At 36.7% G+C, this 54,912-nt stretch overlaps 4 protein-coding genes across 8 annotated transcripts in view; all 4 read left to right on the plus strand.

Annotated features, from left to right (window-relative positions):
- Positions 1 to 3,061: 3,061 nt before the first annotated feature.
- Positions 3,062 to 31,135, plus strand: rgl1 (ral guanine nucleotide dissociation stimulator-like 1). Of its 2 annotated transcripts, none has more exons than XM_051901911.1 (18): positions 3,062 to 3,484; positions 19,340 to 19,450; positions 21,144 to 21,352; positions 22,475 to 22,549; positions 22,856 to 23,049; positions 23,169 to 23,293; positions 23,420 to 23,635; positions 24,022 to 24,125; positions 24,864 to 24,948; positions 25,272 to 25,361; positions 25,498 to 25,584; positions 25,811 to 25,843; positions 25,968 to 26,089; positions 26,165 to 26,254; positions 26,848 to 27,028; positions 27,117 to 27,368; positions 28,844 to 28,958; positions 29,082 to 31,135. In XM_051901911.1, exons 1-18 carry the CDS (start codon positions 3,350 to 3,352, stop codon positions 29,267 to 29,269), a joined length of 2,412 nt encoding a protein of 803 aa, XP_051757871.1. In that variant the 5' UTR covers positions 3,062 to 3,349; the 3' UTR covers positions 29,270 to 31,135. The 2 variants fall into 2 exon arrangements, with proteins under 2 accessions (XP_051757871.1, XP_051757873.1); XM_051901913.1 differs by lacking the exon at positions 3,062 to 3,484 and adding an exon at positions 16,184 to 16,421.
- Positions 31,136 to 32,220: 1,085 nt separating this feature from the next.
- On the plus strand, positions 32,221 to 37,186 carry plin3 (perilipin 3). The gene is made up of 8 exons (XM_051901914.1): positions 32,221 to 32,325; positions 33,195 to 33,261; positions 33,540 to 33,735; positions 34,644 to 34,726; positions 34,804 to 35,035; positions 35,829 to 36,187; positions 36,316 to 36,534; positions 36,656 to 37,186. Exons 2-8 carry the CDS (start codon positions 33,196 to 33,198, stop codon positions 36,758 to 36,760), a joined length of 1,260 nt encoding a protein of 419 aa, XP_051757874.1. The 5' UTR covers positions 32,221 to 32,325; position 33,195; the 3' UTR covers positions 36,761 to 37,186.
- Positions 37,187 to 39,612: 2,426 nt separating this feature from the next.
- On the plus strand, positions 39,613 to 46,835 carry zgc:77486 (uncharacterized protein LOC405808 homolog). Of its 4 annotated transcripts, none has more exons than XM_051901917.1 (6): positions 39,613 to 39,779; positions 41,219 to 41,420; positions 41,542 to 41,647; positions 41,822 to 41,946; positions 42,863 to 42,970; positions 43,943 to 46,835. In XM_051901917.1, exons 2-6 carry the CDS (start codon positions 41,261 to 41,263, stop codon positions 44,131 to 44,133), a joined length of 690 nt encoding a protein of 229 aa, XP_051757877.1. In that variant the 5' UTR covers positions 39,613 to 39,779; positions 41,219 to 41,260; the 3' UTR covers positions 44,134 to 46,835. The 4 variants fall into 4 exon arrangements, with proteins under 4 accessions (XP_051757877.1, XP_051757875.1, XP_051757876.1 ...); XM_051901915.1 differs by having other exon boundaries at positions 39,614 to 39,779; positions 41,260 to 41,420; XM_051901916.1 differs by having other exon boundaries at positions 39,619 to 39,779; positions 41,260 to 41,420; positions 43,985 to 46,835.
- Positions 46,836 to 50,423: 3,588 nt separating this feature from the next.
- Positions 50,424 to 54,912, plus strand: part of abhd17ab (abhydrolase domain containing 17A, depalmitoylase b) — a 9,712-nt gene continuing 5,223 nt past the window's right edge. The window contains exons 1-4 of the mRNA XM_051903264.1: positions 50,424 to 50,806; positions 51,663 to 52,042; positions 53,076 to 53,270; positions 54,569 to 54,748. Of these exons, the coding sequence (XP_051759224.1) occupies positions 51,669 to 52,042; positions 53,076 to 53,270; positions 54,569 to 54,748 (749 nt within the window). The 5' untranslated portion in view covers positions 50,424 to 50,806; positions 51,663 to 51,668. The remainder of the gene's footprint in view (positions 50,807 to 51,662; positions 52,043 to 53,075; positions 53,271 to 54,568; positions 54,749 to 54,912) is intronic.

Here is a 54,912-nt window from a genome sequence, read left to right on the forward strand (position 1 = left end):
TTTTCTGGAGTAGAAGGCTGTCTGTGCCCGGTTGCATAAAGCACCTTAGGTGTAATTTTCCTTAGTATAACATGTTTTGGAAAACTTCACGGAGCGAGCAGGTTCAATCCAAGTTTTCTAATGAGACATGATAAACATTTTAATTTAAGTGTTTATTCATATAAACATTGATCAAATTACATGAGTAGCATACCCTATCTGTATTAATAAATAACGTGTCCATGCCATGGCAACAATGGCAAAACCTGGGTCACTGTCACTGTTTCCCTTAGAGAACTGTTTAAGGGATTATATCAAAGACTTTATATGCAACACTCTTAAGTCATTCCCATAGGTAAGGGGAAATCACGCCTTAAGCCTTAAGACTTTCTTTTCTCTTGGCTGACATGTAGCATTGCTATGGCCTGCTTGTGGCTCAGATCTGGCAAACAGCTACCATTCCATGCCACATGTGGCCAAGAACATCATACCACGTGTGGCAGATGAGGGCCGGATTTGGGCTGGCACAAAGCCATCTGGGACTAGTCCTATAGTGAACTTTACCCTCACAGAGTTAAATCCTGTGATTTACAAGAGTGTTATATGTCCAGTATGTCCCGCATGGATGCCCTCATCAGCACTTTTTGCTGATAACAACAGCTATACTGAAAAACACTGCTCAATATGTGTTCATTGATGTTTTATGAGCAGAAAGCATGATGCTTAGCTCATACTTTAAGTTTCTTGTGTTGACAAACCATGGTATGAAATAAGGAAAATAACTTGGGTGATATAACTTGTTTAAGTGTGTGTCTGAGTGTAAGTGTAAAAGCCAAAAAATTGTGCCAGCTGTGTAAACTTCAGCAGACCGCACTCAGTCTATGTCAGCAAATTGTAGAGATCAAAATGTACCAGTGGAGAGACTCTAGGAAGGGAAGCTGAGAAATTTCAAAACAGTTCAGATGGGTGTTGAGCTCTGCCATGGGGACAGAAGTTGGAATGAACAACAGAGAAAGGAAACAAGGAGGGAGGAGGAACAGAGGGGGAGAAATAGAGGAATCCATGAGATTGGAAGCAGGGGGGATTCAGTCCCTCATTCTGCGGTTCACAATAAAATCCCCTTAAATATTGAACAATAGATGAGGAGCCTAAGGATATGAAAGAGAAAATCAATGGCATTCTGGTTTAATTGGCTGATTTATTCACTAATCTTTGCTTTTGAATGTGAGCATGTATGAGAGAGAGCGTATATTAAGCTTGAAGCACAAATACCCACAGTCAGAGCTCCTCGGCTGCAAAATGTTAAGGGTTGTATAGAAGTTAAGCTTTGTATTACCTCATTTAACATGGGCTCGTCTCTCATTCTTTAAAAACAAACAAAAGTTGTCTTTATGAATGCAGGAGATGATTATATGTTAAATGTTTAAAATCTAGGGATGCACAATATATGACCTTATTAGTTAATGGATAATATTAGAGGTTTTTTTTTTTTTTAAATATCAGTGATTATTTTTATATTGTGCATGCTTATTTCTCCTATATTCACATTTAGATAACTTATGCCATCATCTTACTCTTAACTGAAGTTAATTGTTAAAAAACTTTAATAATTGAACTACACTGTTAAATGTAATCATTTGACAAATCTTAAAATAAATATACATTTTTCATTCTGTACATTATTATATTCCTAAGCATTTTAAAGTTTTTTATTTAGTTTTTTTTTTTATTTAGACAAAACAGTATAGAATTTTAACTGTTAACTGTGATCGACCAAAAAATAAATAGGTATTTTATCAGTATTTTATCATTTTATGTGTTTTTATTTCTGCATATTACTGCTTTTAAACCCTCTGAAATGTCTTCCATTGTAAATGCGTTACTTTAAACACAGTGTCTTTTCTTGCAACCTAAGGCATAGTCAAAATGATTGTCTGCAGTAATGACAGCATGTCATGGAAGCTTTCCACAGATTTAAAGTTATGATTTACCCAGAAAATGCCATAAAGTGAGCTCACTGTGTGTATACACGTCTGTATTCTGTGAAAAGCTCTAAACTTAGTGTTTAATGTCCTCCGGATCTTGCTGTTTTGTTATTTTATGTTACTGATTCACATATCTGCTGCAGGCATTTTTGCAACAATCGGAAGTTACAGTTTCTAAACTCTGTGTCTTATTAACTGTCCCAAGAACTGTATTCCTTAACATACATGAGTGTGTATTGGTTAGCTACTAATTCACTTATGTCTGACCAGTCATGCCACACTCAGAGCTATATAACCACCATAAATACTGGCCCTGTCCAAAACGATACCCTCAACCTTTGCTGTTGTCCTTTGCATCGAGATTTTACCAAATCCAGTTCCAGTATATATCAATCAATGCATTTTCAAACTATGTTTTTTCACCCCAGTCTAAAATATTTAGTCACCTGCTTGCTATCACACACTTCTGCTGAAACCTTGCCTTTGGTCCTGGTAACAAAGGCCACACTGCTGAATTATTGGTTAACAGGAAAGTTTCTTTACTAACAGCTACTGCCTAACTGAGAAGACAGCAGATGACTCTATCACGTCGTCTTTCAACCCTTATGGCCCGTTTACATCAAGAACTATAACGATAATTATATTAGTGTCCACAATAATGCACAATATTGTTCTGTGTGCTGTCATTTTGTCGCCTGCTGCTTTAAATGCTTTTTAAAGTCAGGTGAATTCTGACTGGCTGCTAATGTTTTTATCATTCATCAGCTGCAAAAAAAATCTTTCTGAAAGTGATTCCAATGATATCGTTCCTCTGTGTATTGTTATCGTTATAGCTGTAATGTGAACATTCCCATATTCTCACAGAATTAAAATAAGCTTAAAAGAAACAAAACGATACTATAGTGTAGAAATTTACTAAAATAACACTATTTTGTTTAAACCTAGTTTCCCTCCTTCAACACGAGACCCCTTTTCTCTCTTTTCCTGTCTTTCCCTCTTTATGCACAATCTTGGTATTAGTGCAAGGGCAGGGCTTATTGCTCACCCCTCCTCCTACTTTGAAGAGAGAGAGAGAGAGAGAGAGAGAGAGAGAAAAAAAAACAATAGACTTTAATCACTCTTGTGGCCACAGCAGAGAAGCTGCCTACCTCTTCTCGAATTAGACTGACGTTGAAAGAGAGAGACTTTGTTTGTATGTGTTGGGAAACAGCAATTGTGGACTTCTAAACACAGATCTGTCAGACTTTTTCCACTTCACACGAACGGACAAAAGGGCTCTGGAATGCACCCCTGAGACAGACAGACACGTAAACACACAGGTCTTCATCACAGGAGCACCAGTTCTCTACAGCCCTGAGCATGTGTGGGCAACCTGGACGGGCATCATGATCTCACACTACCCGCTGGCATCGCTGCTCCCTTGGCCGCCCATTCCACACTGCCTGGACCTAGATGGAGAAGGTGGGGTGGCCCTGCAGAGGTACCAGCCACGGTCACCGGAGAGCAGCCCTCGATACTGGGTCAGTCACTTACATGTGTTTTAAGACTGCTGTGATGGTTTTGCTTGTTTAGTGGTTTACCTTTATTCGCAACAGCATGTAAATGGACTTTATCTAAGTTGGGCTATGTTGTTTGGGGTCTTTCAGAGATGATGAGAAGAATCAAAAGTTAAACAGTCAATGATTTGCGTTAAACTTAATTTGTGTTTGGCTTTTAGTCTGCATGAATTCTTAAGCATAGAAAGAATAAATTGTATACATGCATATGTCTGAAAGTTGCATTTCACCTTGCAATAGTTATGCTTTCAACTAATTGCTGGAATTTAGATTTATACTTAGTGTTTAGAAGCTGCAAATCCAATAAACATGCCAATATATATATTAAATAACACTAAACAAACAATATGCACTAATATATTCTATTCATTTTTAAAATATAGGCCTAGTTATGACTAATTACATATTATGTATCTTTAAGTACAACTTGTCATATGGACAACCAGTCAAAACTGATTTATATAAGCCATACAACACAGCACAGTAAATTGTAACCTGTTTGATTCACTAAAAATAACTTCTTAATACATAGAAAAGTCATTTGTTCGGGAATCAAACTACACTGGCATTGCTTTATGTTTTGATTCACTAAAAATAACTGGGAAGGGTATTCCAGCCAACGGTCGCCCTGTATGGATTCGGTTCACTAAAAAGAACCGGATCAAACGAGTCATTCATTCGAGAATTGGACTATACTGGTCTGGGGTGCGTTTCCCAAAGCCAACCATCATCGCAAGTTCCATCGTTAGACGTGTTTTCTGAATGTTTGTGTGTGATGACATCCTAAACTTGTTCATATCTAGCACTCATGTAACCTATTGTTTACCAAGTGCAATGCTGTGTCTATCTCTTGAATGTGAGCCAGTCCATTCAAGGAAGCTGAATCATCTTTAGAGGTGAAAAGGAAAAACAACAATGAATGTTTGCCTCAAGAAAGCCCCTAGCTATGTTTGGCCACATATAGCCTACGTTGACCAGCTGAATTTGTTAAGAGGATGGGGTGTGAGGTTGTGTGTAGCCTATGTGGTCGTGGTAATGTGTGTGGGGGTTCAGAGCGGGAAAAGCTCACTCTGTCAGCACTTTTTCAATAGTCACACACTGGAGCTGACCGCTGATGACTCTGTCTGACCAGCACTGACTAGAACACTGTGTTTCAATTCAGGGAAACAGCGTCATTGTATTATAGAAAAGGAGACTCAGCATCATAACATACTCACTGGAAGGAGAGCACAGATTTGGGCAGTAAGGTGGAATTATAAATGATGGATGCTGAGAGAGGGAGATGATAAGGGAATGAGAGTATATGTATGTGTTTGACAGCTCATGTTAAGTGTGGCTTCTTTTTTACAAAGGTTTATGTGTGAAAGGTAACTGTGTTGACCTATACCAGATTTGTCAAAAAAAATTGTAAGATTTGTCAAAACACATGCTAGGGGGTTTGTGGAAAAGTTAATAGAAAAAAATGTGATTTAAATAAAAAATACAAGTAAAATATAATATTTATCAATAAAAAAAGTAATAAAATATATAAAATATATTAGCTATTTTAAATTGTAATAATATTTCACAATTTTTACTGTTTTTGTTCAAATAAATGCACCCTTGATGAGCATAGGAGACGTTAAAGCATAAACATTGAGATCAACAAGTTTCTAAGCTCATGAGAAACATAAATGGCCCAAATTTTTACTGGTAGTATGTAACGTTCATGGAGAATAAGACATATAGTGAGATAAAGAGAGAGATCCATCCTTATCCAGCATCCTGTCTCAAGTCTCTTCCTCTCACACTGGAGAGTTTCCGAGTATTGTTCCTCTGACAGCTTATTGTTCCTCTGACAGTGAGGCCATAGAGAGCTCGCTCGTCACTTTACCCTACGCTCACCCATGGAGTCCAGTCCACACACATTTTCAACATAGTTCACACACACATGCACTCATTCACATCTATTCAAACACATTCAATTAAATACCAAACCCTCAAATTTGCGCACATACATGGACCAACACAAAATTACTTTGTCTCCCACAAACGTCCCACAGCTCTGAAACTCTCATTTCTCAATTATGCCATGTGGGACCCCTAGCCACCCTTCACCTCAGCCATGACATTCTCACTCACTCTCACTGTTCCCATTTCCAAGTTATCTTGGAATAACTTCACACCATTATTTTTCTCTTCCACAACTACTTCAAACTGGAAACCACCTAATCTGCTCATTCAGAGACAAGAGAAGGTTGCATAACGCTTCAGCTTTCAGGTTTATATCACTTAAAACATTTTACTACTTTACCGTACCTACATATCATTAACCTGCTTCGCAGTTACAAAACCTGGTTGTTAAATTTTGATAGGGCCTTAATGATCGTTAATGGCTTTGTTTTTGCGGCTTTAATGATGAAGATGGTGGCCAAAGTTCAAGTAAGAAGGGTCATGACGCTCTTCATCCCTCCCTGCACATTCTACCAGCCATAAATGCTGATATAGCTGCTGATTTTCTGCTTTACGCAGCAAAGCCTCGCCACAAACTTTTGTAGTCAAGTGATCAAGGACTGGGGTCAATGCACTTATATATTCAGCCTATATAGCACAGTCCTGTTGCTCACATTCACTCTGCAGAAGTCAATATGGGTCAGTGCCATAACACATTGAGGAAGCTGTGCGCAGACCGCAAGCGCGTGTCTGGAATTATGCTGAATATAGGAATCGCAAACTAAGCATTCTCCATTTCTGCATCACTTCTCTTTTCGTGATCAACTGTCTTTTGTGTGTGTTTGTTAAAAGTGACACTGATGGTTGGTTTCTAGCTGGTGTTTCCTTGCTTGCGCTCAGTGAGTCACGTGTTGTGATGGAGAATTCAATTCAGTAATTCAGTGTCAGTAAGTTTTGCAACTGCTAACAAGAAAGCACAAGGCCTAGAGCTTAAACAAGTGCTATAGTCATGAATGGTGGTTAGTGTTTCAGTAGAGATGTGGTGCTCATGTGGGAGATGCAGGTTCGAATCTGGCTTATGTTTCAATCCAGTTATCTCTCTCTCACCTTGATAATGTTCTGTCCCTTCCCTGCTGTCTCAAAAATGTGTAAATCAGGGCTTAACAATATGGTTGACTTACTGGGGCTGCTTTGAGACCAATAATTTTACATTAATTTACATGCATTTTATATGCCAACTTAAACATTTGGTTTTCTGTTATGCATTTTAGATTATTGTTATAAATTCTTCTTAAAATATCTTGCAAATATATATGTCTAGCAAATATATACAAAAAGTTTTGAGGTTGGTAAGACATGCTCAACAAGGCTGCATTTATTTGATCAAAAAATATTGTAAAATATTAGTACAGTTTAAAATAACTGTTTTCAATTTTAATATATTTTAAAATGTAATTTAATCATTCTAATATTTTTTTAATTTTGAATAGTAGTGTATATAGATAGGATGAATAGAGCTTTTTCTAATATTACATGCTCTTTAGGTGTTGTAGTATTATACATGGATAGCATTCTCCATAGATGTGTCAGTCTGCATGACTGCACTATTGAACATTTGGTTCAATGAGTATATGATAATGGAACATGTTGATAAACTGATAATATGACTTCTGTCACCCTCAGTCTGACATGACGCCTCAGGCTGAAGTCCAAAGGGGGCAAATCACTCAACTGGGGCAGAAAATGTATAACCCACATGTATAGAGCAAGGGGTTATACAGGGTATATCAGTGAATGCAAATATGTGTATATAGCATAATGGAGAAAGCAAGTGTGCGAGTAATGGTGTGTGCGTATGTGTGTGTGTGTTAGAGGTACTGTAAAGAGAGTGCTTGAGTGTGTGTGCCAATAAACTCTCATTCTGGGAGGTCTGTGAATCATCTTTGCTGTTGTAGATGACAGGTGTGGAACCACTCAGGTCAATGCAGCAGTTACACAAACACACACAGCCCTCTTTAGCCTCACACAGCAAAAAAAAAAAAAAAATCATTCCCTCTTTCCTGATCCCTGTCATGTGGCCTGGCTTACTGCTCCCTCTGTCAGAGAGGCAGGAAAAAAAAAAAGAAGGGATGAATGGAGGGGGCTGAGACTCGAGCAGACAAGGTCAGGCCCAGTGATGTCCACTGGCTAAGTTATTTAACTGTCTGATCAGCAAACACTCTTGACAGACCGAATCAGCAAAATCACATTCAGACAGATTGTCTGAAAGAGCTAGACAGTGACAGACAGACTATCTATCTATCTATCTATCTATCTATCTATCTATCTATCTATCTGTCTGTCTGTCTGTCTGTCCCTCCGTTCGTCCGTTCATCCGTCCGTCCATCCATACATCCATCCATCCATCCATCCATCCATCCATCTGTTTATGATTATGGTGGCAGATGGTTTTGCCAACATGGGGGTCCAAACCAGACTTACCACACTGGCTAATTAAAGCTTATTAGCTCTAGGTCAGAGGGGAAGATTGACGACACCCACTGACTCGCTGCAAACAACTGGCCACCATATTAGTCATCAAAGTCTGCTATCCAGGATTTTTGACCAATCCGAGAATATTAAACCCATACTTTAACGATTATGATAATCTTGCTGACTGTATAATCAGTCTGCCACAGTTCCTGTCAGGTTCTGTTATTATGATACACACAGGACAGACTTCTGGAAAAACAGATTTTTTTTTTATGTGAGGGGACTCCTTGCCAGCTGAGTATAGTTAAGATGTATGGCACAATATGTGTTGTTGTGTTTTGTTTTGTTTTTTTTTTACTGGTGAATGGCTACTAATTAATGACCAGATGACCCAGATGTTTCACGTAAATGTAGAAAAACATAATAAAATTAAGATTGAAAGAAAACACTGTTGGTAAATGATGGAGAAGGCTGCATCACACTGTATAAGACAGAATGAGAACTAACAAAAGGGAGAGTGACAGGTTTCTTGGATACAGTGTAAAGCATTTAAATTACCACTGGAGCATATCATGAATCTTAACAATAAAACTCTTGGCCATAAAATTATTGTTTATTCTTTTCTCTTCTCTGAAGTTGCCAACTCTGAGCAGAATCGTGTTACACTGCCCTCTGCTGGGAATTTAAAACAAAGGTATTGAGGTACATAAACACAGACACACACACACACTGTTCTCCACTTTCTCCACTTTCTCTCCTTCTCCAACACATGCACCATTCAGGAATGACGGTCGAGTTTTCGGTAAGCGTGTTTCTGTGAGAGTCCTTCACAGTACGCTTCCAGTCGTTTGAGGACGCTAACAGATGGTTTTACCACATATTTCACAATGACAGAGTTTCCACTGTGGGGTATTTTGCCTGTGCTTCTGGTGGTGCTCAGTGGGGAAGATGCTGCTCTCTTCTTGTTGTTTTGTTTCAGTTTTCTTTCATCTGAAAACCCCAGGAGCTACTCAAGAACTTTCAGTTCTTCATTAATCTCTGTCAGTTGGTTACAGTAATGTTATTGCAATATTAAGCTGTGTTGATTTATAAGGTGAAAAAAACCAACAGTTCAGTCAAAAAAAAAAAGAGAAAACAAATGAAATTAGCAAAAATATTTTTTTGTTTTGTTTGGAATGGAGTACTAGCATACTGCATTGTATACACACTGCCTACTTTTTTTTTTTTTTTTTTTTTTTTTTACAAAACAGACAGTATGCATTGAAACTCATTGAAAGTTGCATTATGGGATACAGTATTCCACGCAGTGTGCTTTGGCTGTTTACTGCACATTTTTGGCAAATGTTATAGGTCATTTAAGGTATTGTGAGAAATTTGCATACTTCGAAAAAGTGCACATACTGCAGAAAGATTAGTTTGGGGTGAGTATTAATACTTTTATTTAACACGGACACATTAAATTAATCAAAAGTGAAAGTAAAGACATTTATAATGTTACAAAAGATTTCTATTTCAAATAAATGCTGTTCTTTTGAACTTTGTATTCATCAAAGAATCCTGAAAAAAAAATGTATTATGGTTTCACAAAAATATTCGATAATTATAAGAAATGTTTCACTATTGTTTTAAATTGTCATTAAAATTGTAATAATATTTCACAATATTACTATTTTTCCTGTTTTTTTGTTGTTTTTTTTAATAAATAAATGCAGCATAAAACTTTTTATTTTTTTTAAATGCTGACCCCAAACTTTTGAACAGTAATGTGTATGCTTTTACAAGCACATCCAGTGATTTCTGTTGCATTAGACTGTGTTGATTTCTTGTGAATTTGATAAAAGTGCATAATGAAAATGATCACATGGTATCATGACAACAAGAGATTGCAGATTCTTGAGAACTGTGAATCACTGATTACAGTTAATCTTAAGCTTTTTTATCACTGCTACAAATAACAATGTCTAAGAAGAACTTGTGTTGCCTGGCACGTCAAAACCATTGAAGGTCTCCTCCCAGCGCCCTCTAGCTCCAGCTCTCTCTGCCTGCGTCAGCTCGGCTTATAACTCTTCTGGTGACGCTAGTGCTACACAGCAGTTCAAAATCTGACCGTAAATCTCCCTATACATACACAGAATGGGCTAAAGCTGCATTTTCTCTATCCCTCAGGTTTTTGCGAGTGCCTTTGGCAGTGTAGACATGATAACTGACCCTTCAGTCAGGTACAATGACGACAGGCACATAGATTTGGGAGGCTGCAGGCAGGAAGTGGGAGATTTCCTGGAATGTGTGTTTTTTCCCCCCACAGTGGTGCAATAACAGTGCTCTCGTTACTCATGTCGATGTGTTCCATAGCTTCACAGGCCCTGTGTGTGTGTGTTTACATGTGTGTGTTTATGTGTATTTGTGTGTGTGAGTCCACCACAGGAGGAGAGACTGACTGGAGACTGTGATTGTACTCTAGGGAGGTTTAGACTCAGTATGTCTCCATTGGTGTCGACAGGACAGATATCCTCAGCCACCCTATAGGGGTCTAAACATGCTCCCTAAGATTCCCTCTGTTTCCTAAGCCCATCCCCCATGCCTCACCACCTGAAACTAAACACCAGGAAAACAAATTAAACATTTTGCTCTGTGAGTGTCTATATTGGTAAATTAAAGGGATCGCTCACCCAGAAATGAAAACTATGTCATCATTTACTCACCATCATTTTTCCAAACCTGTATGATTTTTTTAATTTTTCCTCTTTTCCATTCAATGAAAGTGAATGGTAAAAAGGGGCTGTTGCGCTTCAAACAAGACAAAAGTACCATAATATTGATCCATCACATAAGAACCAATGACGCTTGACGTCATTAATGTCAAATCTGGTGTGAGATGTCCTGATGCACTTAAATTTACAGTAACACTTTAGTTTAGGGTCCAATTCTCATTATTAACAAGTTGCTTGCATATTACTAGGATATTGGCTGTTTATTAGTACTTATAAAGCACATATTAATGCCTAAACCTAACAACTACCTTACCAAGTATTAATAAGCAGTAATTTGGAGATTATTGAGGCAAAAGTCATAGTTAATAGTTAGTTAATAGTGAGAATTGGACTCTAATCTAAAGTGTAACCAAATTTACTTAAAACACATGCCTCGCAAAGTTTATTTAGTTTTTTATTTGTTCTAATCTTCTTACAATTTCCAGGAATTAATATATAAGCCATTCAAATGGTTATGTTCTGTTTTAATGTCATTGTGTTCTATTTTCCCTGTACCAGTTTGCCTTTTTCTTATTAGTTTCCATAGTTTCTAATTAATCATGCATCTGTTTCTGTTCATTTCATTAGCTCTCCTTTATTTAAGACCCTTAGTTTCCTCAGTTCACTGTTCTGTATCGTCGTTGTTATACACTGTAAAAAGTAATACGCTCTATCTACTCTATCTAAAATTGTGGCAGCAGATTACAAACAATATCATTAATTAAATTCAACATATAAAAATTGAGTTAGAATTCATGAAATTAATTCCTTAAAAGTTAACCATTTAAATTGTGTAAAATTAGCAAACACCATTACAAAAACCACAAACTGACATAAAAAGCAAAGAGTGAAACTGGCCAACTAAACGAAACACTGATCAGTTTACTCGTTTTAAATGGTTGACATTTAAGGAATTAATTTGATTAATTCTAACTCAATTATATTTGTTTAATTTAATTAATGATATTGTTTGTAATCTGTTGCCAAAATTTCATGGAGTAGATATAGTGTATTACTTTTAACAGGGTATTGTGGTTGTGATATATTTCCTGAAGATACTTCTAAGTGTTTCTTGTTTGAATTTGATTTTGTTTATTATCTCCTTTGTTGTGCACCCATTACGTGACAAAAAGTCTGTAAGATTTTTTAATGTCTTTGAAAATTGTCACACACGCTCACCAACACTACATTTATTAGATCAAAAACAGTAAAAACAGTAATATTGTGAAATATTATTACAATTTAAAATAACTGTTTTCAGTTTTATTTTAAAATGTAATTTATTCCTGTGATAGCAAAGCTGAATTTTCAGCAGCCATTACTCCAGTCTTCCGTGTCACATGATCCTTCAGAAATCATTCTGATATGCTTATTTAAAGCTCAAGAAATATTTCTTATTATTATCATCAACTTTGAAAACAGTTGTGGTAATATTTTTGAGGAAACCATGACACATTTTTTCAGGATTTTTTGAAGAATAGAAAGCATTTATTAAAAAACACTAAATACTAAGCATATATTAAATAACATTTTCACATTTCCTTTCCTTAGAAGAAAGAAAATCATTTAACAGATCAAAAAGTTTTCAAGTGGAATAAATGATAACAAAATTTTAATTTTGGCAAACTATTTAGTGGTCGATCAACAAAGATTTTTCAATAACACCTCCTAAACTTTTACATTTAGTTCCCACACCTTGAATGTAATCAAATGATACAGTATGTTTCCTTTAGAGATTGGCATCACTACTGATGTAGTGGTGTTGTGCGCTTATTGCATATAGATACACACTATCTCTATCTATTCCCTAGGGCTATAGCTGTGTATGAGATCAGAGGCGTGTGTGTGTGTGCGTCAGCCGGGTCCAGCCCAAGCGCCTGCCATTTGTCAGGGCTTGTTGTCGTGCACTGCAATGACATCACTCCCTTTTGAGCGCAAACAGCTGTCCCTTGAGGGGGACCAAAAGGTCACGACCTCTCCCACTGCTCCTCCACGCTTCCCAGAACCCCCGAGGAGCAGCCGAGCAGAGGACACCCAGTCAGACTGGCCTGGGAACTGGAGCGAATCCCAGAGAATGAGGGTTTCCCCTCTGGAGCCCCACTGCCCTCGCTGACCAGCCTTCTCTGAACGGACCACTCCTCTGTATTTAGGAGGGGGTCTCTGCTTAAACACACTTCACTTTATTGAATTTGTTGTGACTGTAGACAGCTAATGGTGCATGACGTTGAGAGTGAGATTGTGTGGTTTGAGGGAGTCATGTGATAGGTTGTCTCCTATGGTTACTTGCATGCACTTTTACTAATACAGTCTTGGCCCTGGTTTCCAGAACATTAACCACAGTCTAGGGCTGCATCCAAAATCTTAAAAATGCTGCCTTCGGAGGATGCATTCCAAGGTAGGAAAGCATCAGGGCATGTCCGAATCCAATGTTAGCTTCATTTCATGTCTCCTGAGATACCTTCATCTGATTGATTTTTGAAGGCAGCATAGATGTATCCTTCGCTGCCTTTGATATCCCACATTCCTGTGTGTTCCATTCTGTGGCAGTTAAGCTAAAAAATAAAGATGGCGTCTGAAAGTTGCGATTGGTGGTTAGTTTGTGTGTAAATGTACGTTTTTGACCAATGTTTTCCAATTTTTATGTAATTTCTAGTGAGAAATTACTATTGTAGTAATTAATATTCTCTTAGTTATCACCAAAGCTCTCTCTATTTTGCTGTAGATCATTAAACCGTTACTCTGCCTCAGAAATCTGTCCAAAATCAGTTGCATGAGGTACCTTCATGTGCAAACGCTGCAAGCTGCGAGGCAACAAGTCAGCTGCCTACGATTACGGACACAGCCTCCGTCTAGGATATTAACCACAGGGAATAACCATAGCGCTTGACCAAATTCCATGTCAATGGAATTTATAGATCGAAAAATTATGATTTGCTCTTGGACTAGACTGAACAAACTTTTTGGTTTTATTTTATTTAAGGTGCATTCAGAAGCAACCTTTAAAAATACCATATAAAACTAAAGTTAATTATTTATTTTTGACATTTTAAGTATCTTCTAACACAGAAAAAGTTCTGATGTTCCCCAGAACAGCTTTTTGTAAAAGATACATTTGATCTAATTTCATTTAAATTTTATGTACATTTTTTTATTTGAACTATTCCATCAACTCCAAATAAATCAGAAGACATAGGACAAAAAATATGCAAACTTTAGGGAAAAAAAGCTAACTGGCAACCTGAAATCAATTAAAAAAATTAAAAAGATATATTAATCTACTGTAGTAAATTTCTGTTAGTGTTTTATCAGTTGCACTAGGCTAACCTAATTGGGTTTGGAAAGTCCTCCTGAAACGCCCCATTTGTTAACATTAGTTAAGTAACACGACCTGAAGTTCACATGAACTATAAAGTTCACTACCTGAACTACTTCTAAAGCATTTATTAATATTAATAAATGTTAATTATTAATACATTATTAAAATCAAATTTTGTATCTGTTAATATTATTTAATGGATCTGAGTTAACATGAACTAACAATGAACAGTTGGATTTTTATTAACTAATGTTAAAAAAGATGTATAAATATTGCCGCTCATTGTTAGTTAATGCATTAACTAATGTTAACTAATGGGACCATATTGTAAAGTGCTACCATTATCGCTGACTGGCTTTTTCACATGCACCTCTACACCCAAAATCAAACCCATGATCGTACTATCGCCACCTTATCCTGTACTGTCCATTTAGTTCAAATATTCTCTGCTGAATGGCTAATGACAGAATAGTCAATCTAATATAAACTTTAAATGTTTGTGATTGAGCAAGATTGCCTGTAAAATGTGTTTAGCTTGAGGAAATACTCTTTGAATCTGTCTTCATAAAACTAGCCCGTGACGTTTATGATCTCACCACTGGCCTTGTTAAGATAGAACTGAAGGGCAAAGAGTATTGAACTGCTTTCTATTGTGTTCCCTACTGTGGCTGCATGAATGATCACACTGATTCTCTATGGCGTCTTAATTGCCCTTTAGGAAGCTTACGTGTATAGCTGGAATGAGAACCCAAGTGTGTGAGTGTGTGAGTAAAGGGCCACATGACACCTGCTGATTTCAACCTTGTCTCCACTAGGTTCCTGCGTTCATACAAATGAAAATCCAGACGTCCTGCACATAAGGGATAAAGGAAAATCCCTCAATCTAGACAATACAGCGTCAGCCTTCCTCATATTGTCTCTGAGTTAGGGCTGTAACCACTATAGACAATGAGGGGGACAGATTTCTCCTCCCCCCCCCAAATAATTAATAATGGTCAAATTGTTCCACCAATATTTGATTTGATATTCCTGATGCTACTTTGCTGCACCTCATTATTCTCCTTAGGTTGACAAAAAGTTTTAAAAGTAAAATTTTTAGGCTGGTCTGTCTCTGCGGTCTAACAGTGCTTGTCAATGTCAAAGTGATTAATAAGGACAGTCAAATCAAAGAAAGGGCTTTACTGTTCACAGAAGCCAAACATGAATTCCAGCGTGACGTTTCAGTTTTAACAGGGAAAGAGAGCGAAGATGTACAGCTAAACATTTAATGTTTAACAACTGTTTTTCTATAGTAATGTTAAATGGCCAACAGTAATATCCAGTGATACATAACTTTTTTTTGTCAATTTTTGCCATTTTTAATTTAAATCATGTAAATGATCCATGTAATTCTTAACAAAATGTGATGAGACAAGAAACATTTTTTTCCCAAATATTAGGCATGCGTTTGAGAGTGAATGTAAGTGTATTTTAAAATGAAGATAATATTTGCAAATAGTTTAAATTGACTACAAAAAATAAAACTAATATTTTAAATAAAAATAACATTACAACCCCCTACCACCACTAAAAAAATTCAATCCCATCAGAAACCTTCCATCTTGATCAATTTGACAGATTAAAAAATATTTTATCTTTCATTTCAATGACATGATGATTATTATATTTTTTAGTAACTACAGCCATGACCATAAGTGATGAATTGTTCACCTAAACTACCAAATTCCACCATTCTGCAATTGGCCTGCATATGGCACTGACCTTTTTTGACCTTTTGGTAGTTTGACAGCTGCATTCACTATCCATTAGGCCTATATGAAAAAAACAAAACAAAACAATAAAACATTCTGCTAAACATCTACTTGTGTTTCACAACCATAATACGATTTTGGTGCCACATGAAGGTGAGTAAAATAATGACAATATATATATATATATATATATATATATATATATTTTTTTTTTTTTTTTTTTTTTTTTTTTTTTGCGTGCACTGTCACTTTAACTTCTCTGGAATTTATTTGTTTTCTTAGTGTTAACATTCTAATGCGAATCTAAATATATTTTGATTAAGAATCAAAAGTTATATATAAAAAAAACGTACACAAAATTTCATAATGATAAAAAGAAAGAAATCAAAGTACTAAAGAGGGAGGGAGTGAGAGAGAGTGCAGTGGGCGGAGTTGTGTCATTTACTAAGCGGGGGTGGACTGCAGAGCAGAGGGAGCGAGGGGAGCAGCTTGAGGCTCCATCCGTGACGGACTATGTGTGTGCGCTGAAGGAGGACAATTCACACAGGACAGCTCTGCAATTCACACAGATATCTTGAAAACATTTTACCCTTTCTCGCTGGACTTGGGCTGTGTTCTAATGCCGCTACCGGACGATGAGAGAGGCCCTCACCATGAAATTCGCTTGGAAAGCTAAAATGGTAAGAAGTTGCGTTTGCCTCCTGCACACTGTTGATTTTGCGGCTTTGAGCTTCTAGAGAGAAAGACGGGAGAGGGAGGGGGAAAGAGAGCTTGGAGTGGAGGATAAAGAAAGAGTTTGGGAGGGGAGGAGGTCGTGGGGAATACAAATAATGATTTTAGATCACATTTTATTACAATACTGTATCGCGCTCGTCTGTTTATCATACACGCGCTGACTTTGGATCTGAGAGTCTCCACGTAGGCGGCGGTTCCCGTTAGTTTCTCGCTCTAGAAATACTTCTACTTTTGTGATGAACAGCCTCCAGGCTCTGCAGACGAAAACAAAGCGGGCAGATGGGCTTAAACCCACTTGTTATTGTTGTTATCGGTGAGGGATTGTTTCTCATGGACTTTGGGGTTGTGTTGTTTTTGTATGCAGGCTGTAGGGGGTAGAAAACGTCTCTGTTTGGGATGATAACATGGTCAGCATCCTTTCATTGTTTGTTTACATGACTTTTAGGGACCTAAACAAATTATGTCCCACAGCCATTCATTGCTACAATGCTTTTTCAGGACTTTCAATGTTGTTTAATAAAAACATAGTCTATATTTTATGTGTTTTTAGGACAACTTACCTGACCACATAAAGTATTATAGTCCATTTTAATTGAGAAAGTTTATTAAAACTTTATTTGCGTGATTGTTTATCAGAGCATCAATACAGGCTATATTTACATATTAGGAAGACACGCTTTCTATACATTTCTATGCAGTATTTTTCATCATTTTATTGTGTTCCATGGGAGTTGAACCCTTAGAACTGGTATTGCTCTTTAATAATAATAATAATAATAAAATTCTAAATCGAGCAACAGCAAACATTTAAATACAAATAATAAATATGAATTAAATATGGTTATAAATAAAATAATAAGACAGTAATAAAAAATAATAACAATTTACAAAACGATAGAATAAAATTTAATAAAATTAACTAGTTAACATAAACCTGACCTCAAAGAGCTCCTATCTAATCCTACGAATCACATCATGTGGTCACAATTACTAGTACTCAACTTGTTTTATTTCAGAGAAAAACTATTTTGTTTCCTCATGTAGTCCCACCCTCTCCAATATCTGCCTGTACCGCTGAGCAGGCTTTAAAAGCCGCTTTGGAAAACATTTCGTCCAGTACAAAGGAGCAGCACAGTGCATAGACTGTGGACTCGGCAGGGTCCGGGCAGCGGGTATGCAGACCTCCTACCATTGTTTTTGAGTGCAAACTGCATGACTCATCCAGCTGAGTATTTATCTGAGCGCACTGTACAGGAAACGGCCCAGAAAATAAAGACAGACTGATCCACTTCATTCCAGGGACAGTTACTCTTTCAGCCGCATAAATCTGCAGACATAGTCTGGATGTGCTGCAGTAGTGAAAAGACTCAGTAGGCCGATGTTTTAAATGTCAAGGTTGATGACTTTGAAAGGAATGTACAGATGTGTACTTTTAAAACTATAAACACACCCATGTAACTAAATGTTCAAGATTAGAGGGTACCAAATAAAAAAAATCATCACTTTGAAATCCAGAGCCTTTTTTACTGAGTTTTACTGAGGATCAAAAATACTTTTTGGTACCCAAGACAGCTGAATGCACTTGTTGGCATGGCTTTGGCTGAATTCACATAGAAATACACACTAGGCAATAAGGTCTTCTGACTTTCACAGTAATTCCAAGGACAGGTCCATGATGCCATAGTGCAGCCTGACTTTTTCCAGACTTCTGGAATCTTGTTGGAAAAAAGTCTGGTGACGTCGTTAGTGAAACAGCAATATTTCACAAATTCTTTTAGGTAAATTTGTGTGTGTGTGTGTGTGTGTGTGTGTGTGTGTGTGTGTGTGTTTTTGTTTACTTATTTAAAAGCATTATTTTTATTTCTCCTTTTCTAATTTATTTGCACTCTAAGAAGGACATTTGTCTTTAAAATCATCATAAAATGAAAATTTCTAAATTTGTTATCAATTTTATTGTAAATTAATCATCCATGCATATTTTAAAAAAGTAATTTTTATTTTTTAATTGAAATGTCATAACTGTATCTTCCAGTGAGACAACAGACTTTTCTCTGCTGATTTATGCAGGACTTCTCCAGTCATTTGTCTTCATAAACCCAACCTTTTCTTACAATCAACTGCAAGCTTGCATTCAGATCTGCCTCCATCCAATCAACATCAGATAAATCCAAGCCCCCGCCCTACTTTTTTTTTCCTTTTTGATAAGCCGTTTCACTCAGATGTATGTCAAAATATGAAAGAAAAGATCTGACTTTAATGGAGATGATAGACAGAGATATTTTGGATATAAGAGACTATGCAGGGTTTCATATATTACAGCTCTACTTTATTAATATTGACTGAAGAGGAGGGCAGAATTTATCAAAATTCTCTGTCTGACAGTTTAATATGAACGTTAAGCTGTGCACAGCCTAAAAGACTCCACTCGCCCAGACACTTAATGCTGGTCATCACATTATACTGTTTGTATTTGTGTGTGTGGGTGTGGGTGTGTGTGACTGACTGAGAAAGCATATGCGTGTGTATGTTTATAGACTTCTCTGAGTTTGGTTTTTGAACTCCAAGGCTGGATGGAGAAATCCTTCCCTGTTAAGAATCTGTAAAAGCTCTTAGGCTGATTTTTAAAACCCCATGCCAGCTCTGATCTCATTTTCTCTCTCTCCCCCCTCTCTCTGTGTGTCTCCTTCCTCCAAATGAGTTATCATTTTCTCTCCTCCGCACACCCTATCATGTCTGTCATTCTTTTGATACTAAAATTTAAAGCCAGGGTTCCTGTTTATGCCGAACTGAGACTTATTGTTCCCTTAGTTTTACTCCACAACATTCAAAATGGTGTAACATTGATTTTTTTCTCCCTCTACAGAGCTCTGTACAGGACTGGGGAGAGGAGGTCGAGGAAGGGGCCATATACAACGTGACGCTAAAGAGGGTCCAAATCCAGCAGGCGGCTAACAAAGGCGCAAGATGGCTGGGGGTGAGTGGAGGCCTTTGATCTGAATGCACTTCCACTCTTATTTAAAGAAACACTTCGGCTGCCCATGCTGGGCTGGCCAGACAGTAGGGCATATTAAGGGTGACCATGTAAAGCTTTTTATGGTTTACGGAAGTATTTTATTTGTGGGGTTCTTATAGCGTTCTAGTCATTAGTCTTCATGGTTATAGCATTGCACATAAAACTTTATATAGGGTTGTTTGTTTGGTAAAAGCTTGGTTCACCCAAAAATGATCATGTCACATTCATGTCATTCAAAAACCTGTATGACTTACTTTATTCTACACAAAAGAAGATTATTTTGAAAAAATGTTTTTCAATCATGTTGTTTTGGACCCCATTGGCTTTATTTGTATGGACAAAAACAGTTCCTCCTTTGTGTTTTCCTCAATGTTATAGCTATTTATCATGTGTTTTAGTGACAGCAAAACATTAAACTCAGTCCTCTGTTGCAAACGTTTTCAACCAAAAATTTGCTGCATGAGTTTCAAAGTTTATACAACATTGTTATTTTATGAAGCCATGCTGTTATGGCTCCATTCCGAATTACAGCGGTGAATATGGTATAATATGTTGCTTTAACCTCGAATAACTTTTTCCATATTGTTAACACCCTTCTGAAAACAAAGCACTTATGAGCTGATGTGATTTCCATAGGGCTTTAGTTTGTTGTAACACGTTTCTACATCGAATGGGTGTATAGTGAAAAACACCTTCATCAAAATCATTCAATAAATGTGACATTCATGATAATGCTGATTTCAGAAGCCAGTTTACTTTACAGTAATCATGCTGCAAAATTGAAATGCCGATTTGATTGACGTTGCAGTTAAAGGAAGGCACATGTTTTACATTCGGACAGCAGTTAGAGCCCTGTTTTAGAGAGGTCACAGTGCTTAATGTTTGACCTAGTTTTGGCTACTGCAACTCAATCACTTTATTTGTTGCTCTAAAAGATTTAGTATTCTTGCTTTTCCACTGATACAGTGTTATTTTAGTATCATTGAGTTTTTATTAATATTTTAAGTCAGTTTTTATTTTTATATTTTCTGTTTTCATTTTAATGTTGTGTGTTTTTGTCATTTTTAAATAGTTTTTTTTTTTTTTTAATATATCTATATAGGTTTTTTTCATTAATTTTTACTTCAGTTTTAGTTTAGTTAGTTTAGTAAAAAGTTAACCTAAATTAAAATGAGAAATGTTGCTTTTGCAACTAGCTGAAATAAAATAATTTAAGTTTTATATATTTTATTTATTATTCAGTTAACTTTTATTTTAAAGTAATGAAAATGTTTTTTAATGGTTTTGGTTTCAGTTTTAGTTTGAGTTACCTATAATAATAGCCCTGCACTGATATTCACCTTTTTGTGGACTACTTTTAAATCACATATTTCTTGTGTGAACCGCACAACCATTGTATTTTTCAACTAATGAAGCACTGCCGACTTTCCAGCGTGTCTCAGAAAGGGAGGAGGAGGATTGCTCTGATTAAAAGCAGATTGTAGAGTTTCCTGTTGTAGCGTGCTTGCAGAACCAAGGTCTCATTCTTTGCCCTGTTTATTTCTGCTTTTCTCCCTCTGTTTCTCTGCACGATACTTGGATGCGTGTTTAAGAATTGACATGCTTTTATATTTCTCTCAAGGTATTTTTCTCTCCTTTTCTTTTGCTCTCTCAGGCAGAGGGCGACCGCTTGCCTCCAGGTCACACGGTCAGTCAGTTGGAGACGTGTAAGATCAGGAGTATCCGGGCGGGGACACTTGAGCGCTTGGTAGAGACACTCCTCACAGCGTTCGGTGATAATGACCTGACCTACACCAGCATCTTCCTCTCCACATACAGGGCCTTTGCCACCACACAGAATGTACTGGAGTTGCTGCTGGACAGGTGTGTACACTTGTGTGCATGTTTATGTGGTAATACACATCATAAATGTCAAGAGAAACCTGCATGCATTCCGGCTGGCTGTTTTGAAAGCTCACGTTTGCGTACATGCAAGAGCGCTCGTGCCTTGCAGTGATCAGCTTAGCAAGTAGAAATGCCCATCTTGGCGAGGTATTAACATATACGCAGTCAGTTAAGTTGCTGGAATATAAACAAAAAATTGGATATGTGTCAAAATATAAGATCTACAGGGATCCCACAATCTTGGAATTTCAAAAGTGTGATTTCCAGGCCTGACAAAATGTCTTGGAAATGAATTAAAGGTTATGGAAATTTATATAGTCAATACATTTTTTTTCTAGTTCAGTGTAAGTATTTCCACTATTGACATTCATTTTTGTCAAGGTGATCTTTATAAAATGATTCTTCAAGAGGACCTGTTATGCTTTTTTTTACATTTTCAACTTACTTTAGTGTGTAATGTTGCTGTTTGAGCATGAAAGTTACAGAGCACAAAGTCACTCCAAGGGAGTTGTTCTCTATAACAGTAAGCACTGTTCCTGAACTCCTGAAACACCTCGATTGTAGTCTTATGTCTCAATATTCCTCATGTAAATAATTCCCATTCCCACCCAAGGCATATGCAACAAAAAAAAAAAAAAAAAAAGGAAAGGTGGCGAGGCCTGGTTGATTTGCGTTAGTAGTGTGATCAATCACAGCACGTTGTGTTTTTCGGAAGGAGGGGCTTCATAGTGACAGGAACTAAGCAGAGCTTTACTGGCAGACTGGGAGGAGAGGTGCTGCAACAATGTAAAATATGTGAAAAAATGTTTTTTGAACACTCATGCATGAAAACTTATTCTTTTAAACCCCAAAAACAAAATCAAGACTTTTTAAATGGGCATAATAGATCCTTTTTACAAATGTATGTCTAGTCATTGCAAGTGACCAGAAAAGTCATGGAAAAGTCATGGTAATTATTTGTCTGAAAATGTGTGCATTAATATTATTTTATTTTACTTTCATACCTGATATTTTATACTTTATTTTGGATTCATATGCAGTGGTTACCCCCTTTACCATTTGTCAGCATGCTTACCAGCTTGTTTCTCTCTTCTTTCACAGGTATGGCAGTTTTGAGGATTGCGAGGGGGAGCGTAACCAGTGTCGGACTGGAGAGAGCAGAGGCGCTGTGAGAACGTGAGTTTGTCTTTATCGTGGTTATCTGTGCTTTTATATCTGTAGTGACTTCCGGCAGCTCTTGTGTTTGTTGTTTCATTTCCATGGAAGCTTAAAAATAGAGGTCAAAGTCTGTGTTATTGTGTGTGTGTATGTAAGTTTGGAAGCAATTAGAAATAAAAGGGAACTGATGAATGATGGTGTTTGGTTGCTGCATGAATCACAGCATTGCAACTGAAGTGTACTATAAGAGATTCCCTCACTAGTGTGCGCCATCTGGTTTTCTCTGATTTATACAAACATCTATGTATTATTTTTCTTTTTCAGTGCTTTGGCCTCTATTCTGAGAGCCTGGTTGGATCAGTGTCCAGAGGACTTCCAGGAACCTCCATCATATCCGAGTTTGCATCGTGTGCTGGGTTTCCTGCAGAAGGCCATGCCAGGCTCAGAGCCAATGCGCCGGGCTCAGAGTCTGCTAGAACAATTGCGTGTCCAGGCCAGCCTAGAGAATGAGACTGAAGGTAAGTCATATCCGGATACTGTTAATAATTTTATCCATCAAACTTTATACCTCTTTTTCTATTCATGTTTGTTCTGTCTTCCTTTGCATACAAAAACACCTGCTGTCCATTTGTTGCAGGAGGCTTTCAGTACGCCAACCCCTTCTGTCTTGGGGAAGATGAGGAGCTGGAGATTGATTTGCAGGAGGACTTCTTCTCCTTCGAGGTTGACCTTGTAGCAGAGCAGCTAACCTATATGGATGCGGTGAGAGAGATCTTTTTTTTTTTTATGTATAAAATAAAGAGGACAAGGAAGTGTATATAGTAATGATGCAACTTTATTTTGCACATTCTTTGACTCAAGCTATGAAAAATTCCCTTTCTTCCACAGCTGCTATTTAAGAAGGTGGTTCCTCATCACTGTTTGGGCTCTATCTGGTCTCAGCGTGATAAAAAGGACGGCAAACACAGCGCGCCCACCATACGTGCCACTATCACCCAATTTAATGCGGTAACAGCGTGTGTGGTCAGCACCATCCTTCGCCAACGTCAGATACGCCCAAATTTACGTGCTCGCATCATTCAGCGCTGGATTGACATTGCTCAGGTGCATAACCCAACACACACACACGCTTGCATGGTCCCAACATGCCTTAATGCTCACGTTTAAACCTGTCAACCTCTGGCTCTTTAGAACTAAATCAATCTGCAGCACTTTAGTGTTGCTTGATTTTCTAGCAATGTTTTAGATTTCCTGGAAAAGATAAAGCCTGATGTTGATCTGGAATATATTTTTACAAAAGGCATTTGCCGTTCTCTGTGCATTTGGGTAAAGAGGGACACCTAATCTGTGACTTTGTGAGACATAACTGTTTTAGATTAGATCTAGATAAACCAAAGTAGACAGAATAATGAGATTCAGCCTCCCAAAAGATTTCTGATAAAGTCTGATTAGGCCCATGTGTAAATAAATATGGATTACCATGTTCTCAGGAGTGTCGCATTCGTAAGAACTTCTCATCTCTGAGAGCTATTGTGTCGGCGCTGCAGTCCAACCCCATCTACAGACTGAAAAGAACGTGGGCCTCTGTTTCCAAGTAAGTTCTGTCAATAAAGCCTGTCAGTCACTTCTTTGTTTTTAAATGGTATATAGGCTGCTAAAATTGTATATATCCTTTTAATAATATTGGTTATGTTTACTGGTTATGTTATGGTTACTAGTTACTTGTCTAAATGAATATACACTATTTTTGTTTGGGATCACTATTATTATTTTTTTTTTTTTTTATTATTATTATTTTTTTTTATTCAGCAAGGATGAATTAAACCGATCAAAAATGACAATAAAGACATTTACAATGTTACAAAGATTGTTTCAAATAAATGCTGTTCTTCAAGCTTTCTCTTCTATCAAAGAATCCTGAAAAAAGACACTGTATCACAATTTATATCACAATTTTCACATTTCAGTAAGCTGCACAGCCATTTTCAACATTGATAATAATGTTTCTTGAGCACCAAATCAGCATATTAGAATGATTTCTGTAGGATCATGTGACACTGAAGATGATGCTGAAAATTCAGCATTGCCATCACAGGAATAAATGACAATTTAAAATATATTAAAATAGAAAACAGTTCTTTTAAATTGTAATAATATTTCACTGGTTTTACTGTATTTGATCAAATAAATGCAGCCTTGGTGAACTTAAAAAAATCTTAAAAGCCTTACTGAGCCCAAACTATTGAATGGTGTAGGTTTTTTCTGTAATTCTGTTATTAAGAATGACATGTTCATACTCTCGGATTGTTTCTATTCCACTCTGCTACATTAGAGACAGCATGCAGATGTTTGAAGAGCTTTCCGATATCTTCTCCGACCAGAATAATTACCTTACAAGCCGGGAACTGCTAATGAGGGTGAGCTCACACACATGTCTCTCATTTATAGTTCTGGTTATGTTGTGTTTTCTTTGCACAGAGGCATTTTATAAGTCAGCATTTGTTAATAAGGCGCACGTGGAATCATTGGAATACATCATTGAAACAATTATTAAAATCTCTTGTATTTTTTTTATTATGTTTTTAGGCTAATTTGATGATGCTTTCGGCTACCAATAAAAGTGTATACTTCCAACTCTATTTAACTAAAAAAAGAAAAAACAGTACAGAAAGTGTAGAAAAATTTTGCCAATCCCTTTTGGGCCTGCTAAAAACTAATGATATCTTTCTGATCTTCATAGGAGGGCACCTCAAAATTTGCCAGTCTTGACAGCTGTGCCAAAGACCACCAGAAAAAATCCCAAAAGAGACTGCAGTTACAGAAAGAGATGGTGAGTTAGTAAAAAAAGGCCCCAAAAATAGTATTCATATGTGCTTTATTTGAGAGCAAGAGTTAAATATTGTGTGTCAAAAAGTATCATTTTAGCTTGAAGCTGACAAAAATATACACAACTTTATTGTCTCCAGGGTGCCATGCAGGGGACGATCCCATACCTGGGTACTTTTCTCACAGATCTGACCATGCTTGATACAGCACTGCCTGACCAAGTGGAGGTGAGTCAGCTGTTCATCCACCACAACTTTCCAGAGTAAAAAAAAATCTCATAAAGAATTATCTCTGGTGTTATTATTGACCTAGCATTCCCAGACCGCTGAGGTATTCATTACCGAGGTTTATTTGACCTTCTTTTGGATTGTTTCACAAGAACTATAATCAAAACATTTCATGAGTAAAATCATGTGGAGAATCTGGGCTAAAGTCTCTTTCTGTGCTTCACAGGGTGGACTGATTAATTTTGAGAAGCGGCGCAGAGTAAGTACAACATTCCTTATTATTTGGTCTTTATTAGAGTCAAAACATCTGTTGAATCCCTTATTCATGGCTATGGAAATTCAGATCTGTGGGAATGTTGAACAAAATCTCTTTTTTTTTATAGGAGTTTGAAGTGATCGCTCAGATTAAGCTCCTGCAGTCTGCGTGCAATAGTTACTGTCTGACCCCTGACCCCACATTTCTGCGCTGGTTTAAAAGTCAGCCTCAGCACACAGAGGAGGAGAGGTACACACTTTTTTTTCCTCTCCTCTGAATATTGTGTAAGTCTCAAAGCTAATATTGGACACTCATGTTTTGCAGCTATGCGCTGTCGTGTGAAGTCGAAAGATTGGGAGACAACAGCCCAACGTCACCAAAACCCCGCAAGAGTATGGTGAAGAGATTGAGCCTGTGAGTGACCTAAAACTGAAATTTTGATGTCTGAATTAATCAAGCTTTATACTTAAGAAAGAAATTAATACTTTTATTCAGCAAGAATGCATTAAATTGGTCAAAAGTGACAGTAAAGATTTTTACATTGTTACAATAGATTTCTGTTTCAAATAAATGCTGTTCTTTTGAACTATATGTCCTTCAAAAAATGCTGGAAAAAATGTATCACGGTTTCCACAAAAGTATTAAGCAGCACAACTGTTTTCAGCGTTGATAATAATAATATGAAATAAGTTTCTTAAACACCAAATCAGCATATTAGAATGATTTCTGTAGGATCATGTGACACTGAAGACTGGAGTAATGATGCTGAAAATTCAGTTTTGCTGTCACAGGAATAAATTACATTTTAAAATATATTAAAACAGTAATTTATTTATAATAATATTTCACGATTTTTTTTAAACAAATAAATGCAGGCTTGGTGAGCATAAGAGACTTTTTTCAAAAACATTTGAACAAACTTTTGAACAGTAATGCATATTTAAAGAGGAAGACTTTTTTTTTTTTTTTTAATTTCATTTCTCTTTTTGTGCTTCCAACCTCACTAGACTCTTCTTGGGAACTGATGCCACGAACACAAGCTCTCCTGTGAGAGAGAGTCCTCGGTCGCCTCCTACTGGCAGCTCTGGGGAGAGCATGGACTCAGTCAGTGTGTCTTCCAGTGACTCTAGTCCCTCAGAGAGTGAAGGCATGACACCCACACACTCTATAGACACTCATCTGAAGAAGGTACAAACATCTTAAATCACGGCAAAATTCTTGATGTACTGTTGTATTAAATGAAAGTATTAAACACACATCTGTTTGGTTACCATAGCTGTCCGAGTCTTCCTCCTACACCTCATTGCACTCCACGGACACCTCCTCTTCTACAGCCAGCGCTTCCATATCTCTGGCCTCCCCGACCTTACCCGGGCCCACCTGCAACCACCGGCGCTCCATTTCACTGACGCCCATGTCCCCCACATCACCCAGCTGTCCACCTGCCTATAACACACAAGCTCAGGATGCATGCATCATCCGAGTAAGCCTCGAACAGGGAAACGGAAACCTCTACAAGAGTATCATGGTTAGTGATGAATATTATTCATCTATTTTATCAGTATGTGCAATCTCTGCTTGCTTATTCATACAAGTATATTTGACCATTGTTAATATATTGGTCAAATATAGCATGATTAGTTACTGATAGATTACCTACTTGCTCTGCAGTTTAGAAGCACATTTTATATTAAATTATATAAAAAGAAATGTAAATTATTATTGCTAATTAGTGTTTAAAATCAGGCAGATATGCTTGTAAAAAATTATACATTAGTTATCAAATTGTGGTCTGGGGTCTATTCAAATATGATGAGATTAAAGGGTTAGTTCACCCAAAAATGAAAATTCTGTCATTAATTACTCACCTTCATGTCGTTCCACACCCGTAAGACCTTCGTTCATCTTCAGAACACAAATTAAGTTATTTTTGATAAACTCTGATGGCCTCCATTGACAGCAAGACAATTAACACTTTCATATGTCCAGTAAGGTACTAAGACATATTTAAAACAGTTCATGTGACTACAGTGGTTCAACCTTAATGTTATAAAGCGACGAGAATACTTTTTGTGCTCCAAAAAAACAAAATAACGACTTTATTCAACAATATCTAGTGAAGGGCGATTTCAAAACTCTGCTTCATGAAGCTTCGAAGCTTTACGAATCTTTTGTTTCGAATCAGTGGTTCGGAGCACGTATCAAACTTCCAAAGTCACATGATTTCAGTAAATGAGGCTTTGTTACGTTATAAGTGTTTTGAAACGTTTCGAAATTTCAATGGTTCACATGACTTTGGCATATTGATACATGCTCCAAAGCTTTCTGGGCATCTGAAAGTGTTAATTATCTTGCTGTCAATGCAGGCCTCACTGAGCCATCGGATTTTATTAAAAATAAAATAAAATTGTGTTCCGAAGATGAACGAAGGTCTTACGGGTGTGGAACGACATGACGGTGAGTAATTAATGACAGAATTTTCATTTTTGGGTGAACTAACCCTTTAACTGTGATTATTTTATTCTTTTGACAGCCATAGTTTTTAGCTGAAAGAAATAAACAAATCTATATATAGTTTTGTGAAAAAAAAAAAAAAATAATAATAAAAAAAAAATAAAAAAATTGTTTAAGTGTCTCTCATTTCTTACAATGTACATAAGTTCAACGTGCTTTAGAATGAATTTAAATTTAATAAATATTATAAAAATATATATTAAAAATAGTAAATAATATTTTGGTGATTTATTTTGGCTTTAGTATAGTGACAATATAACAGACAATTATTTAATATTGCAAACCACAGCCTGTCTTTATAATATCTTACTGTTGTTCATACACATTATAAATGTGTTTTTATATTTTAAAATATATAGCTGTTTTTATAATATAGGATGCAAATGGATCATAATTCTTGGCTTCAAAAAGTCTAAAAATCCGTGGTCTAATAGCACTAAGTTCATATAGAGAAAAAAATGTAAAATGCATCATTGTTTCTCCATGCAGTTGACGAGTCAGGACAAAACTCCGGCAGTGATCTCTCGAGCCATGGCCAAACACAACCTGGAGGGTGAGCAGGCTGCCGACTACGAGCTGGTGCAGGTCATCTCTGAGGAGAGAGGTACAACATTTAAAACTTGTGTATCTTGTGTGTCTGACACATTTTGAAATCTCTTATCTATTTAGGCTTGTTATGGTGGAATGCCAACATCACATTCCCAAACTTTTTTTTCTTTTTCTCCAGAGTTGGTTATCCCTGACAACGCCAACGTGTTTTACGCCATGAGCACGTCTGCGAACTTTGACTTCCTGTTGCGTCTACGTGGTTCAGAGGGGAGGCCGGTTCAGCTGCGCAGTCGTTGTAGCTCCACACTACCGCGCACACAGCAACGCTCCAGTCTGTCCCTCAGGCTTAGCAAGGTCACACTGTGACCTCACCTTTTTTTGGACCAGAACGGGCTACATAAAAAGACTATAGAGGGTGGAGTACTAGAAAATGGGCTTTATAAACTATTGCAAGGTGAGTTTGTTGACTTCAAAACATGTCAGAACTGATTTATGCATCTCAAGCTCTTCCATTCTGCCTTTTGAAATAAAAGGCTTGTCAAATAGTAGCATGTGCCTCCACCTTCCCGTCTGGCCCACATGTAAAGAGACGCATCCTACCCTCCCTATTGCTGGATATTTTGCACATGTGCAGGATAGTCTCCTGCTCCTCATCAGTATTTGCATAAGAGCACATCTCTTCCCAAACGAGGCCTACACGACTTCCTCTGAGAGAGGGGAACGAAAGAAGCTGTGGGAAGAGAAATCAAAAGACAGCCATGTTGCCTTTATCAACGGTAATGATGGAACTCTTGCGTCAGTATTGAAGATGATCTGCAGTAGCTGTGATGTCATCGTTGTCATCAAAGTGTCCTCCTTCTGTCCTCTTGTGCACTGTGTGGACAATGTGGACTGCATCCCTAGACTTAAAGTGCTTAGACTGGCTCACTAAGAATCCTGGAATAGTAAAGCAATCCATAGAATTGTGTTTACTTCCCATCTTTAAACCTTGAGAAAAAAACAACCATTTCCTCAAGATATCACAAATGATGAAACAAGGTGTATAAAGTCTGAAACCTCATGCTGCCTGTATTTTCATGACTTTCTCAGCCTATTCTAAGCATTTTATCTCTATTTGTGTTTCTCATATTGTGAGCTGTGTGACGAATGCAAAAAAAAAAATTGTGTTCTGATTGGTTCCTGCTTGGTTTTATCAAGTCTGTGGTTTCCCTTCACAATTGGATCAATGTTGAGTCTTTAAGGTGTGTTAACACCGCACCAATAGGATGGGTTTCTGTTTAGAAACCTGGATTGAGCTGCCTTCCTCACTGATACAGTGGCACTTGATATGGAGTGGGCGGAGTCAATAGGTGTGTACTGAAAAGAGCGCTTGATCCACTTTTGTAGCTTTCCTTTCTTCTGTCTTGAAGCAATGCTATATTAATAATATACTTTTCTGCTTCTTTTTATATGTATGTTTTTGTAAGAGATGAAGAAATATCCATGATATCTATGAAAAAAAAAAAAAAAAAAAGATTTTGAAAGTTTTAAAAGATTTAGTTAACTAAAAGAGAAAATGTAAAAAGCTGTGAAAAATGAGTGTGTGATTGTAAAGTGAGCATTAAAACAAGTTAGACATTTCCATTAACCAGCACAGTAATTCACTCTCATTGTACCCCAGTCACCATGTGAAACATTTTCTTCAGCATTTGTACACCCGTTGAACACAAAAACATGTCTTACACTAAAATGAATTTTCACACTCAGGCATTTAAACACCTAATGGTTTCAATAGTTTCTAACGGCTTACAGAATTTCTGCCTTAATCCTGTTCTTTCTAATTCCCATCAATCTGTTAATCTGGTATGTTATGCATGTTAGTTGGCCCTGACTCCTGGTAATACTGTACGTCAACAGATGTATAGAATGTGCCAAATGTTGCCTTTTCTCTCACAGTAATTGAAACACACTTATTTTTGTTACATTGAACACGTAAGACTTCGATGACACTAACAGTTTCAACAGTACTGTTTTAACAGTAGTGGGGCAGCAGTGTTTGTGTTTTGCTTAATTTGTCTCGGTTCAAATTTATTCAGCACTTGTGAATTTTCTCAATTCTTTATTTTGAATATTTCTTCACTACCAAAGAATTGTCTATATACAGCGAGTCAGTGAATAAATTATTATCATTATGATTTTTTTGTAATTTGAATATTACTTTTCATGAATTAAATGGAGACTCTCTAAAAAGTATTGTGGACGTTGACTGAATTTGATTTTGATTGCATCACACATAAAATACTATATCAAGAAAGATATGATTCATTCATTCAAACTGTTTTGTAATTCTCTTTTCCATTATCTGCTTTAGTATTGTTATTGTTAACTAAAACTATTAAAAATCGTTTTCGGTAATTGAAATAAAATATAAATTTTAGATGAAAAACTTGTTTAACTTGTTTGCCTTGGCAACTAACTGAAATAAGTTTAACTGAAATAGTATATAAATTATATTAAAATAACATTCTGCTTTTGCACAGATTACTCAAGCCAATTGTACTCACAGCGGCTGCCAACTTAAAGGTTTGAAAGCAAAATAGGCATTTTTTTCAATATAGTGCAGTATGAGTTAAAGTGTACACGTAAACAACTTACACATCACCATTATCTCAAATGATTAGCAGAAGTGTACAGGTCACTGGTTTCATATCGTCATTAGATTCCATATCTTATCTTGTTTGGTTGTCATCAGAGTTTTAACCACCATAGACATGTAGGGATAGAGCTGGATTGTGGACCAAACCAGAACCTCGGAGGCCTGTCGAGGGCTCAAAAACTCTTGCTGTGCAGCTCGAGACCTCCAAAGATGTTTGGTTACATACTTGGTTATCATATTGCTTCTTTTACCTCAGATGAACTTAAAAGGTTAATGATAACTGGTAAACTGCCAGAATCTTTATCAGCACCCTGATAAATCTGGTATATAAAGGTCCAAAATACTGTGAGAGTAAGTAGCTCATTAACGGGATACATAAAATGTTATAATATATATTAGATCACTATATTCTCATTTAAGACAATTGTACACGAGGCATTTTACGCTAATAATTACAGGTTATTTAAATAATGCATTTTTTAAACACTTTTCTTGGGTGGCACAACTTGGTGAGTCTGGCCAAGCAATAATTAATCTGAGCCTTCGGGTTAGAGAGGAAATAATAATCATATATAAAATATGCTAAAAGGCAAAATTTGAAAAGAAGGTACCAATAATTGAGGGTAATTTCATAATAAGAGATTTCATAGAGGCTGATTGGTTTGTTTCAGAGAACTCCGCCTAACTTTGCACTTTTATTGCGTCAAGTTGACACAAGCTCTTCACTAGACAGAGACTCCTACATACTTCACGCGGGTCAGCGAGGGACAACAGAGATCAATAGCAGGTCAGTTCCTATGACAGCTGTCTGAGAGAATAGAAAAATGACTAGAGTTTGTGGGATGGCAAATAACAGTCGCTTTTTCATCGGTCCATTAATGTGGTGTCAGTAGAACTCTCAAAGAGCGAGCGCGAGCGTACGATTACGTTTTGTCTCCAGTTGGCTAAAAGTTTCTTCACGCGCACTCAAACAAGCCGCGCCACAGAAACTAAATTAAACTTATTAATAATTATAGTACGATACTAAATAAGGCTATTGTAAGATTATAACTGTTGTTGAGGCGGTTTGTCTAGTAGTCTATCCTTTCAGTCTCTTCTAGCTGTCAGATTCCACACGGAATCAATGGCGTTATGGCGCAACAATAAAATTTCTCAGAGGAAGTGGGTGAAAGTTTACGCCCTTTCCTCTGTTCAGCGCTTTTGATTTGTCATTACGAAGGTCATCATTATGATGATGACGGATCTTAACGCCCACGTCTTTAAAATGTAGCAAAGATATGATTAATTTGCCAACGAAGGATGATTTATCCCCAAGTTATCTATACTTTAAGTGTCACAAAACAGATTTTTATTATATCCTACTATTCGTTTTCGACCATCTAAAATAAGGGAGGTTGAAAGGACAGGACACACTTTTTCTTTTCATTCATTTCTCATTACAATCACTTAAATAAGATAATATGTGAAAGTTATCTTCTTAGGTTTAAAGAAAGACTTTCTATATTTCATAATTCTGTCATCTGATTTTTTTTTCTGACCAGGCTGTGAGTTTTAATGGCGACAGTGCCTTTGTGTTTTTGAGATGGATTTATACTATCTATGATTATCATTAAAGTAAATGGTTCTTTTTAAATTTTTATTCAACATCACCCACAGAATGGCAGATAATGGGAAGACAGCAGAGAAGGACACAGAAGCATCACAGGCTACTCAGGAACAACAGGTGAGTCACGTGTTTCATGACTCTCACATACAGTTGCACAACAGAAATTCAGTTCATTTCCAAACACAGCTTTTTATATGAAATACATGTGGCTTCATTCATATAAACCAAATTTCTAAGTTGTTCATGAAACCATTCTTATACAATTGCCACATTTTATTCAGTGTGTCAGTTTACATTAAAATGTTTTATGAACAATTTCTTCAGTTATGTTTCATGAATGAGGCCCATTGTGCATAGCAAGTAAACAGCAACAAAGTTTAATATTTGCATTCCAGAGTGTGGTATCCCGAATGAGCAACCTGCCGCTGGTGAGTTCAGCATGTGATGCGGTGTATAATGCTTACAGCACTACTAAAGACAGCGTGCCACTCCTGAAAGGAGTAATGGAGGTGGCAGAGAGCGGGGTGCGAACACTGGGTGCCGCTGCTTCAACGGGTTCCAAACCCATACTAGACCGGCTGGAACCTCAGAGTGAGTTTCTTAAACCTAGATGCAGTTAGTAAGGTAGTTATTACACTGACAGTCAAAAGTTTTGAATATTCTATTTTTAAATGTTCTTGAAAGAAAAACATTAATATTGTGAAATATTATTACAATTTAAAATAACTGTTTTCTATTTGAATTTATTTTAAAATGTAATTTATTCCTATGATGGTAAAGCTGAATTTTCAGCATCATTACTCCAGTCTTAAGTGTCACATGATCCTCAGAAATCATTGCTCAAGAAACATTTCTTATTATTATCAATGTTGAAAACGTTGCTGCTGCTGCTTTTGTGGTAAGATCTTTTCTAAAAAAAATATATATATAAAAAAAATAGAAATCAATATTTTTATTCAACAAGGACACATTAAATTGATTCAAACGACAGTAAAAACATTTATAATGTTGCAAAATTTTTCAGTTCAAAATAAATGTTGTTCTTTTGAACTTTCTGTTGATCAAAGTATCCTGAAAAAAATGTATCACAGTTTCCACAAAAATATTAAGCATCAAAAACTGTTTTTAACACTGATAATAATAAGAACCATTATTAATAATTGAGCACTAATAGTAATAAAGCATTAAATCAGCATATTAGAATGGTTTCTAAAAGGTCATGTGACACTGAAGACTGAAGTAATGTCTGCTGAAAATTCAGCTAAATTATATTTTAAATATTAAAGTAGAAAACAGTTATTTTAAAATGTAATATTATTTCACAATATTACTGTTTTTACTGTATTTTTATCAAATAAATTAACATTAAAATTTAATTATTATATCTCAATTAAGAATTATTATTATATTCCAAACTTATGACCGCCAGAGCTTTATATTTTTCCCCTGCTGGTTGTTAAATAACAGCAGTTGTTTTTTGTGTTCTTTCTCTTTTGCAGTTGCAGTGGTAAATGAATATGCCATGAAAGGGCTGGACAAGGTAGAAGAAAACCTTCCAATTTTACAACAACCAGCAGACAAGGTAAAGCCTAGACTGACTTAATCTACATTTGAATTGCTACCATATATGTATCAACATTGTAAATATCTCCATTGCAGGTGGTGTCCGACACAGTGGGCATGGTGTACCAGTCAGTAACAGGGGCAAAGGATGCTGTGGTGGGGGCCGTGCTGGGGGGTGTGGAAAAGACACGTATGGTTGTGACCGGAGGGATAAACACTGTCATGGGGACCCGTGTAGGCCAGATGGTCAGTAATGGTGTAGATAAGGCCCTTACCCACTCTGAAGACTGGGTGGATCAGCACCTTCCACTTAGTGAAAAGGAGCTTGGTAAGTGTAGTTGCACTTTAGTAAGAAATTACTTTGAAAATGAGAAAAATATTAAAGTTAAAGGTAACATCAGCTAGAATAACCTAAAAGGTTCTCTTCTCAATTAGTCTTTTGTCTGAATACACATATCACAAGGAAAGAGCATGTTTTTGGAGGAAAGACTTTTTGTTTCAGTTCTGGCAAGAGCTTATGAGGGAAAATGAAGCAATAGGCAATGCGGCTTTAAGAAGACATTTCACTTTCAAGTCCTCCTATATAAAATAAAAATGACAAATTTTATTTCTCATATATATATATATATATATATATATATTAAAGTATATACAACTATTATTTATATATATTTTATTATTTTTATTAATCCAGCATTCTTCTTTCAGTTCATTGAAGAATCCTGGAAAAAATTTATCATGGTTTTCACAAAAAAATATTAAGCAGCACAACATTTTTCAACATTGATAATAATGACAATGTCATAATAATAAGAAAGCAGCAAATTAGCATTTTAGAATGATTTCTGAGGGATCATGTGACACTGAAGACTGGCTGCTGAAAATTCAGCTTTGCCATCACAGAAATAAATTACCTAAAAAAGAAATACATTATATTTAAATACACTGAAATAGATAACAGGTATTTTAAATTGTAATTATATTTCACAGTATTACTCTTTTTGCTCTATTTTTGATCAAATAAATGCAGCCTTTGTGAGAATAAAAGACTTCTTACCGACCCCAAACTTTGACTATAGATGTATGAATGTTGAAAGTGGTGTTGTGTGTTCTGCCTCCAGCTGCGCTGGCTGAACCAAGGCCAGGTGAGGAGGAAGGATTCATAGTAACTACTAGCCCCAGCTACTTCGTCCGCCTGGGTAAGCTGTCTGCCAAAGTTCGGGAAAGGGCGCTTGAGCAGTCCCTGCTTAGGGCCCGCAAAGCCAGAGAAACTACGCATGCAACTGTGACTCAAATGACCAGCACTTTGGACCTGCTGGAAAGTGCCCGGGTTACTTTGGCCAGTGCCAGCCAGCAGCTAGGGGGCGCTCCGGAGCAGTTAGTTCAGCGATGGAAGGAATGGAAGGCAGGGCAGCCCAAAGAACTGCAGGAAAAAGTAACAGAAGAGACTGAGGTGGATGTAGCGAAAGAGAAGGGAGAGGTACAGATGTACTTTGTATTTTTGGATGTATTTTACTTACAATCCGATACAAAATATGAATATTTATATATCATACGCAAGACTGTCAGACACATTCTCATTGTGTATATGTGGATTTCTCCCCATAGGACCTGGAGTGGAGAACCTTGTCCATGGTACGGGGTTTGAGCGATCAGCTAAAGGTAGCATGTTCAGGTGTTGTGTCCAGTGTACAGGGTCTCCCAGGCACTGTGCAGGAACAGCTTCTGAATGCTCGACATACGGCAGAAGAGCTCCAGGCATCACTGAGCAGCACCAGGACACTCACACCCATTCTCTTACTACAGACACGTCAGCAGATAGGACAGGTATTGTCAGTTTGAGACGAGTTTATGCAATTTTGTACATCAATTGTCGTGCTCTATTCTATTTTATTCTATTATAAAATGTATTAGACAGTGTTCATCATAAATCTTCATCTTTTAACAGGTACGACAATCTTTGGATGGAGTCGTGGAGTACCTTCTCAATAACACTCCTCTCAATTGGCTAGTTGGGCCGTTTGCACCTCAGATAACAGAGAAAGGCGATTAAAAATGGCCCACAACCTAATGAAATAGGTTAATATATGCTGCAAACTGTTGTATGTTATAACTATTTCCATTTCAGAATTTAACTAGTGTTAACTAGAGTCATTAGACTCACACTACATTTTTAAAATTACATTATAATGAACATAAAATTGCAATTTTAGCAATGTCAGTATTTTAAACCAAGCATTGAAACCACTGCCAGGTAACATATGGAAGCTTATGCAGGTGGTAACCTGCTGTGTAGCATTCAGACCTTTGTATACTTAATACATTGTACTTTCTAAACAAGAGCAAGCCATACTTCATAGTCCCTGGTTTTGTAATTCATGATTTTTTATGTCATAACTCCTGCAAAAGAGATCTGTTGATTATTTGAAATGCAAAATCACTCGATCAATGAAATAAAATACTTTTGTCAAAGAAATAACTTCTGTTTCATCCATTTGTTTTTGCTTTCTGAGCACAAATGAAGGATTCTATGGAGAGGTAATATATAATATTTAAGCATTTCAGCATATTTAGGGTCATGTTTATGCAATATCACAGATGCAAGTGTGCTATTAGAGTCTCTCCACTCTGATCTTGGAATGTCTCTCGGTCATTTAAGGGACTACAGGCAAACCATTGTTTTTTCATGCATTGTCAACTTTTTAGATTTTGAATTATTTTGCCTCCATAACATGTCTTCTTTTAGACTTCTGGAAAGAAAAAAATACAAAATACACACCTAAGTGTTCATTTTATTACATTTTATCTATTTGCATCTGTAAATTTCAATTAAAATATACCTTTTAAAGGCCATTTTCTGAAATGATTTTTTTCTCATGCACTGAGCCAGAAATCTCCCTTTCAGTCATGTTTACATACAACAAACATTTCAGGTTTATTTATATCTAAACTGATGAGCAAAAATCCCTATTTCTTCTGCATCCAACACATTGATTACAAGAACTGATTGTTTGCTTACCATCTAATCAACCTTGTTAGGATATGATCGACGATATTCGCTTCACCTGTGAGTGGTCATAATGTCTTGTCTCATCAGTGTATATTCTCCTGACTACCAGCTATGGAGTTTTGTCCTCTGTAGAGGACATTATATTTTAGCGAATTTCTCTGAGACCTTACTTGTCACAGTTTAAAGTCTGGATGTCTTGTAAAGAGCACATTCAGGGCTTTTCAGAGATATCAAATGTTCGGAGGTTTCACCATGACCATGGTGGGGGGGGAGGGACATGTGTGGCCATTTTACACACATATTGCATAAAGCAAAATGGTATATCAAATCATTCTGTTATATCTTTCATAACATAGTTGAGAATCATTTTTATACAAAGTTTAGTATAAAAAATCCTGAAACCTAAAAATTGATTAAAAAATTCCATTGTTTTTGCCTTTTCATGTCTATTCATGTCTTATTTTATTTTTTAAAAACTGAGTACTGGTGTCCACTACAGAGGACATAGCATAACATATGAATAAAATATCATTTTTCAAAAATTTTTGTTTTTCCATATTTTTTCTTATGCTCTAAACAATGTAACGACATAAAAAATACTAAATTCACAAAACTTTTTTTCTGGTAGTCGGGAGGATATTGTGGTAGATTTTCCAAGACGCACCTGACTTAAGTTTACCTGTTCCTGGGGCGTCTCCTAATCGACACCGAGCATCTCCTAATCAACACTCAGTAAGTTTCCTGATCTTTTGGAGCGTCTCCAAATCGACACTCAATAGTACTCGGAGCGTCTCCAATAATATCTCAGTCAATGTCTTGACCCTCAAAAACCTAGTGTTCCCTAAACTGACCTGCTGCACAGCAATAACCAGAGACTCCAGTTTTTGTCCTTCAAAGCTTTAATCACGGCCGGGAGAGTTCCCATCAATTCCAGAGAATCTCTCTCCGAACAAAGGAATACAGCAGGTTTTATAGGATTTCAGGTACATTTCACAGTCAGTATGGCATGATCTATTACTCATTATCATCAGTCTTAATATTGGTTCAGATTTAAGAAAAACATCTCAGTTCCTCTGCCCCGCTTACTGGCGGAGTAAATTTAGATTAGAACAACTGAATCACAAGATCATCAAAAAATATCACCGGGTTAATAGTTCCGATTACTCAATAGGTTAAAACCATTTTTCAAAGATTATTTTTTATCCTTAGAAGGATGCTGTCTAGCCAGCACAGCAGAATTTTTCCACTTGTTACAACACTCAGTCCTAGTGACTATTTCTCTATTTCAAAGTTAGCTTATTAGGCCTGTAGAAGAAAAGAAATGTTAGTTCATTATTAATTAGTTCAAAATTTCCATCACAATATTCTGAAGGGTTTGACTGGGGTTTGTTCATATCATATCAGAATTTTGAACCTACTTTACCCAATGTTAAGATTTCTGTAACCAAGTTTTTGCAAATCAGTGTGAATTTAATTAGATCATTATAACATTCTAGAAAACGTCTCATTGTACTGCGATTAATCAACTGGGGAAATATGGAGATATATATTAGTTAAATGTTTTACCCTATTCACCTGTGGTGTCTTGCCTTAAACAAGAGGACTGTAACAAGAAAAAATAGCATAATACATATACTGTTAATATAATATACTTTATATTGCATTAACATGTGGATGCAATAAATAAAAGAAGCTGACACCGAAATTGAAAATGAAAGCGTACACGTGTAAATTGCACATGACCATTTTGCCCTTCCTAACATATCTGCAACTTTTCATCAAAAAAACATTTAAACCAATGTTTACTCAAAACAAGCATTTAAATACATACATTCACTGCATGTCATGGGAATACTTGGAAGCATTGTTGGTGTGGCCTTCGGGGGAAGTGGGATGAGGTTTCGATGATGGCCAAAAAAATTGTTGCGCTTCGGGTGACGTCACACCCGTTGTTTCAGATGACGTTGAGAGAAGCAGGCCGCGCGCGCATAGCAGGAACCTACTCTGTCAGATTTCTGGGGATCAAGGTCGTCGATTTCTCCTCAGTCACACGGAAATACGGGTAAATATTCGAGCTAACGGAGGTTTTAAGCCACCGCAAGTGTTCGTGGGACGGTCTCGAGGTCCCAGCTGTCCGATTTGTGTGCGTGCCATCACGTCAGCTAGCCATTAGCAGAGCTAGCGCGTTAGCCTCGCTAGTTGAATACCACAAACAAGTCGACTTTCATCTATTCAGCATTTTTAACACGGTCATCTCTATGTAATATTAAATATTTTTAAGGAATATATTCGCTTTCGATGTCACTTTGACGTTGACAACACCTCGGTTTGTTGTTTGTCGCGATACTAGGGTCAAAGACAAAATGTTTTTCTAATTGCGAAGACGCTCTCAGCTGATTTTTCCTGGACATGCTCCAAAATAACCTTATTTATTCCCGTTTATTTGGTAATCTGTCATCCAGATTGTTACGGTAAACTTCTACATTTCCGTATTAAACACTTAATGATGTATTTTATTTGTATTGAAGCGCAACTGTTGCCAGATTGTTAATCGTCATTTGATCAGCAGGCTGTTTAGGTTTCTGTAACCTGGATCATTCGTTTACTTGTTGGAGAAACAAAAAGCGAACAAAGAAACTATTGTTTTTTTCTTGCAGCATATTGTCAGCCTTTAGCAGGGTCACAAACAAATAAATCAAAGGGGCTAAAGTTGGGTTTTCACTCCAATAGGAATCCAGCAAAATTTAACAGTTTCCCAAGTTTCATTTGTAAATTTTGTCTTTATTTTTGTCTTTCCATCTAGTGCATGCGCATCGTTTATTTAATATATGGTGAAATTGTACAAATAAGCCATGTCAAGAGTAACAAATTAGGAATGGATATATTTTCATGAAAAGCTTAGGGCACAAAGAATTATCAAATTTGATGCATTTAGTTTAATTTTAATATTTTAATGTGTGTCATGATATAGCAGTTATGCATGTTTAGTTCTAAATGTATTTTTTAAGAAAGTTTTTTTTTTTTATCACTTTACAGTCCTTGTTACACATTATATGTACTTACTATATTTATAACAGTAAATTATGCATAATTACAAGCAACTAAGCCAAACCCTAACCCTTGTTAGTAAATATTACTCAGTACTTATTTGTGCTTTATGCTATTTATTTATTTTTCTTCCATGGAACACAAAAATAGTTTTTAAAGAATATTTTCCATACAACAACAGTTCATAGTCACCATATGCTGTCAAGCCCCAAAAAGAACAAAAAAAGCACCATGAAAGTCAAATGTATGGAAAAGTGTATTGTTGTTCAATCTATGTGAAGTTTATTTTTGTTTTTCATGAAAGAAATGTCATACAGGTCAGAAATGACATTGTGGGGAGTAAAATAATAACAATTTTCATTTTTAGATACTATTTCCTTTAATATCAGGTCTTTTAGCCACTCCATGATAAATTATTCTGATGAAATACTAATTATTCAACCCTATCTTCAGGATCGCTCTCTCCCGTCCCCCTTACCCCCCTTCTTAAACAGCATGGCTCAGGAGACAAATCAGACGCAGGTGCCAATGCTTTGCACTATGGGATGCGGTTTCTATGGTAACCCTCGCACCAATGGAATGTGCTCTGTCTGCTACAAGGAACATCTGCAGAGACAACAAGGAGGGGGGCGAAACAGTCCCCCAGGTGATAAAGGTAAATCAGTCTCCCAGTATCCTACATGTCAAATGCACCTATTGCATTCAGAACCTAATTCGTTTACTTAGTTTTAAAGTTAAGAAGAATTTATGGTTGGCTTCCTGTCCGTCTCTTCCAGCTGCCACATCTCCTGTAGGTTCCCCAGGTGCATCTGCAGTAACAGTGGAGTCCACCCCTGTACCCCCTACAGAAGCCGTTACCCCACCTGAAGAACGCACATCTAGGTAAGAAAGTCTTTATAAATCTGAGACTGATCATGCTTGAACTGGTACAAACTGCAAGTGCAAAACGGTCTGTAGCTCAGTGGTAATCTCTTAATGAGCACAAGCTGCTTATGATTGTATAGGAAGGAATTATAACAAATAACTCCTGTATTTGGTTGGATTGTGTTTATGCAGTAATTCGACCAGCCCAGTGACCCAGCAGATGACTGCTATGAGCATCTCCCAGGACACGGTAACCAATGATTCAGACAGAGCAGAAGTGGAGGAGGAAGAGGAGGAGGGATCGTCTAAAAGCTCAGGTCTGCTGTGTTTTCACGGCTGTGTTTAGTTTAGTAAATATACTTTCATTTTTTTCTTTGATTATTTAAACCGTTCTGGTGCTTTCACGTTGTGAACAGCATTTTTTTAGATTTTTGTTTTATAATAATTTTTATTATTATTATTTGTTATATTATAACTTTTACATGTTAAACAATTGCACACAATTTTAGTTAATTTTAGTCCAAAGAAACAAAATAATCAGCATGTTTTTTTTAACATTAACCGATTTTGTTTCAGTTTTATGCAGTTTTTTTAAATCTGTTTATGATTCTGATAGATTTAAAGGGTTAGTTCACCCAAAAATGAAAATTCTGTCATTAATTACTCACCCTCATGTCGTTCCACACCCGTAAGACCTTCATTCATCTTCAGAACACAAATGAAGATATTTTTGATGAAATCCGTGGGCTTTCTGGCCTCCGGTAGACTGCAACGTTATTTTTTGCACACAAAAAGTATTGTCGTTGCTTCATAACATTAAGATTGAACCACTGTAGCCACGTGGACTATTTTAATGATGTCTTTACTACCTTTCTGGGCCTTGAAAGTGGTAATTGCGTTGCAGTCTATCGGAGACCAGAAAGCTCTTTGATTTCATCAAAAATATCTTAATTTGTGTTCTGAAGATGAGCGAAGGTCTTATGGGTTTGGAACGACATGAGGGTGGTCATATTTTGTCAATCATGAAAGACCAGAGTGATATAGAAAGGAAAAAAACTTGAACAACCATATCCAAACTAAAGCCTTGCTTTCAATTCTCTTTATGAAAGACATGAATACTGATGAATCATTAAATCATTGATTTGAGTCTCAGAGTATCATGTAGCCTCAGAAGACAGGAAGTTTATTGTGTTTTAGAAATTATCTATCAAAGGCTGGCCATGTGTTTAACAGGGCCAGTAGGGGAGGCTGCACAGGCTTCATCAGATGGAGATCAGACTCCTGACAAGAACAAAAAGAAGAATCGATGCTTCACTTGTAGGAAAAAAGTTGGCCTCACGGGTAAGAGCCAAGGGAAGCACTTTTTGTTCTTGAATGAGGGCTGGGCTGCACTTATCTTTGAGCAGACTTCAATACTTTACAAAATATAGCTTTACTGCAAAGCTGTTCTTTTTTGTTTGTTTGTTTGTTTTTTTGTAACTGCAAAGCTGCTCATTTTCCTTTTTAGTTGAGAGAGTCCGCAGATAGTCTCTAGTTTTAGTATTCTAGTCTTGTAACCATTGCTTATGTTCATATATAAACATTTGCATCCAACATGCTAGTTTGGTTCATAGTATATTTTAATGTGTAATGTTAATACACTAACGTTTATAAGTTTGGGGTCAGTAAGATTTGTGCATGTGTTTTTTGAAAGAAATGAATGTTCTTAATCTGCAAGGATGCATTAAATTGATCAAAAGTGACAGTAAAGACTTTTACATTGTTACTAAAGATTTCTATTTCAAATAAAATGCTGTTCTTTTGAATTTCCTATTCATCAATAAATCCTGAAAAAAATGGATCATGGATCACAAATATTACGCAGGACAACTGATTTCAACATTGATATAAGAAATTGTTCTTGAGCACCAAATCAGAATATTTGAGTGAATTCTGAAGGATCATGTGACACTGAAGACTGGAGTATTGGGAAAATTAAGCTTTGCCATCACCAAAATAAATTACATTTTAAAATGTATAAAAAAATAGAAGTTCAATTGTAATATTTCACAATATTACTGTTTTTATAAATCAAATAAGCATAAGATAGTTGTTTGAAAAAACATAGAGCTTTACAACCCCAAACTTTTATACTAGTGTATAATTTTTTTCCAAAATTGACTGCATTTATATTATATGTCCATCAATTTGAGTTAATTTGTCCTAGTTTGAATCTGTAGTCAGACTGCATATTGCAGGTTAGTGCTGCATTTCACATGGTCCTGCTTGTTTCCTGCCCTTTCTAAATCACTGCTAAACTTTTTCACCCAGCAGGAATACATGACAGACTGAATCCACTCGCTTTTGTGTCTATAGGCTTTGACTGTCGCTGCGGTAACCTGTTTTGCGCTATCCACCGTTATTCTGACAAACATGACTGTCCCTACGACTACCGAGGAGCCGCCGCCGCCCGCATCCGCAAGGAGAACCCCATTGTGGTAGCTGAGAAGATTCAGAAGTTATGAGGACTGATGGCTAAATGAGCATTGTTTGACCTGCAAGTTTTGGAACCATGGCGCTGAATAACACCATTCTAAAATGGATTCATTTCTTCATTGTAGGATAAGGTGGGTGGGGTTGTAGGGTACAGCCCCTGCTTGGCCACTCCCTAAACTATCATCTCCCTGTCTCTCCCGGAAGGACAGTGTAGAGGTGTGTGTGTGTGTGTGTGTGTGTGTGTGTGTGTGTGTGTGTGTGTGTGTGAGAGAATGTGTGACTTGTTGAGAAATATGTGTGTGTGTTTGTTTTTTTTTTCTTTTCTAGAGAGCCAGGGAGAAGGGGGATTGGTTGTCAGGTGGGCATCCATGTGGGGAGGGTGGACTCTTTAGGTTTTACCCTGGCATTGATTTTTGTTAGGATATTAACATTATTTTTTTATAGGAGCCCTGAGATGTGGGTTCAGGAATCATTGGAGGGGGTGGGTGGGGGGTCATCGAAAGGAAATTTCTCAAAACGTTGCTGAAGAATATAGATTTTAATGACTACTCCCACATTTACCCATGTAAAAATCCTTTTCTGTGATATTCTTTTTTTCTTTATTCTGATTAATTATCCCGTCATGTCGAATCCCAGCCTGTGCATTTAAAAAATATTTCTCTTTTATATATTGACTTATCATGCTAATGTTGGGTGCATGAATAGTTATTGGATGGGTTTTGAAGGGGGGGGCGGGTGGGGTGTAGCAAGAGCCTTGACATAAGCGAGTGACTGAGTTATTTTTTTTCTTTCCTTTTCTGTTTTAATGAGTGTATGGCATCAGAAGATCTATATTAATATATTGTACGTAGCTTGAATTGTGTGATTGCATTCTATTTATTTTGTATTATCATTTGGTTGGTTGGTACTGGAGGATTGGAAGCATGTGTCCAAAAAATTAATTTGTAGGAAATCCCTTAACAACATTTTGGGCCATTTACATATGCATTTTTAACAATTATAGGTCCTGATGAAGCCACATTAGATTAGGATAAAAAAAATCTTGCTTTTCAGAATCAAAGCACAAGAACGTTCTTCAGTTTCTTCGCACAAACAAAAAGTGCAGTTAGTGTAGGATCCTTGGTGCTGTACGGAACCTAGCAGGCCTGTTATTTGCTAATGCACGCCAGCGATGAACTATTATTATGACCTTTTACCTCAGAGTCGCAGAGCTTTGAGAGCAAGGTGTTTGTTAACCACCAGCAGACCAATGAATGATGCTAATGGAACCGGCTAGTAATATGTTTAATAGGCGACGCCTTTCCGTTCCAAGACATGTATTTACAATTAATACCACTGTGCTTATGATGTCATAGTGGAAGATGCACACACACTTCTCCTAACAGTTAAACGTTGCATGCTCACACAGATATTAGGCCAAATGCAGTGTTTGCTAAAGCCACATTTTACATTGCTGCAAGAATGTAAAACAAAACAGTGTCCCATTGCATGGGCAAATAGAGCCTGCTATCCAAACGAACAGGTTTCTTTTAGTATCTAATGTAAATATTATATGGCTACCGTTCTAAATAGAATGTTTAAGGTTTTAGAAAGAACAGGAAAGGTTCAGCAGGGAAAAAAACGTCCATTTTGTGTGTATGTAGTGTTTATTAACTATCCATATGTAAGGAGAAAGATGCAATGTGGTGTTCTCTGTCATCCCTTGAGTGAATCCTGTCTTTGTGCTGGTTGTGTGTTTTTAATTACTTTGTTTGTTTGTTGTAAAAGGGCTGAAACGACCATTTTGTATTTATCCTTAATGTTGTCCAGCAATCTTCCCCTATGATGTCTGTTGATGTGCACATTTTTCCATGATTCATATACAACCCCTTTACTTGCAAGACTTGTTGAAAGCAACTTGGTGGATGTAACCGATTTGAAATCCTGGTAATGACCTTGCTGCTTTATTAAGGAAATAACCTGAGCTTTAATTAGCACTGTCTGTGATTGCAGCATTATCCTCAGTGGGGCTGCCAGCTCAAGAGGGCTTTTGTGCAAGGCAGGTGTCAGTGGCTCAGAGAGCTGGCATGTATTCACGCCATGCTTGGCTGAGCCGGCATCCTGACAGCCTTTTAATGAGGGTTTGGATCTCACTCTTTGTCTGCATCATTTGCTTGAGATTAATCCTACCTTTCTAGGGTTTAAGTGTAGGCATTCAGACAGGTGAAAGGCGGTGTATGGAAATTCGGGACTCGTAATTTCTTGTGAGATTGTTGTAGTGTGTGTGGGTACGAAACTGTGAATGTAGTCAACCGCTTGACTATGAAGCTCCAGTGGGTTGAAAGTCAGTTGGTCACCTCTAATGTTGCCTTCAGTGTCTTATCAGATCATTGGTACTATATGCCAGTGTATTATCCCTTCTATGCTAGCAATGATTAACTGTCCTCATTGCATGTTATTCAGCAAAATAGTGAAGTGACTTCTTCAGAATGCCTTGATTTTAGTGAAGGTGTTGAGATTTAATTTTCTCCCAGTAGTTCATAAGAACATTCGGATGGGTGACGTGAGTTTCAGCTCAGATGTGTTCGGCAGTACATTAACCAGCATTTATAGGTTAATTTATCAGCGTGCCCAGTCCCCCAGAGACACCACCAGATACCTTTTTGTTTTCTTTTGAAATTTAGGATTGTATGATGTGTATGAGTAAATATAAAACCAATAAAATCACAAAGTTTATTTTAAATTTACACAATGTTTTGTGTTTTGTTTTTTGTGTGTGTGTGTGTGCAAATACTACATAAAAAGCAGCGGTTCTCAACCAGGGCAAACTTCCAAAGAGTCCCAATAGGTCTTAAAAGTATTTACATTTAATTTTATTAAAAATTAAAATGCCTAAAAAAACCCTTAAAGGTAATGGTGTACAAAACAGAAGTACTTAGAGGTACATGTCAGCTTAGATAGGGCAACCTTTGAATATTGTCTTGGATAAAGGAGGACTTGGAGTCAAAAAAGTTAATAACCACTGACCTACACTGTTAAAATCAAAGGTTTTTGCAGTGAAAAACCATTTTGGGTTCCCTTTTGGGGCCCTTTCTGTTGATAGTTCTTAAAGGGTTAGCTCACCCAAAAATGAAAATTCTGTCAATAATTACTCACCCTCATGTCGTTCCACACCCGTAAGACCTTCGTTCATCTTCGGAACACAAATTAAGATTTTTTTTTATGAAATCCGATGGCTCAGTGAGGCTTCTATTGCCAGCAAGATAATTAACACTTTCAGATGCCCAGAAAGCTACTAAAGACATATTTAAAACAGTTCATGTGACTGCAGTGGTTCATCCTTAATATAATAAAGCGACATTAATACTTTTTGTGTGCCAAAAAAACAAAATAATGACACTTCAACAATATCTAGTGATGGCCGATTCCAAAACACTGCTTTGAAGCTTTACGAATCTTTTGTTTCGAATCAGTTGTTCGGAGTGCCAAAGTCACATGATTTCAGTAAACGAGGCTTTGTTACGTCATAAGTGTTTCGGAATTTCAATAGGTCACGTGACTTTGGCAGTTTGATACGCGAGCCAAACTACTGATTCGAAACAAGATTCGTAAAGCTTCGAAGCAGTGTTTTGAAATCGGCCATCACTAGATATTGTTGAAAAGTCATTATTTTGTTTTGTTTTTTTGCCACGCAAAAAGTATTCTTGTCACTTTATAATATTAAGGTTGAACCACTGTACTCACATCAACTATTTTAAATATGTCTTTAGTAGCTTTTTGGACATCTGAAAGTGTTAATTATCTTGCTGGCAATAGAGGCCTCACTGAGCCATCAGATTTTATCAAAAATATCTTAATTTGTGTTCTGAAGATGAACGAAGGTCTTACGGGTGTGGAACGACATGAGGGAGAGCAATAAATGATAGAATTTTCATTTTTGGGTGAACTAACCCTTTAAAAGAAATGTGTGTGTGTGTGTGTGTGTGTGTACATGTTTTTCTATCACGGTAGGACTTGTGTCACCGTGGGGACTTAAATTTGAGGTCCCCATGAGGAAACAAGCTTATAAATCATACAGAATGAGTTTTTTTTTTTTTTTTTTTTTAAATGTAAAGTTGCATTTAAAAGTTTTCTGCAAGTTTTCTGTGATGGGTAGGGTTAGTGTAAGGGGATAAAATATACAGTTTGTACAGTATAAAACCATTCCGTCTATGGAGAGTCCCCACAAAGATAATAAACCAGATGTGTGTGTGTGTGAAGAATATTTTAATAATCTCAAGAACCTTTTTCCCCACTATAAAGAACCTTATGTGCAATGGAAACGTTCCATGGATGTTAAAGGTCCTTCATGGAACCATCATTGCCAATAAGGAACATTTATTTTCAAGAGTGCATCTGTTTTGCTGAAAATATACTTGAAGTGAATCTAACTGTTGTACCTTTGCACAAACAACCCTCATGACTCATACTCAAGGGAAACTTGGAAATAGTTGACTTCAGGAAGTGGTGTCAGTAATTACTGATCAACCACCCAACTTTAGCTGAACATCTCTTAGCCCTCCTCCTGACATTTCTTCAAGCAGAATATTCTTTCATGCTGTGACATTAGATGTGTAAACAGTGAAGATGTCCTGTGTCTACATATGAATCACCCTGTATTATTGCCACATCGGCAGCTGCCCACCACAGACAGCTTGTCTTTCTTCACAGCAGTCTGTGTGCACTTATGTGGGTTTTTAAGTCTCCATGTTTAAATGGGTTAACATTTGTCTGTGAGGTTTAATGTTACCACATGATTCCATTGTATTCATTTGCACCAATTACTTTGTTTACACTTTATAGGCTTGATAAAGGAGTGATACCATGTATCAGCAGAGCAGTAGAAGGAAGTAGTGTTTTTTTTATCAGTTTCTTATAAAACAGTATATTCTCTCTGGAAGTGCTCTTCTCTGCAAATGTGTCAGCATTCCCCTTTCTCACTAGTGATTTCTTTTCTTTGTTATTCTAAAGTGACACATGTAATGTGACTATTGTCTTTCATTGATAATAGGGCAAAACAGGCTACACTAGTGATTTTTTTTTTTTAATTAAACACTCTAAAGGCTATTTATTGAAGTTTTGAGCCAACCATTTATGAATTAATTGATCAAATGTTTTATGTTGAGACAAATTATAGACAGCCATGGGAGCTTAAAAAGAGATGCGTACTTTAAACGTGCATTTTCCTTTTGTTTTTAAAATATAATATTTATTTTACTGTTTTTCTTAAGTTTAATTTATATTTTAATCTGTAAGACGTAAATTGTGGTCGTTGTCTCAGGAATAATCAGTGTATTGTGTGACTTGGAATTAAATGATTGGGTATAGAATACAAATAGGCTATACAACTTTATTTAAATTGAAGTATTTGGTGTCACTTGAGTGACTGTAATCATCAGCTGTCTGGCAGATTTTACAAAGCTACGACAGCAGATCTGACAAAAGTTCCTTGGATGATACTCCTGCGATGTCATGTCAGCGTAATTTCCGGATGCGATACAGTAAAGAGCAAAGACGTTTTAACAGGAGGCACATCGTCCACTCTGCATGAATTCCGCACTGAGGTAGCTTCGAGTCACGTGCTACACAGCGGACCTTCTGATTGGTTACATGACTTCTGACAGTTTGCGCTATTTTAAAATAATAAAACGGAAACAAAGGACTGTACTTTCTTTTCGAGATAAAGATATATTTGCTACATGTGTATTAATGAAGATTGATATCGATGGTAAAAGCAAGTTACTCCAAAAGAAAGATATAAGTGGAATTGCAATCTGTAATTTAAATAATTTTGCTTTTCATATAAATCGAGAAATATGAACACTTTATGAAATATCTTCACATAAATATTTTCCTTACTAATTTTGCTTTACAAGAATGTTCTCTTATGAAAATACAGAATACACTTCAAATGTTTTGTATTATGTTTCTTATTGTAAAAGTGCACACAAATTCTGAAAAGATTGAACATTTGTTACTATGAATATGAGTGTTATTGTAAATAACTATCATTTGGATTGGTTATTTCTTTTAATTAAAAGGCGATTTTAAAAAACAATTAAAAAGTTATTTTGTAGCAAACAAGCTCAAATGAATCAAGAAAGAAAATTCTATTAAACGTTTTTTTGTCTTTTTTAATTTTTTTTTTTAATAAAATTTTGTATTTTAATTTTTAAAATGTAAGTATATTGTGTTATTATACAATATCATGTTTTAAAATACCAGTTATTAATAATTTTAGCCTTTAACCTAACAGGTTTTTAATCCATGTTTACTCTTTCCCGAATCCCGCCTCTTGCGCCTCCCACTTCAAGCAGTAACGCTACTGTACGACGCAATGAAGAGTGGGAAGGCTAACCAACAGCTTTGACTGGAGTGGAAAAAACACAGCTCTATTAGCCTATGCCAGCAGATTATTACATGTCAGGACGGTAGCCGGGAGTCAACTCGGAACTACAAAGCAGAAATTGCATTTTATTCCTGGAGGGCTCTGCTTTTTATTCGCGGATGAGACATGTCCTCAACGGCGTCCAGTCCTTTATTTGTTATCTGAGAGGAGTCGTAGCTGACTAGCTAGCTGGCTAACTCCCCCTACCCCCTCACTACGAGCTAGCTACTTAGCGACAGAGGTGTGAAAATATAAAGAAATCCGGCTTTGGCAGGCTGTGGTCAAGAGAACGACACGTATGTGGAAAATATATACATTCATGTGTTTGTTAGCAATATATTGTTCGTTTGCAGCTGAAATGAGGTGTAAATTTTGAGTTAGCGATGAGCGGGGCTGTTGGGACTGATGTGACCACTGGTGGATATTTTATTGGAGCCTCTTAAACCGGCAATATCAGACAATATATATTATTTATATTTGTAGTCTATACAGTGTCAGATAGCAGATAGACTATCAGTTTTAAGCTGGCAGGACAGTATAGCTGGGAGATAGGTTTACTGGATGCTTGAGTCAATTCTACCTAGGTATTACTTATTAACCGTTTGTTTACTGTTAGTTCTTTTTGCCTGTTTAAGCCTTCGTAGAGAATTGTGTATAAGAACTAGCCTATCTCAAAAAGAAAAAGCTCTGTCATATTTTTGTTATTGCAAAGGAGCCTGCATGTATTACAGTTTTTAAAATAAATAACCAGTTAGTAAATTAGACGTTAAAATATTTTGTTTAAAGACATTTGAGAAATACCAATATATTGATTTACAGCCACATGAGATCACATCAGTCGAGAGGGTCGCCCCCCATGGGTGCCTGCCATGTTGAGATCACATGACCATCGGTGGCATATAATAATTATATTATTATAAATAATAATATATCAATATAATTATCTAAATATATTATTATTGTTATACAGTGCTTTCAGTCAGTGCTCAAAGCAGAAAGCATAATCCTGAAACAAATCAAGTTGTAAACAAATCAACATTGTATACATACTACAGAGCCAAGTTTAAACTAAACAAGTGTTGGGAGAAAAATACATAAAAATGTTTGTGTTGAATATGTATTGACCATGTTCTCTTGTCTTTTCTCTTGTAGCTGACAATGAATGGCCTTTCTGTGAGTGAGCTGTGCTGCCTGTTCTGTTGCCCCCCTTGCCCCAGCCGTATCGCTGCCAAGCTTGCCTTCTTGCCCCCTGAACCTACCTATGCCCTCCTGCCCGATCTGGAGGCCGGGCCGGTACCGGCCGGACCCACAGGGACATCAGGCTTGCGCTCCCGGGGAGGAGGTGGCAGTGGCGGGAGTTCAATAGGGGGTGGGAGTGCCACAGGAGAGGGGCGCTGGAAGCTCCACCTCACAGAGCGGGCAGAATTCCAGTACTCTCAACGGGAACTGGACGCCACGGAAGTGTTTCTGACTCGCTCTAGTCGGGGAAACAGAGTGGGATGCATGTATATCCGCTGTGCCCCCTCTGCCAGGTAGGATGGACACATTTTTGGATTAGTAATGCTTGCAGGGGCCTTATTTGTAGTTTTTACAATAATATATGTTGAACTCAAAGTGTCACGTTTCCTCTGATGGACCCCTCTTTTCCTCCCAAGGGTCATTTACATTCCTTCATTCTTTTTCCATCTTTCCTTTGTCCCATTTCCTGCTTCCCTCTGCGAGTTTGTCTGCTATCTTCACCCAGAAGCCACTCCTTCCTGGACACATTCTTTCTTTATCACACGCCACTTTATTCCCACTGTTGTTACTTGTTCCTTTGTTCCTTTATTTCCTCTTTAAGAGTGATTTCCATTGGATGAGTACAGAAGTTTTTGTTGTGCTCGATATTGTGGACGTCTTTTCACAATCTTCTCTTCTCTACACAAAGTACGTGTTATTTCGTTTTGAAAACTGATATCAAGTCCAGACTTTGTTATTATTAACTAAAGCAATTAAAAATCGTTTTCTTTATTTGAAATAAAGCTGAAATAAAATGTTGATAGTAGATGGAAAAACTTAAATGAAAATGAAAAATGTTGCTTTGGCAACTAACTGAAATAAGTTTGTTGAAGTACTAAAATAACTGAAATAAAAATAAATTAAAGCTAAATAGAAATGTTAAATAATAAAAATGACAACAAATGACTAAAATTAAAATGAAAACTAAAAATATAAAAAATCATTCAAAATATTAATAAATACTATTATAGTATATAAATAAAATTAAAATAACAGTTTGATATACAGCCAACCGTGTTTTTGCCGCCAGATTATTTGAACATGATTCTACACACACACACACACACCCATGTTAGTTATGAAACCATTCCCTGCGGCGTATCAAGCTCAGGCTCACTGCAGATGCGCCTACATGCACAGTGATTCAGCGAATGAAATTATAGGTTATTAAGTCTCTTTGTGGATCCGTCTTGACTTAGATGTTGAGTCAGACCCTGAAATAGTGTAATGAGCATACCAGAGAGTGACTTTGTACAACAAATCCCATTTCTCTATCTCCCTCCTCAGGTTCACTGTCCTGTTCTCCCATGGTAACGCGGTGGATCTAGGCCAGATGAGCAGCTTCTATATCGGCCTGGGCACTCGCATCAACTGTAACATATTCTCCTACGATTACTCCGGCTACGGGGTCAGCACGGGGAAGCCCTCGGAAAAGAATTTGTATGCAGACATAGACGCGGCGTGGCAGGCTCTACGCTCAAGGTGAGACAGTCAATACCAGGGCACAACCAAAACAACTGCATGTGCGTAGTAGAGTTTTACAGTGCTGCATCTATATATAATAGATCTGTATAAATCTGTTTAGAAGTTTGGGGTTTTTTTTTTTTTTGAAAGAAATTAGTAATTTTATTCAGCAAGGACCCATTAAATTGATCAAAGGTAGCATTAAAGACACTTGTAATGTTACAAGAAATGCCTGTTTCAAATAAATTTCTATTAATCAAAGAATCCTGTAGAAAAATGTATCAGTTTCCACAAAAATATGAAGCAGCACACCTGTTTTCAACATTGATAATAATAAAAAAAAATTCTTGAGCACCAAATTAGCATATTAGAATGATTTCTGAAGAATCATGTGACACTGAAGACTGGAGTAATGATGCTGAAAATTCAGCTTTGCCATCATAGAAATAAATTACATTTTAAAATATATGAAAATACAAAATGGTTATTTTAAATTGTAATAATATTTCACAATATTACTGTTTTGATCAAATAAATATAGCCATGGTGAGCATAAGAGACTTTCCATTAAAAAAAAAAAAAAATCCTACCAATCCCAAACTTTTGAACAGTAGTGTATATTAATTGCTATCCTAGATTTTTGCTCATAGTTAATATTATGTTGTGGTATAGCATATTATTTTGTCATAAAAAGTGGTGATTGTGGTGTTAATGCACATTTTCAGTCTTTTTTGAGGAATCGATGGAAGACATTATGCATTTAAATAATACAAAGGCAAACATAAAGCACATCTTTCGATTGATTGGAGCATTTCTTGACTTTCTGAGCCATAAGTTATCACCTTCGCCATGAACTGAGAACTGTTTCTGTTCATTGGAGGCTTGTATGATTTAAATTGTTGTAGTTATTTACTGGTTCCTCATATGACAATGTAAAGATACACATTTACAACAGTCTTTTTAATGGTAATTAATGTTACTAAAAACATTAATTAACCTAAAATAGTATTATTTTTGGTTGAGCATTTGTGTTTAATAGCCTATATAAACCTTTCTTAAAAGTGCTAAAAGAATCCTTAAAGAAATCAGTAAGAAACCATTCAATAAACTACATGAACAGAGAACAATTTTCTTTAATCTAGGAATGAGAATGTTCTCAACTGCTGATGAAAATTCACACTGCACTCAATTTTTTGCCAGTAATCTGCAAATTGTACTGCTCTTAGTGTGAATAGGCTGTAAATTACATTGACATGAGGCAGTTATTTGTTCGGGATATGACATTTATTAGCTTTTGATTCCTCTCTTTCAAACAGATATGGTATCAGCCCAGAGAATATTATCCTGTATGGACAGAGCATTGGCACGGTGCCCACGGTGGACCTGGCATCACGATATGAGTGTGCGGCTGTAATACTCCACTCTCCTCTCACCTCTGGTATGAGGGTGGCCTTCCCTGACACTAAGAAGACTTACTGCTTTGACGCATTTCCCAAGTGAGTACCACAAATCATTGGGTTCTAACTTGTACTCAATTATTTGCATCTTTTCACTAGAGGTTTAATCATCATTGTTAATGAGCTGATGATTTGCCTGGTCATAGCCAGCACAGATTGCCGCTATTTATGAGCGATTCACTGGGTTTTGGTTTTGGCGAAAG

This window comes from Ctenopharyngodon idella, chromosome 8 (assembly GCF_019924925.1).
Source record: "Ctenopharyngodon idella isolate HZGC_01 chromosome 8, HZGC01, whole genome shotgun sequence".
Classification (NCBI taxonomy): Eukaryota; Metazoa; Chordata; class Actinopteri; order Cypriniformes; family Xenocyprididae; genus Ctenopharyngodon; species Ctenopharyngodon idella.

Excerpts from the sequence above, each read along its gene's own strand:
- rgl1 (XM_051901911.1), top strand. The coding sequence starts at position 3,350 with ATGATCTCACACTACCCGCTGGCATCGCTGCTCCCTTGGCCGCCCATT. Across the intron at positions 24,949-25,271 it reads GCCGGGAACTGCTAATGAGG|GAGGGCACCTCAAAATTTGC; the intron begins GTGAGCTCACAC and ends TGATCTTCATAG. Across the intron at positions 25,844-25,967 it reads ATTTTGAGAAGCGGCGCAGA|GAGTTTGAAGTGATCGCTCA; the intron begins GTAAGTACAACA and ends TTTTTTTTATAG.
- plin3 (XM_051901914.1), top strand. The coding sequence starts at position 33,196 with ATGGCAGATAATGGGAAGACAGCAGAGAAGGACACAGAAGCATCACAG. Across the intron at positions 35,036-35,828 it reads ACTTAGTGAAAAGGAGCTTG|CTGCGCTGGCTGAACCAAGG; the intron begins GTAAGTGTAGTT and ends TTCTGCCTCCAG. Across the intron at positions 36,535-36,655 it reads CACGTCAGCAGATAGGACAG|GTACGACAATCTTTGGATGG; the intron begins GTATTGTCAGTT and ends ATCTTTTAACAG.
- zgc:77486 (XM_051901915.1), top strand. The coding sequence starts at position 39,622 with ATGATGGCCAAAAAAATTGTTGCGCTTCGGGTGACGTCACACCCGTTG. Across the intron at positions 41,421-41,541 it reads CAGTCCCCCAGGTGATAAAG|CTGCCACATCTCCTGTAGGT; the intron begins GTAAATCAGTCT and ends CGTCTCTTCCAG. Across the intron at positions 41,947-42,862 it reads GGGATCGTCTAAAAGCTCAG|GGCCAGTAGGGGAGGCTGCA; the intron begins GTCTGCTGTGTT and ends TGTGTTTAACAG.